This window comes from Cavia porcellus, unplaced genomic scaffold (assembly GCF_034190915.1).
Source record: "Cavia porcellus strain 051 isolate PalLab524CR breed Dunkin Hartley unplaced genomic scaffold, mCavPor4.1 scaffold_25, whole genome shotgun sequence".
Classification (NCBI taxonomy): Eukaryota; Metazoa; Chordata; class Mammalia; order Rodentia; family Caviidae; genus Cavia; species Cavia porcellus.
Genome location: NW_026947508.1, coordinates 14,320,020 through 14,391,780, shown reverse-complemented (window position 1 = coordinate 14,391,780; position 71,761 = coordinate 14,320,020). Strand labels below are relative to the sequence as shown.

The following is a 71,761-nucleotide window of genomic DNA, read 5'->3' as shown; positions in this document are numbered from 1 at the left end:
CATGGGTCTAGCTTTAGTTTTCGGCAAATGGAGAGCCAGTTTGTCCAGCACCATTTATTAAAGAGACTGCCGTTCTTCCAGTGAACCTGCTTGGCTCCTTTATCAAAAATAAGGTGGTTGAGTGTGTTCGTAGTTGTGGTTGTATCTTCTAATCTATTCCACTGATCTTCAGCTCTGTTTTGATTCCAATACCATGTTGATTTTACTACTGTGGCTTTGTAGTATAACTTCAAGTCAGGGATTGTGATGCCTCCTGCTTTGTCTTTGCTGCTTAGAATTGCCTTTGCGATTCTAGGTCTCTTCTGGTTCCAGATGAAATTTAGGAGTGATTTCTCTAGATCTATAAGGTATGTTGATGGTATTTCTATTGGGATTGCATTGAATCTATATAACAGTTTTGGGAGAATGGCCATTTTCACAATGTTTGTTCTTCCTATCCATGAGCAAGGGATATCTTTCCATTTTCTGAGATCATCTTCAATTTCCTTTTTCAGTGTATTATAATTTTCACTGTATAAGTCTTTCACTTCTTTCGTAAGAGTAATTCCTAAATATTTCATTTTTTTGCTTGCTAATGTGAATAGTCCAGTTTCTCTTATTTCCCTCTCTGTAATTTTGTTGTTTGTGTATAGGAATGCTATTGATTTCTGAGTATTGATTTTGTATCCAGCCACATTACTGAATTTATTTATTGTATCTAAGAGTATTTCAATGGAGTTTAGGGGGTCTTCTATGTAGAGTATCATGTCATCTGCAAACAATGATAATTTAACTTCTTCTTTTCCTATCTTTACCCCTTTTATTTCTCTTTCTTGCCTAATTGCTCTGGCTAGTACTTCCAGTACTATATTAAATAGGAGTGGTGATAAAGGACATCCTTGTCTTGTACCCGATTTTAAAGTAAAGGCTTTCAATTTTTGGCCATTTAGTATGATGCTGGCTGTTGGTTTGTCATAAATGGCCTTTATTATATTGAGGTAAAGACCATTTATTCCAATTTTCTGTAAAGTTCTTATCATGAATAAGTGTTGGACCTTATTGAAGGCTTTTTCTGCATCTATAGAGATGATCATGTGATTCTTATTTTTGGCTTTATTGATATGGTGGATTACATTTATTGATTTGCGTATGTTGAACCATCCTTGCATTCCTGGGATGAATCCCATTTGGTCATGGTGTATAATCTTCTTGATGATTTGCTGGATCCTATTTGCCAATATTTTATTGAGGATTTTTGCATCTGTGTTCATTAGGGAGATCGGTCTATAGTTCTCTTTTATAGTTGGGTCTTTCTCAGGTTTTGGTACTAGAGTAATATTTGCTTCCAGGAATGACTTAGGAAGGATTGCTTCCCTTTCAATTTCATTGAATAGTTTGAGGAGTGTCGGCATTAGGTCTTCTTTATATTTCTTGTAGAATTCTGCAGTGAATCCATCTGGGCCTGGGCTCTTCTTGGTGGGCAAGGCCCCAATTACATTCTCAATTTCATTAGCAGAGATTGGGTTATTCAACAGTTTTATATCCTCTTGATCTAGCTTTGGTACTTCATATGCTTCTAAGAATCTGTCTATTTCTTCTGTGTTATCAAACTTTTGAGAGTAGAGGTTTTCGAAATAGGTGTTGATGATCCTCTGTATTTCTAAAGGGTCTGTAGTGATTTCTCCTTTTTCATTTCTTATTGCATGAATTTGAGCTTTTTCTTTCCTTTTTTTAATAAGGTTGGCTAGGGGCTTATCGATTTTATTTATTCTTTCAAAGAACCAACTCTTTGATTCGTTGATTCTTTGGATTGTTTTCTTAGTCTCTATTGCATTGATTTCTGCTCTGATTTTTATAATTTCCTCTCTTCTTTTGGCTTTGGGCTTGACTTGCTCTTCTTTTTCTAGCTGTTTGAGGTGTAGCATCAAGTTATTTATTTGTATTCGTTCTGTTTTCCTGATGTGGGAACTCAGTGCAATAAATTTTCCTCTCAGAACGGCTTTCATTGCATCCCACAGATTCCGGTAAGTTGTATCTGCATTTTCATTTTCTTTTAGGTATTGTTTAATTTCTTCTTTAATTTCTTCTGTGACCCACTGATTACTCAAGAGTGTGTTATTTAGTTTCCATGTGTTTGCGGAATTTTTGCAGTATCCTTTGTCATTAATTTCTAATTTCAGAGCGCTATGATCTGATAATATGCAAGGGATGATTTCAACTCTTTTGCATTTGCTTAAATATGTTCTGTGAGCTAATATATGGTCTATTTTAGAAAATGATCCATGTACTGCTGAGAAGAATGTGTATTCTGATGTTGTTGGGTGGAACATTCTGTATATGTCTATCAAACCCATTGTTCACAGGTGTGATTCAGTTCTGTTATTTCTTTGCTCATTTTCTGTCTGGTTGATCTGTCCCTTGGTGTCAGTGGTGTATTAAGGTCTCCTGTTACAATTGTGTTACTGATAATTTGAGTTTTCATTTCTGTTAATAATTGTTTTATATAACTGGGTGCTCTGGAGTTTGGTGCATATATATTTAAGATAGTTATCTCTTCCTCTTGGAGTTTTCCCCTTACGAGTATGTAGTGACCTTCTTTGTCCTTTATGGTCATTGTTGGTTTAAAGTTCACGTTGTCTGCAAACAGAATGGCTACTCCTGCCTTTTTTTGGATTCCTGCTGCATGAAGAATTGTTTTCCATCCTTTGACTTTCAGTCTGTGAGTATCTTTCTGGGTTAGATGGGTTTCCTGTAAACAGCATATGGTTGGATTTTGTTTCTTGATCCATTCTGCTAGTCTGTTTCTTTTGATTGGTGCATTGAGACCATTTACATTAATGGTTATTACTGTTAAATGCTGGTTAATTGTAGGAATCTTATCTCTCTGCTGTTGCATCTTTATCTTTCTGTTCTGTTTAATTATTTGCTTTGCTTAGTGTTTTTTTCCTTTGTGTATCTAAACTGTCTTTCAATATTTTTTGCAGGGTTGGTTTGGTGTTCATGAAGTTCTTCAGCTGTTCTTTGTCATGGAAGTATCGTATTGCACCATCTATTTTGAATGATAGTTTTGCAGGATATATCAGTCTTGGTTGGAAATCATTTTGCTTTAGGATCTGGAATACTTCACTCCATGCTCTTCTTGACTTTATCGTTTGTGCTGAGAAGTCTGCTGTGATTCTGATAGGTTTTCCTTTATATGTGATTTGTCTTTTCTCTCTGACAGCTTTTAATAATCTATTCTTGTGTTGGATTTCTGGGATGGTGATTATTATATGTCTGGGTGTAGTTTTATTTTGGTTATGACTGTTTGGAGTTCTATATGCTTCACTGATCCTGATGTCAGTTTCTGATCTCATGCTTGGGAAATTTTCAGCTATTACTTCTCTAAATATCCTCCTGACATCCTTCATGTTGTCTCCCTCTCTTTCATTAATCCCTATCATTCTTATGTTATTCTTCTTTGCATCGTCTTGCAGTTGTTGAATTGTTGTTTCCTGGTTCCTTGTTATTTTCAAAAGATCTTTCCTTTCCTGTTCACTAGCTGCAATCCTGTCTTCAAGGTCTGAAATTCTATCTTCACTTTCATTAAGGCGGTTTTTACAACTTTCAGTGGAGTTTTTTATTTCCTGTATATCTCTGTGCATCTGCATTATGTATTCTGTTTGTTTCTTATATTGCTCGTCTAGGGATTCTATCTTTTTGTTTAGTTCCTCCAATTTTTTATCTGTGTTTTCTTTAGATATATTTAGAATCTCTTTCATTTCTTTTATCATTTCTTCTTTTATCTGGGAGATTATTTCGAGTTTGAATTTCTTTAAAGCTTCCTGGAGTTGCTTGTCAATTTCAGTGGCTATTGTGTCCGATATATGAGGTGGATGGGGTATATTTTCTTCTATATACATCACTCCTAGGGTTTCTTGAGATGGGCTGGAGGTTTGAGGTTGTAATTTGGTCTTTCGTTTTGTCATTTTCCTATATTTCTGTGTTTCAAGTGTTATTTGAAAGCTTCCTCAGGATCTATTGAAAATCCCCTTCTATGTTTGGAGCTACTGAGACTCTGGCGCCGCGCTCCCCCAAGCCATTAGGCCTACAGAACCAGTGGCCCTCCTCTGCCTGCTCAGACCTCCGCAGTTCCAGACAAGCTGGGCCTCAGTGACACTGTGCGCCCACCTGCCCCTTGGAAGCTCCACAGTTCTTCAATCGCAGCCGGGTTAGGGTACTCACCACAGGCCGCAGTGCTTCAGGAACCTGTGGACCCTCCCTGGTTGCAGAGATATCCACAGTCCTCCAGCCACATGGAGAGGCCGATGCAGGCACCCCAAATCTGCCCAGCTCCTCCTCTGCAGACCAATGGCCAGGCGCGGCAGCTAAACAGGCTGGGCTATGCTGGTAGTGTGGGCCAGCCCACCTATCGGGAGCTCAGCAGGTCTCCAAATGAAGCCGGAATGGGGAGGCTGATGTGGAAGCCTCAAACCCACCTCTCCCCTTCACTGCACCTGGAAGCCTGAGGGAACTCCAGCAGTCTGGGTGCAGATATCCAGAGTCCTCCAGACACGCAGAGAGGCCGGTGAGGGCACCCCAGATCTGCCCAGCTCCTCCTCTGCAGGCCTATGGCCAGGCGCGGCAGCTAAACAGTCTGGGCTAGGCTGGTAGTGTGGGCCAGCCCATCTATGGGGAGCTCAGCAGGTCTCCAAGTGAAGCCGGGAATGGGGAGGCTGATGTGGAAGCCTCAAACCCACCTCTCTCCTTCACTGCACCTGGAAGCCTGAGGGAACTCCAGCAGTCTGGGCGCAGATATCCAGAGTCCTCCAGACACGCAGAGAGGCCAGTGAGGGCACCCCAGATCTGCCCAGCTCCTCCTCTGCAGACCTATGGCCAGGCGCAGCAGCTAAACAGGCTGGGCTAGGCTGATAGTGTGGGCCAGCCCACCTATGGGGAGCTCAGCAGGTCTCCAAATGAAGCCGGGAATGGGGAGGCTGATGTGGAAGCCTCAAACCCACCTCTCTCCTTCACTGCACCTGGAAGCCTGATGGAACTCCAGCAGTCTGGGCGCAGATATCCAGAGTCGCCCATTCATTTTTGAACTCATCCCTGGGTTAATCTGTTGGAGGAGTTTGTGCCCTGATGATCTTATCACATGTCTAAGTGTCTCTTAATCCAATCAACTTAACAAGAAAAATTAACCATCACAGAAGTCATATAGCTAGTCCTCATCCACACACTATCCAGTGTGACTAGTCATCTCATCAGCAGGTCAAATAACAATTACCACTTTGGCAATTCCCATGATTTCCACATATTTTCAATGCCCCTTGCCCTTGGCTCTATGTCTTTTTTCTTGCTCGTGCAACAAATATTGCATTCACTCAAGAGGGTGAGTGTGGGGACTTACATGCATCCTAGAAGAGACCCAGGCTCGCTGAGACAAAAACTTTGAGAGTCCCAGAGACTCAGCTCATGACCCAGAATGGGCACTGTGGACTCAGAACAAGTATCCCTTGGCTTGAGGAGTCTTTACCTAAGGCAAATGTCCTGGTTACGCCGGTGTAGGGGTCTTGCTGCTCATCTGGGCCCAGAAGGGAATCCTTGGGTAAATGCTGAAACCAGTTTTTTACCTAACTGCCTTTCCACAAGCATGTGTTTACTTTATTTTCCAGTTTTCTTATTTGGCCAGTGAAGCGATGAGGCTCTTACTGGTCTCTGAAGACCTTGAAAATCAAATCCAGGCCATCTGTGCTTCCCACATCAGGTTCAAACCTAGCCCAGGAGACTTTCTAAAGGAAAAGCTGTTGATGGATTCTATTCTCTGAGGGTAATAGATCACATCAACAACTTCCTGCTGCTGGAAAGAGATAGAATGAGAGAAATGGCTGATTAGAGGGACTTTCCTACAAGTAGGTCATGACCCAGAAGTAATTTTTATCTAAATGGAAGCACAAAGGATAAGAGTTCTTAGAAGGAAAGACATTGATTAGAGCAACAAATAGCAACAAAACAGGGTCTCAACAACCTGCTCTGCTTTAGTTGCTTTCTTGTTGCTGAGAAAAAATACCTGATACCTGCACCTGTGAGGAGGAAAGGTTTTATTTTGTCTCACAGTTAGAAGAGGTTTTATTCCCTAGTCCTCTGTCCTCAAGGCACGGCCAAGGGACATGACAGAGGAGACACAGCTCATAACCTGGGAGAGAAAAGCATCAAGCTGGAAGAGAAAGACCCAAGACACACCCTGCAGTGACCCACCTCCCCCAGCAGCACATTTAGCTATAAATGGACCAATCCACTGATGAGTGTCACACCCCCAAATCATCTCCCAAAACCCTACCTAGGAGCCCATGAGGCTGTGGGGGACCTCTAGATATAAACCATAACATCCCCCTTACTCAGCACTGACTTCATGGCAGGTTCTGGGCCACTTTGAATGTATTTTCTCATTCAATCGTCTTGATAATCCTCTGTGGTAAATGATGCCACTGATCCCATTTTCCATTCATTCCTTCCACAGGACATCAACTGAGCACTTTCAACACTCCAGAGATGCAGAACCAGGTGCTAAGGGAACCCTGAAAACCTGATGGCTCCAGCGTCCTTGCCTCTTGTCACAAGTCACTGAGAAGAAAGAGATGTAGCCAATAAACATACTTTATGTCTGAAAATCGAAACAGGAGTATAGCAGAGGTAAGGGGAAAGGAAAGAGAAGTGTTTTAGGTAGAGTGGCCGGGACAGTGCAGCAAAGGAAAAGGCATTGGGAGTGAGCTCATGCATGGTATTGTTAGCACTCAGAAAATAACACTGTAAAATATGGCACTGACATGCCGAGCACTTTAAATTAACAGAGACTAAAAGTCTTAGAAGTTGTGTCAAAAGCCAGGTATCTCTAGCCTTCCATCATAGATAGAGATATCTGAGCAAAGGATAGATCTCTGTCTCTCTGTCTCTGTCTCTCTCTCTCTCTCTCTCTCTCTCTCTCTCTCTCTCTCTCTCTCCTTATCAGAAGCCTCTCCAGAAGGAGCACAATATCTCTGAATGCTCTCCTCAAAGGAAGATTACCATCATAATAAAACAAATTTTGTCTTATATACTTTTCTTTGGATGCTGAGACAAAATATCCAACACCCAAGGTTAAAGAATGAAAAGCTTATTTAGCTCACGGTTTGTAGAGGTTTCAGTCCATAATTGCCTGGCTTCAAGTCAGGCTGGTGCATGCCAGAGGAGCCACAGTTCATAGCCTTGGAAGACAGCAAAAGCAACAAGATGGAGGCGACAGGCCTCTTTCTGTCCCTTACGTTGTATCCAGGCTACCAGGATGAGGGCAGTGCCAGTCCAGTCAGTGGATTAAACCAGCAATCACCCATCCTTAATCTCAGCACCCTTAATCCCAGATTTGCACCAAGAATCCATCACACTCTGGATTCAATAACCTCTGAAAAAACCCCACCTAAGACTGCATGAGGTTTGGGGGGCACATGGAGACACAAACCATAACAGGCTGCCATAAGCTATGGTCTCTTCTTTCATCCATTCAGTTTGCAGAGAGAATCACTTACAAACTGTTGTCTGCTACTTGGGCCCATTCATTTTCCCTAACAATCATTTATACATCATCTGAAATTCACTGATTCCCCTCATTTTCCCTTCCCCTGTGAGAAGGCTGTGGAATCCCTACCACCTAGCCATCACTGAGATTTCATATTTTGTAAGGCTCCTGTCCACACATGCATATTGATATTTTTTTCTCCTGTTGACTAGTCTGTTTGTTTTGATGACTTAATTTGTTGCAGCAGACTTAATTATCAAACTTTCACAGGGAAAGTCTGAACTTCCTTACAGTATGAGTCATCCTTATCAGATGAATCAGGAGTAAATCAATTCAGACAAAGGGAACAGATAAAGCCAGGACAAAGTCAGGTCTGTGCTTGACACAGATGAGGATAGAAAGAAGGACACTGCAGAACCAAAACAGAAAAAGCCAAAAGAAGATACAGTGAGCAGGTAGGAAAGCCTAGGAAATTAGATATTTAATATTACCTATGGGTGACACTTCTTCTCAGGCAGCAAAACAAAACAGAAAAACAATCCTGGGCATCTAGAATTGAATATGGCAAGGTGTGCACAGCTGGCTGGAGGCTTTGGGAAATAATATAATAAGAGGACAGAAGGAAGAGAGGGAGAAGAAGCAGAGGACAGGGAGGTGGAGGACGAAGATTTTCTGCACACAGGCTTGATCTGGTTGCCACACAATAAGGCCAGTTAGTCAAAAGACAATACAATAGGAGGAGAGCCTTGTTAAGATGACCTAGCTGATTGGAAGAGGATGGATTGTTGGGAAGCTGATTTAAGGGTAGTTTATATAGGAAAATTGTGATCACAGACTGGTGGGTACCTTCTCTCTTGTTGGCCAACTCTCTCTCTTTCTTTCTCTCTCTCTCTCTCTCTCTCTCTCTCTCTCTCTCTCTCTCTCTCTCTCTCTCTGTCTGTCTCATTTCCTGGGGCTGCTATAACAAATTACCACCAACAAAACAGCTAAAAACCAGAAATGTATTCTCTTACAATTCTGGAGTCTGGAAGGGGTCAGGAGTGTTGATTTCTCCTGAGGTCTCTCTCTTGGCCTGTAAATGGCCATTCCTACCCAGGATCCTCTGATATCTTCCTTCTATATGTCTACGTCCTACTCCTTTCTAACAAGGACAAAAGTCATATTAGATGAGGTACTGTCTGCTGCTGATTTTAACCTACTCACCTCTTTAAAGACCCTTTCTTCGAACGCTGGCCCATTCTGAGGTCCTGGGGGTGATCTAGAGAAACACAGCCTCAACAAATGAAACTCCTGTGACAACAGACACAGCCTATTCCAGCTGTCCAGTAGGGGAACCACTAGCCACAGATGGCTATTGAGCACTTAAAATGTGGCCAGTGTGACCGAGGGACTTGTCATTAATCTTAACTTAATTTTACTTAACCCAGTGTGGGTGTTACCAAGGGTTTGTTGAATGCATACAAAACCCAGAAAGTCAATATGGTGTACTGAGTCTCTCTGCATGTAAAGCCTCTCTGGACTGTCACTTCCTTAAAAGCTGAAGTTGCTGCTCTGTGCTGTATCCTTGGGCTCTGGAGCAGAGTCTGCACACAGTAGGTGCTCAACCACTGCTTGTTGAATGACTAGCTGAATAAGGTAGTGCCCCAAGAGAACGCAAGGAGAAGACACAAAGAAGACCTCTCTAGGTATAAGGGAAAGGAGCCGAATGGGGGTCAGGACACCTGAATTCAAGTTTCATGTCTGTCACTTGCTGTCACAGGCCCTGCACAGGTCCCTTGTCTCAGGGCTCCCCTCTGGGTAACAAGTGTGTACTGCAGTAAACAAGCAGTCTAGAAATGACACTTCCAGCTGGGTATTCTTGGGCGTCTGTGCTGCTGAGGTTACCTCCACCCCACAGTCCCCCTCCCCACAATGGCACCATGTGCTGCCATCTGACTGCCCCCAGAAGGAAGGACAGAGCATATTCACCCACCTGTCCGCCTCAGGGCTCACCATTGCCTCCCAAGCCACAGCAGCAGCCATAGAAAAACATGATCCCGGAAGACTATCACGCTAGTTATAACGCGCTAGTCTAATAGGTTCCCGCAGACAACAGGTCCTCCATTACCACCCCACTAGCCCTCCAGCGGGTCTGGATGTGGTAGAGGTCACAGGTCAGTGTTCACCGCAGGTCACAGATACCACCAGGGTGTGCCCACACTGGGGCTCTGGAAAGCCCTGGCTGAGCTAGACTTGGAGAAAGAGCCCAGAAGAAAGGAGCCCTTTCAGGTGTAGGTGTGGGGAGAAAGGCATGCAGTTCCATGGGCAACTCCAGGGAAAGGTGTCCTTAAGCCCCACAAACACAGACACACATTCACACTGCCTGTAACCCATGCAGGGCCTCCTGCACCCCACAGGTTCACAAACACAGTAACTCAAAGAGCCGCACCGAGACCCCCTCAGCCTGCTGGACACCACACACACACACACACACACACACACACACACGCACACGCACACGCACACGCACACGCACGACACACACATGCACCATTCTCACACAGCTTGTACACAACCTCTCTCGCCCTATTGTATCAAACATCACAAACACTGAGAAGCCCCCAAAAGTGCCTGCACTCCCACCCCTCAGCCCACATACACCCCTGCAGAACTCACAGCCCAACTGACCCCCTCTGAGGCTGAGGTGACTTCAGACTGCCCAAGATTTCAAGCTCTCTCTTGGTTCCTCCAACAGGGGGCCTGGCCTGGGCGTGGTAAAGGGTAGGTCAGCCCCAGAACTACCATGAGCCCAAAAAAACCTCTCCTTTGAATTGCAAAGATTGGGCATTTTTTCCCCAGTAATAAGGGAAGTAATTAAGACAGTGGCCTTGCCTGGGAATCCTGGGAGTGCAGCGAACCCCCACCACACAGAAAGGCTCATCCACGGTGGTGAGAAAATCATGCAGTTAACATAGTCAGGACACAGCTGTGCATTTCCCCAACATCAGAATTTATTGAATGGCAATGAATTCGCAAACTTTGTCAATGTCGTCAGCCTTACAATTTCACTTGATAGCCAGTAAGACAGGCGATCGCAGGTTCATTTATTTAAATCTTAATTACTAAATAACTGTAACACACGAGTCACACAAACATCATACTTCACATAGTAATATCTACAGGGCAGCTAAAATGAGTTGGCAAGGGCTTCAGGATGTGAAAATCAGGACTGAAAGCCAGGACAGAGAGCCTAGGAAGCTGTAAAAAAACACCCCAAGGGGCCAGATAAAATCAGAGTCAGGCAGAGCTTATCGGAGACGCGGGACTTGCGGAGAGTACGGAGTTGGTTCAAAGGCTAAGTCTAGAGGGCAGGCAGTTTGAGTTCACCCCGTCACACAGCAGCCAGAACTGAGTGGAAGCTAGAGTTTGTCACCTATCAACCTCATGATGAGTTACCAGGCAGTGCAAGGAGCCCAAGGCTTTGTGCCTGCTAAGTGCCAGTTTAAGAAACGGGATCAGTATGCTGGCCTTGAATCCCAGCTCTGCTGCTTACCAGCTACGCTGTCCAGAGCGAGTTACTCCACTTTCTTATTGAAAGAGAAGAACAATAGCTGTGGACCTTTTCTGATACTTTCATGCTGTACCCACTCCTCCCCAGGTGTGGACACCACCAAACAGCTGGACTGAAGGAAGTTGACAGAAGATAGGCTTCTGCGATTTCTCTCACTCTCAGCCTTTATGGGAAGAAACACTGTGGACAACGCTCTGAGAGGACATCAGCAGTAGCAAGGGGGAGATTTATCTCATTAATGTTCCACTCTTGAGTTAATGTTCCACCTCTCCCAAGGTGGAACAGGGAGTGCCATCTCCCAAGTCTGGGTCTGGAGACGTTCCTGCATTACACCGGATCTGCCACAAGGGGCGCTGGAGGACTGGAATGGTGTACAGAGGAACCAAACGAAGGAGGCCATTGCTCTGAAGCCTTATAATGTTTTATTCATTAGTTGGAATAGTTTTATCCTGGTTTGTTTGATTTTATTATATGTGACGGTATGAGCAGCTATTTTGAAGAAAACAAAACATTATAATAGCCATTGCTGATTTAATATCATCTTGCTTTGAAGTCCTTCCATGCTTTTGTTCTTCTGTTTCCATTGGTTCTATTATGCTGTATCTTATTGGATTTTATTATGTGTGACAGTATAAACAAATTTTTTATGGAAAATGAGATAATATAAGAGCCATTGTTCGTTTTCGGTTATTTGGTTCTGAATGCCCTGTAATACTTTCATTCTCTTGAATGGTTTTATATTATTTTGTTATGTTTGATACTATTGGGTATGGAGGTATGTTCAGCTATTTCAAAGAAAGAGACATTATGGTAGCTACAGTTAATATTGAGTTGTCTTGTGGTGAAGCACTGTGTTGCTTACATTATTCTTTTCTGATCTGCTTTGTTCTGTCCTCTTTTGTCTTAATCTCTTTTAAATAAAAAAAAAATTTTAAAAAGGATGAGACTTGAGACCATACTCATAAGTGAAATAAATCAGACTCACGTGTGTAAATACCGTATTGTCTCCCTCTTGTAAGAAACTTAAAGAGTAAATAAGATCCAAAATCTACAATAGACGTCATGAAAGGGTAAGAAATTGTTCAAAGGGGGAAAATAATGAGGATAGGGGAAAGGAAAAAAGAAAGGGAAAAGGAAAAAAATATAAATTTGTTTATATGTTCACAAAATAGATAATATGATTATACTGTTAATTCTATTAGTTCTTGGAAAAGAACCATTAGTACTCATATGATTAGGACAATTTGCATGTCTCTATCTGGTAATCTAATCAACTCTTTTGAAGATAACAATATGTAATATTACAACTATTATTAAATTCCTATCATCTTGTTTTAAAAGCATATATTTTTATTGTTTTGGGGTTTTGTTGTTCTTGTAGTTGTTGTTTGAACATCTCTTGTTTTTTGTTTTTCTTTCTAAGTTTTTTTTTCTCTTTTAAAAAATTTAAAAAACAAAAATAAAAGGAAATACTGTATCCAGAAGGAGAACTCGGGACTGGGCCACGGCTGAGAAAGGGTCCTGCAAGTCCCTAGTGAGTTGAAATCCCATCTCATAGAGGCAGAAACAGCAGATTTCCTGGGTAGGACCAAGGGAGATTCCAGAATGGAGGCTTCAACCAGGGGGAAAACCCCCACCTTAGGTCTGAATTGACAAGGATGGACAATCTCCCAGCCCTTCTCAGAAAAGTCTTGCATACAGTGTGGGGACAGAGTGAAGCATGGTGCAGGATACATACATGATGGCCACAGGAAGGGAAATCATGAATGCAATGTGGCAAAGCCATAGGGTGGGGTTGGGGGTCAGTCAATGTGAGACTCGCATTCTATCCACTCAGGGGCCCTGAGTCACAGCTTGCCATAGGAAAAGGACAAGAACACAACCTCCCTAGGCACCCCAAATTTGCACAACTCGGCACTCACAAAGTATCAGGCAGGTATTGAAGTCAGAAAAAACCTGCCTCCTCCAGGGTTGAGCATCGTAGGGAGAGGTCACAGAGGTAGAGGTGGTGGCAGAAATTTTGTGCCCTGTGTGTCCAGGTCCTGCTCCCTAGAGCCTGTGAATGTGACCTTATGTGGCAAAAGGGACTTTGTAGAAGTGATTAAATGAAAGAACTCACAATAGGAGATTATCCTGGGTTATCTGGCTGGGCCCTAAATGGAATCAGAAAGTGTCCATTAGTGTAAGATAGAGGCAAAGGGAGGTTTACCACAGAAGAAAGCAAGAGGCCACACTGCTGGCTTTGCAGGTGGAGGAAAACAACCCTAGAAGCCAAAAAGGAGTTACTCTGGAGCCTCCAGAGGGACAGACTTGATCCGCCTGGAGTTGCACACAGTGAAACTGAACTCAAACTTCTGACCTCCAGAACTGTAAGAGAATGTGTGATATTTTAAGCCACCAAGTTTGCAATAATGGGTTAATAGAGTTACAGAAAACTTAAGACAGAGCCTGGCGTGGCTGGGTTGTAGGCCCTGGAGGATCAGGCAGGAGGAAGAGGTGGCTGTGGTTGATTGGAAACTCATATAGTAGCAAGTCTTAGTAGTTACCATGGAAGCAGATGTCAGGTCTCTTGGTGGAGGAGAGAAAGGGGACAGGATACATGGACGAGGACCAAGGAGGCGAGCTGAAACTCCACAGGACCAGCAACCCCTGCTGCACTCTCAAGAGCTCAAGACGCCTGAGGTTCCCAGTACCTGTACGCTCTGGCAGTTGATTTAGGTGGGGGAAAAAGAAAGCCACGGTTATCAAGAATCAGGACAAGAAAAGCAAACCGCATGGCACGTGGCGGTGGAACAATGTGCACAGCCCAGTCTGTACTTGAATGGGAAAGGTAGAGTGCGGGAGGAGTGAACAGAGAGCTGTACCAGTGCCCTGCTGTGCACAGTCGGGCAGGCAGCCGGTACCTGATGGCTTAGTGTCTGACTGCAACCACTCAGAATGACATGGGGGAGGGAAGGTGGTGTTGATACCTGGGGAGGATTGGCCACTCAGAGGACTCTGCATGGACCACTGAGGCAGGACAGTAGGGCATGGCCAGCTGGCTAGGCAAGTGGGCATGGCCTGTCCGTCATAGAAATGCAGCGACGTGTGCACCTCAGTCCTGCACTTGGGACCGAGGAATGCTATCTTAATGGCATGAAATCAAGCAGGTTTTTAATAGCATGGCCAGATCTGATGTCAGAAGAGGGGACACAAAGACAATCAGCCTCATTGCTGCTGTGAGCTCTTGGGGTGCCTATCTCTGCACCCTGCAGGGCTTGCTTCTTTCCCCACCCTTAATACCTTCAACAAATGTAAAACTTCTTGGCTAATTCCTTGTTCAGGACAACAAGAACCTGGGAATTTGTAGAAAGACCCCATGGTGCCCAGACCCTGCAAACATAGTTTAGATAAAGCCAACCGGCCAGGAGGTAAGAAAAATACATAGAGACGTGGGCCCTCCAGCCTGCCAGCAGCCTGGCATCTGACACTGGGCCTTGGCCCATTTCCTCTTATGTCCCCCACCCCCTGTTGCTTTGCACCCCATACCTCCCTCCCCACTCTAGGTCAGGCACCACCTGCAGGAGCTGACACCCCAACTTCTCCTCTTACCATTGCATTCTGCCAGGATGGGTTTGGTACAGGACTTTGGGTGCCTAACCATCAAATCTCATGCTTCCATGTTTCTGGTCAGTCCCCCAACATCTTGACCTTTGCTCTGAGGCAGTGGTCTTCTCACTTGAGTGAGCATCACAATTACCTGGAGGGTTTGTGAAACTTGATTCCAGGATCCAATCCCTAGAACTTCTGACCTAACAGAACTGAATTTCTACCGAGTTCCCAAGTGATGCTGGTTTGCTGCTGGTAGGGTGCTTTTAAGAACCACCATCCTGAGGACTTATCTTTTCCTGTATCTGGTTCTTTTTTTTCCCCTTTTTCTACTGTTCCTGTTGAGATCCTGTTTTTAAAATGTACTGAGTCACACTTCTCAAATAATTCTGGTCCCTTTTTAAATTTCCTGTGCAATCTGGATCCTAAAGAAAAAAATATAACAGATATAGGCTGTCGTAATTATTTCTTTAACCCTCAAGTCAGCAATAACTGAATTTCCTCATTTCTATGCTCCAATATGGGTAGGTGGCATGCTATATTTATAACGAGTGCCCACAATTGTTTATTTTTCTCCTTTGTAAAATCTACCATCATTCTGTGATGAAATCCCATAATTGGCCATGGCTTGACTGCTGTAATTAAGAAATCCAGAGCTGAAGATGTAGCTCAGGGCAAAGCATTTGACAAGCGTGAACGAACCCTTTGTTCAGTCCATAGCACGACAGAAAAAGGAGGAGGAGAGGAAAAAGAAGAAAAGAAAGGAAGGAAGGAAGAATGAATGAAAGAAAGAAAGAAAGAGAGAGAAAGAGAAAGAATCCGGGGCCAGGGATTTAGCTCAGCACCATAAGCCCCTGCCTGATAAGTGCAAGATCATGAGTTTAATCCCTGATACAAAAAAATAAAACAAAACAAACCTTCCTTAGTTGGGCATAGTGGTGAACCTCTGTCATCTCAACACTTGGGAGGCTGAGGCAAAAGAGTTGTTTGCAAGTTCAAGACCAGCCTGGGCTACACAGGGAACCCAAGCCCAGCCTGAACTGCATAGTGAGACCCTGTCTCAAAAAGAAAAGAAAGAATCCAGAGTCAATTTGATACTTCCAGTGAATGAGCCATCTAAATTCAAGGCCAAACTCTTCATAGCAAGGCTTCTCAAGCTCACCCCCAGTGACATTTTGGAGTAGATCATTTTTGTTGTGAGAATCGTCCTGGGCATTTTAAGACGTTTAGCAGCACCCCTGGCCTGCACCCACTAGATGCCTGTAATAGCATCCTCACACTTATGACGAATACAGATCTCCATCTATTTCCAAATGTCTCCTGGGAGCTGAAGTTGCCCCTAATTGAGAACATTGTTCTACAGTGCAGTCCCTTTTCTCTGATGCCAATCCAAACAATGCAAACAGAATGGAATTTGAGTGGCCCATCTGTGCCAATCAAAGAGAGTCAGAGAATGTCACCCTAAAGTATGGCATAGTGCTATGCTGATTCCTATGGTTTAGATCTAAGGTGTCTCCCAAATTTTCATATATCAAGTGCAAAAAACAAGTTCTTTTCTATCAAAACTATGAACAAGAGAATGTCTCCATCTTAAACTCTAGTCCACCCTAGGCATCCCTTAGACCAGAGTTATGGGAAACGTCTGCTCAGCTTAGATTTCCAGAACAGGACTGACCACCAAAGGTAACTCATCAACAGCCAGGGATTTTCAGTTCATGTATCCCTCTCCCCCGCTTAAGCAACCCTGCCTAGCAACTCTCCAGGCTTTCCCCTAGGGCTGCTTAAAATAGCCAATCAGGACAGATTGGAACCTTCAAACCAGCCAATGGATTAAAAGATCAGTTGTTTCTCACACTCTAGAAAATAAAAAGAGCCTACTCCTGCATTTCTGTGTGCTTGCTACCTTACGCTAAAATGTGCCCCTGCCCTTCTGCAGAAGTCAAACAACCTTGTTTGTTGGGACTTCTTGATGTCTGAATGCTTTATTACCTGCACTGATCTATTGGGGCTGGAGATATATTCTCAAGAAAAGGAAGAGCTTTCAGAGGCTGATTGGATAATGCATGTGCTGTTCTCATCAGTGGATTGAGGAGCTTGTGGCCGAATGTGCTGTGAGGAGGCAGGGCGTGGTCGGAGGTGGGCCCCTGGGGTCACTATCTGGAAGGGTGTATTCTTGCCCCTGGTTCCTCCCTTCCCTTGCTGCTCCACAGCTGACCACTATTCCTGCACATGCTTTCTGCCCTGCCATTCTGCCTCTGAAAACTATGAACCAAAATAAACGTCCCCTTCTTTAAGTTGTACATGTCTGGTATTTTGTCCCAGTGATGGGAAAGCCGCTGATTCTTTTTAAATAAAGGTTTTTAGAAATAAGCAAATGTTGGCAGCACCTTTCTCTGAAATTCTATGTAAAGGGTGGATATTCTAGAACAGTAGTGGGGAGCCTATAATACACATGTCACAGCAGGATCTCTGTACCAGTGAAAGTTTTAAAGGACCTACTCTAGACTAATTCACAGGAGGAAAGACTAACTCTGACCTGGTGCCCAGAGCCTAGCTGAACTTTGTCACAGGCTCTCATCTTCAGGATTTAAAAACTCCCTAAACATAATGTATTCCTGTGGTGCTTCCCACACACATAATAAATGGTATTCCTTTTTTTCTGGTGAACTGTTCTATTGTCAGTTTACTTCTCAGATTCAAAATATCAGACTTCCCCAGGGAGCAAGGCAGGGGGCTTCCTCCTCCCCAACAAAATACACAGGCTTCCAGTGTCAAAAACTAAAACCCTAGTACTCTAGAGCAGCACTTTCCAAAATTTACTATGCCTGCAAATCGCCCAGAGAATCCTGTTGACATGCAGATCCTAATCCAGGAGGTCTACAGTAGGGTTACCTCGGTATACAAAGGGTGGTCTTCAACCTAGACTAAGTGAACCAGGATCTTCATTTTAGCAAATATCCTCACCAAGGCTTAAGAAGTACTGCCTGATCTAACAGCACTGGAACATAGCTGGAGATAAAGTCTGAGTCTGAAAATCAGGCTGCAGAGGCACAGCAAATACTGTCAGTCACTCTTCTGCCCCAGTGGCTAGGGGACTTGCATACAGGAAGCATTTGTTTTCCCATAATGAGTGTTTGTCGCAGCTGTGCGGGCTCCTAAACCCTAGGTGGAAAAACCTCAATTATTCCCCGTGCATGTGCTAAGGCCAGCTCTCTTGGTTGGAGGTCAACTTGCAATAGCCTACCTGCTAAGGCCTGGATGGTCCCTGCCTTGGCTGGGTCTTGGTGCTCACATTCTGCTAAACCTTTCCTTATGTGCTTTTCTGGGTCTCCTGATACTGTCACAGTAGTTCACCTCAAATGCCACTTGTCCTCTGTTTCCCTAGTTCAACTCTAATTTATTTTTAATTTCCTAGCTAGCTCATCAGCTTTGGGGCTTGGAAGCCGGATTATTAAATAATGCATTGTTTCCTTGTTGATGTTTTGACCGATTAAAGGACAAAGGAGTCAGTCAGGTAAAGATCAAATTACTTTGGACTTTAAAAAATATTGACTAAGGCTAAATTGGAGGATGTTATGATTTCAGAAACAAAAAGATCCCTAATTCCACTTCCCAGAGTTAGATGACTAACATACCCAGTCATGGGTAACACTGAACAACCAGAGGAACAGAGCCTCTATAGCTAAGTAGACACCCAACCCAAAGCAGTCCAGGGCATATACCTCCCTCAGATAAGCAGAAGAAGAAAAAGAGAGTGGAGGTGCACTGGACATGCCCAGTTTCTTCTCCCAATGTATCAGTCATCCAGGGAATAGGTGGAGGAGGAGAAAGAGACAAAAATTGCTTGACTCTTTTTTCTGTGACTGCTGGGGTGGGGTGTTTTACACAGCTATCATGCCCTTACCCTTTTTGCCTTCTCTCTGTCTCTCTCTCTGTCTCTGTCTCTCTCTCTCTCTCTCTCTCTCTCTCTCGGTTCTCTGAGGATAGACTGGACCAATATGCCTCAGTACCCTTGCATCACCCCAGAAATTACTTCGCAGCTGCTCTCTAGGCCACCATGACTAGAGGCTACTCAGCTGTCAGTCCCAGTGACCTTCCTCTGCTCTTGTTATTCTGGATGCTGCTGCCTCTTCTCTGAAGAAGCTGCTGGGAAGCCATCCCTAAGATGATAAGGATGAAGAAGGTCCACTATTAACATCCACAATATCCCAAACCCTGATAATCCATGATTAACACAGCTATCCCTCCTGAAGCTCCCTCAGTTTGAGCCCCACCATTTTCACAGAGGTGCAATAGCTCTCAATCAATCAGCCACTTCTCCCAAGGTTACCCAAACTGGTGTCGTGATAGCTGTGACTATCCTGGATGCCACACATGCCCTCTGGGACATGTCTACCTTCACCCTTAAATAGCAGGCTTGAATTTGAACTAAGCAGGAGAATTGAATTTGGATCAATCAGCAAGCTTGAATCAGAACAGTTGAACTCAGACCAGTTCAGACTATCAGCAGGCTTGTACTTTGACCAGTGACAGGCCTGACGCTGCTATGTAAGTGGCACTTGTCTCATGCATTTCAAATTTGCCTAGGACAATTCTCTCATGTACACTGATGCCTCTGTACTTCAGTACCAGGCCTGTTCAAATAAGGCCTCATTCACAATTCTATGCAGTGCTTAGGGTGGAGTTTCAACTTCATTTGCTTTTCAGTCTGGGGACAAATTGGTGCACATCTGGGTGTGTCAGGGTGGGCTCTGCAGGTGTGGTTTTGTGGTCAATGTCTATGTCTACATAAAGTAAGCAGCTTTGCTCACCACACCTTTCTCTGCCTTGGCATCAGCAGGGTATGAGCTGAATTTCCTTAAAACGTGAGCAAAATTAAGTACAGTAAATCTCTCCTCCTTTAACTTGTGGGTGTCAGATATGGTGACCAGCAATAAAGCTATTCATGAGTTATTTCCTGGGTATGTGGGCTGAGACATCTACTTGAGATTAAGCGTGACTGGAGTAGTCACTTTAAAAAGAGCTGTAAAGACTTCAGCCTGTTAGTCCTGAAGAGCTCCAGAGTGGTGATCAATCAGCAGTGATGACCAGTGGCATCCAGCATTAGCCAGTGATGGCTGGCAGAAGCAAAGACCAGCAACCAACAGTATCAACTGATGGCATCTAATGTGTTGACCAGAGCCATCAGGGCCCACCAAGGACCTTGAGCCATTGGCACAAAAGAACTTCTAACTGATTTGTGACAAGAGGACACCAGAAGTGTTATAACAGTGGATACTCTAGATATTGAAAGGAAACATTAGCAACAGGGCACAGATTCCCCCCTTAAGAATGTCCATCCTTTTCTGTAATGAAACAGTCTACTTACTAGTTTATTTATCCTTCCAATGTTTGGAAGTTTCCAGTAAAGCCAGAAGGGCCATGTGCTTTTTTTTAAGTCAGAAAATAACAAATTTTTTTATTATGCTGTTAGTACATTTAGGAACATATTTTCTACTCCTTTGACATTTTCTATTTCTTTGCTTCCCTGGTAAGCAACTATTTGTATTTAATTAATGATAAATATCTGAAAAATGAGCACAGTTCCCAGTCATGTTCATTGCTTCCCACTATGTCTCTCTCATGATTACAGAATGACTCGATCACAATTCTTTTTTTCCTGTGGATTTTTGACCAATGGTTCTAAGCTCTCTGCTTCTCACATTCGTAAAATCTCAACACATATTATCTTTCCATTTATAGTTTTTTGTTTGACTGGACTCTTATAAGTAACAGATAGTTAGATATTGCTTTCAGTGCAATCAGTAACAAATACTTCCTTTAAAGGAAAATGGCTTATTTTCAAAGTTATAACACACATAATTGAAGATATTACATTGCTACATAAATTTAACTTTTATTTCATATGCCAGATCACTTCTGACCAAGTTCAATTGTTAAGTTTAACTTTTGTTTCCCATTTAGGTGGCTTTCTAATGAACTTTAAAGTGTCTCTTGTTGAACCAGTTCCAAAAGAACATTTTAGTTCACCTGACTAATTTTTTAACATTTTACAAATTTTTTTTCATTTAAAAATGTTTTTAAAAATGTTTAACAATATTTTTCAACATAGATACTATAGAATCTTATCTCTACCACCCCTATGCCTCTCATCGCGGTCTGCTGTGTTAAAGTTATTTCCTCTCCTGTTTATCTCCTCTCCGGGACAACAAAGCTAAGGGATAGATATCTGGACAAAACCCTGCATATAACAGATGCTCAATAATTGTTTGTTTAGTGAATGATCACTCTTTTTACTGTACCGCTTGATCTGCTTTATATATGGCTTCTTTTTTTTTTTTTTTTTTTTTTTTTCCTCAGTTCTGGGGACGGAACCCAGAGCCTTGCATTTGTTAGGCAGGGTTAGTCCCTGAGTTAGTCCCAACCCCTTCTCCATGAATTAAGGAATCCTTCAACTAGCCTCAAAGTATAAGTCTAGTTCTCTGACTTACTCCAACCTAGTCAGATCATCTCCAGTGTATAAGAACTCCAAAACTATGTCTTACAGATCTGATGCCAAGTTGTCTAAATTGCTAGTTGATTTTTCCTTATTTAGTTCACCTCTGGCCTTTTGTTAGGATCTGACATTCTATTGTTTGTTCTATTGTTTTATTGTTCTATTATTTGTTCCTGTATCACAAATGCTAAAGGCCTCATTTACAAAATATTTCAAAGCTTGATTGGAGCATTTTCTGTGTCTACCACGAACTTCTAATAAGGTGATCTTGGGGAGGAAGAGATTCCAAACTCCTTGGTGAGGCAAACTGGTAAGATGAACCTGAGCTTGGCAATTAATATGTCACACATGGTGTGATTTAACCTGAGTAGTGTGGACTCAGGAAACATAACAAGGATGATGTGAGGAGGAAGAGGAGGCGGAAGAGGAAGAAAATGGAAGGGCGGGAGGTGAGGACCAGGACAAGAGGAAAGGGAAGACAAACCACAGGCATAAATTTCTTCTATGACGCTGTCGTACGAGAAATGTCACATTGCTCTAACTTTCCAACTCAGATCACTTTAACTTAACTTGGTGGGCAAATTAAACCATCTTTGAAGGGATAATTGTTTCCCCTTCCCTTGAAGTTCTAGAGCCAAAACATTTGGGAAGAGTCGCATTCCACCATGGCCACCTTTCCTGGAAATCATGTGATGTGTCCAAAACAATGAGACTGTGTCCTAAACAATGAGACTGTGTCCTTTCCACACTAAGTTTAGAACAAGGATGAGGGTCCCAGAGGACAGCACCATGGGTTCTGCCTCTGCCCAGCATGCTTCCCATGCGCATCTCCTCTAGGATCTCTCATTTCTGCCACCCATGGGAATTGCCTGATTGGTCTGGACCCTTTTCAGTTTCAAGTGACAGAACCCAACTCATCTAAGTCATACAGAGCTGTTGGCTCAGCTGCGGTGAACATTCAGGGTTGAAGTCAAGTGACATTGAATCAAAAGATTCTCAACACTGTCCCTCTCTATGTATCTCTTCCTCTCTTCCCCTCTCCCTTCCTCCCTCCCTGTCTCTTCCTCGTTCTGAATATTATCCTCATTCCAAAGGTGGCCCTTCCCATTTGGTCAAGAAAGGTAATCTCTAATTTCTATCCTTGAAAAGATTCATATCTTTAAAATGACAAGTAGTTAAACTTGGATAACAATGAGCTCCTAGAAATTAAAAAAAAATGTAACTCATGAAATGTTTTAAGTATCAAGAAGAGGTTGGGAGACAAAGTCAGGGAAATTCTCAGAGAGTAGAAGCAAAAGACTATAAAAGAAAACTGTAATGGAAAAGATAAATCCAGTAAGGATAAATTCAATAAGGATAAATCCAATAAGATCATCAGTGCCCTAAAAGGAAATCAAAAAGGTAAAAAGAAAGCAAAAGAATTTCTCAAAGACATATGAGCTGGAGAATAAATCCTCAGATTAAGCAGTCTCAGAAACTGTCTAGCAAAACAGATGGGAAAAATACTCATGCCTAACCACAGCCAGGTAATATTTTACAGTGCGATAAAGATGAAGACAGGATCTTAAAAGTCTTCACAGGTGGAGGGGGAAATACACAAGTTATCTGCACCAGAACAAGAATCAGGCAGACAGAGACTCTTCTTTTAATGTGAAGGCTGCCATGCCCCTTCTCCTGGCTTTCCTTCCCTCCCTGCTGAAGATGGAATGGGCCACCTTGCTTCATTGTCCTCCCACCCACTCTCAGGTCACACTGACCCTTCTCACTGCTGCCACCTGTCTGAAGAAGCTGGAGGAAAGCAACCTAGTGTGGCAGAGATCACAGAGGGACCCAGGCCTATTGTTATGATCCTCAGCATCCTCAAGCCCCATAACCTGTGATTAAGACAGCTGGCCCTACTAAAGATTCCCCAACTGTAACTCTGCCATTCCTACTGAGACAAGATAGCAGTTAGCCGAACAGCGTGTCTCCCAATGTTCTGCCAAAGTACCGCTGTGACAGCTGTAAACTATCCTGGCCTCCCTGTACCTGCTCTGGAAGATGTCTTTTCTGACCATAGCAGCTTGAATTTGAACTAGGCAATAGAATTTGAATTGGGCCAATCAGCAGGCTTGAATCAGAAGGCTTGCCTTTAGTATAATTTGAACCATCATAGGTTCGAATTCAGACCAATCAGGAGGCTTGAATTTGGGCCAATTACAGGCCTGTAGCTTGTGTATAAGCAGCCTTCTATTCAGGTAACTCAGTTTGGTTTATCAGATCTCTCTCTGGTGCATTGGGCCTGCTGTACTCCCTTCAAATAATGCCTTCCTCCGCGGATCCTGTAACTCCAGCAGTGAGCTGTTTCTTGGGTAGTGCAGGCTCATAATGTCCTTTAATGTCCCAGGGATACAGCTTAGCAGCACAGTGATGGCCTGACAAGTGTGAAGTCTTAAGTCCGATTCACACACACACACACACACACACACACATCCCACGTCAGAATGTCCTGTAAATCTACACAGGGTCCTGAGTAGTGTGGACAGAGAAATTGTTTTTTTAAAAAATCCATAAACTCTAGGGGTTGTCAGTCTTGAAGAGTTCCAAAGATCAGCAGCCAACAAAGATCAGTGGCAGAGACCAGCATGTGGCAGAGCTGACTGACAGCAGCCGGCAGCTACAGCGCTAAGCACTGAGGGTCGCCGCCACTCAAAGCCTACAGCCCCTAGCAGAGCTGACCTTTGCAGATAGATACATGATTTTTATTTGAATCAAGCAGAACCCTCAACTGACTGGAAATAGCATCAGATTTATTATCATCAGCTGTTATCATCAGCCATGAGATGGTAGAAGGAAACAGAGCAATACCTTGAAAGTTCTAAGATAAATTGTTTTTAGTCCACAGCAAACTTTTTCTGTTAAGAGTCTCTGACCCAGCTTCCCACTTTTGCCAGTATAGGGGTCAGGGACATAGTTCAGTGGCACAAGCGCCTGCCCGGCAATGCAAGGTAGTGAGTTTGATCCCTGATAACCCACACACAAAAAAAACCTTTGCCAGTACAGTATGAAAACCTCTGTAGACCACATGCAAATAAGTGTACATTGCTCTCCAATAAAACTTTATTTACAAAAATGTGGCAGGCTGGATTTTGTCCAACTTCTGCTCTAAGATTGTACATGCAAGCTGCATGTTGTGATGTACTGCTATAATTCCAGCACTTGGGAGGCTGATGCCTGAGGCTAGCCTGCACTACAAAGTGAGACCCTGCCTGAAAAAAAAAAAAAAAGGAATAGAATTGTACATCCAACATAATATGGTATAATCAGGATATGTTTGGAAATAGGACTATTTTAATGGGGCTTGGGTGGATAGTTTGGTCTAGATTGGGTCTGTTTTTTTTGTTTTTCATTTTTTGAGTTCTGGGGTTTTGGGCTTTTGTTGTTTTGTTTTGTTTTGTTTTGTTTTGTTTTGTTTTGAGACAGGATCTTGCTATGTAGCCCAGACTGCTCTCAAACTCACTATGTAGCCCAGGCTGGCCTCGATCTCATGGCAATCCTTCTGCCATAACCTCCTGAGGACTGAGATCACAGGCATGCACCACCACACTGTTTAGTTTGGTTTGTTGTTTTGTTTTGTTTAGGGGTGGAAAAGGTCTTACTACATAGTTCAGGCTAGTCTTGAACTCACCATGTTACCCAGGCTGGCTGTCCTCAAACCTCAGCCTCCCTAGTCCTGGGATTACAGGTGTGCATCACCACACCAGCAAGGTTTTAGTGGAAGGGGAACTTGTCTGTTTCTTTTTCTTTTTTTAAATTTCCTTTTCTTTTCTTTTTGGTACCAGGGCTCTAACCCAGAGCTTCATGCTTGCTGGTAGCCACTGAGCTACCTCCCCAGCATTTTTTTTTGTATTGGAGATTGAACCTAGGATCTTTGAACTGAGCTACCCTCATAACCCTTTTTTATTATGTTTTTATTTTTAGAAATTTGAACTAGGATCTGGCTAAATCACCAAGATGCCCAGGCTGGACTCACACTTGCAGTCCTCCTGCCTCAGCCTCCCAAAGTACTGCGATTACAGCCATGCCCACCATGCCCACCATGCCCATCCTCCTCTTTATTTGTAGTCCAACAGTGTAAGAAGATAAGCTAAGGTGATGACATGAAGCACAGAAAATTTTGGTTCTGATCATAAAAAAAAGCTCCTCAGGACAAATGGCAGCAGTGCCTGATGAGAATTTAATGCCAGTCTGAAGTTCCTTCTAATTAGAGGAAATATCCTGACCGATCTCGACCTGAACTCTACAGAACTCCACTGCAGTTGATATCCTGTGTATCCATGTATTCATGTAACCTCAGTTGGTTGCCTGCCCACTTCAGTTCTTCTTATTCCCACGTGGGTCAGCCCAGGCTCCAGGATCTAATGGCCATATCCACAGTGACTGCACCCATTTTGCTCCTCGTGACCTGGGCCCCCCACTTGGCTGGCTGGGCTGACCTCAGTATCCCTCAACCCTACTCCCATTTCCACTCCCAGCTACTAAAGAGAAGCCCAAGTCAAGCTTTTTTCAAAGAATTATGATGCTCCCCACACCAAGCCCGTTCTTGAAGTGAGACAGTTGGAGCCTGGTTTTCCATGTCATGGGAAGTAGACCAGCCTTTGAATTTGCCAGCCTAGAAAACGTGTGACTCACAGGAGCTGCCCACACTGGCGCGTAGAATCTGGAGCCATAGAGCTCATAGTAATATATGAACCCCAATCATGTTCTTTCTCCCCAGATTTTTGATAATATAAATCAGCAAATTCTTTCCATTTTTTTTCCCCTGGGACGTCCCTTCTGTTTTTCATTCTAGAAATTCTAAGTTTGAGGTTGTCTTAACTTATACACACTCGTCAAATGCTTAAGTGCCTATTCTGTGCCAGGCACTGTTCTAGAGGCCGGAGCTAGAGCAGTCCATAAGGTGCTTTCCCTCAAGGAATCACATTCTACTAGGGAAGAAGAGAATAAACAAACAAATGCTAAATGTAATGGTACAGGGATGGCAATTATTTCCCGCTTTCATTCACCTGATGTCATCAAGGAACCTTCTCACCAAGGCAAGAGACAAGGGCACGGCAATGGGACAGGCATGACCTGTCCATCATGGAGATTCCTTAACCAGCGCAGGAACACAGGACATCGCCTAGTTCTGCACCTGATACCAATCAGAAACTGTTTTCTATAATCCTTCTGCAGGCTCGAGCCAAGCCCTGCACCTGATACCAATCTTCTGGCACAAGATTTCGTGGGTTTTTGACGGGATGGCCTGGATCTCACATCAGAAAGAAGATATAAAAGACAGCAGCTGCCCCCTTGTTCTCCCAGCAGAGGCACCCCTGCGTGCGGATGTATCTTCTCTTTTTAATCACAGCGTTTTTCTTTTAAAGCACTTCTTTTGCATTTTTTTTCCTAAAGAAAAATTAAACTTTTTTTTTTTTTGGTATTGGGGATTGAACTCATGACCTCATGCTTACCAGGCAGGCACTTATACCACTGAGCTAAGTCCTCCCCCCACTAAAAAAAAAGAAAAATTAAACTTCCACATTCACCAGTTGCCCAGTTCTTTGAATGCAACAATAAAAGCCTAGAAAAGATTGCAACTGGTGGTCAGTACAATACCCAGTAACATCACCAAGGAGTCTCTCTCTGTCAGTCACCACCAACTCCACCAGCCTTTGTCCTTGGTGAGCACGAAACTGCTTAGCAACTGCAATGCCAGGAATAGCCAGCAAGCCAAGTCACCACCGCACATCTTCCCTGTAATCTCTGCCAGATTTCTTCTTTCCCTTAGGGCCCACTGTCTGCGATCCTCATCCTGGTACCAATTTCCGTATCAACTGAAGTTCTTTTGCCTGCAAGCTATAGCAATATTGTTTTCAGTACCAGGAATTGAACCCAGACTTTTGCACTGAGCTACCTCCCCAACCTTTTTGAGACAGGGTCTTGCTAAATTGTCCAAACTTGCAATCCTGTAGTCTAAGCTTCCCAGAGTGATAGGTTTTCAGGCTGATACTCCAGCAACTTATTTTGGCTAGTGAAAACAAACAAACAAAATTAGCAAAAGATAGCTGAATGGTTTGTGAAATGATCCACCACACCTCGGGAATGACAAGACCCAAGGATTCTCAGTAGCATCATCTCATAGTTTTTTTAGGATGTCAAAGACAGAAGAGCTCTGCCCCATCTGCTTTAAACTAGTGCAGACTCTGCTGAAGATACTGGGTGCCAGGACAGAGCCTGATTGGCTGACTTGGGTCATGTGTTCACCTTTGGGGGTGGAGCTTCATTCTAATTGGAACCAGGTAAAATAAGAAAGTTTTCCCCAAAGAAAGACCAGGGTGGTGGTATCAAAAGACAGGTCAAAGATGCTGCCCAGAGAAAAACAAAGATATTCAGAGGACCTGACATGGCTGCCCATGGCTCCCACTGTGCATTCTTGCAGACCAGCAGCTGAACCCCCTGATCATCCTTCATGATTCCTGCTCTGGTGACAGCTCATTTCCACAGCTCTACTTGAAGGATTCCCAGGAAGAAGTAGTTGTCCCCTCCTCCATGACTATCTGGTACTCAGCAACACACCTCTGCTACCAACACGCACACATCCACACATCGCTGATCTGTGCCCACTGAAATCAGCATGGAATCTCTCATCTCAATTAACACAACATTGGAAACGTGTTTGCCAGATCCAGTGTGTTGAATTCTTTTCTCACTGTGTCAAGACTTGGGAACCAGCAATTTGCACCTGTTTTGAGCATCTCCAGGCAACTCTGTGGGGGAACTTGCTACTGTCCTGGCAGTTTCTCTGTGACTTCTGGCAGCTTTGCTATTTGTGTTGTAAGATTTTATTTGCTTTGGTTTTGAGTTCTTTGTTTTGTGTATCCTTATCTTGCTGGGTTTTCTTCCAATCTATCATTTCTCTTTGTATAAAGGAACTCAAGCCTTTGTTGTGTGTTCTGGCTAGCAGGAAGGCACACATGTCCATTCTTCACATGCTGGCTTTCTGAATGTCACTCAAATATCATTCAACAACTTACGACAGCAAAACTCATATTTTGAATTAAAAATCTGGAACTTACAGAAAATATTCCCAGCACTGTCCAGTCCTAGTTGAGATTCTTCTGGATTTTTTTCTGAGAGTAATATAGTTTGGGCTCCACTGGACTGGTTTTACTGGATTGATTTGGATTTCGTTTTTTTCCCCAACATCACAAGAGTGAGCCCTTCTCACCCACTTTCAATTTCATAGTCATTCTGGATTTTTTAAAAGATGGTTCTAGAAATGCTCTTGTTTCTGCAAACACAGAAGTGAGAAGGACATGCCATGATTTCTTCTGCAACATCTTTTTTGCCTTGTTAGTTCCTGGTCAACAGAACCCAGATTTTAATTTGGGATGCCACCCTTTCCCTATTGCATAGCCATTGTACACTTGAGCGACCTATTTCCCCTTCCTCAGGTTCAAAGTTGGGCCCCCAAGGAAAAGACAATCAGTTTCCATCTTTTCCCTTTTGCAACAAGGATCAGGCCAACCAGGTCCTACAGGACAGAGCTGAAAACTGTGTGATGCCTGGAAAATCTTACTTCCTATTTTCTCCAATGGGAATGAGGAAACAGAAAGCCCTGGTGGTACATGCAGCCTTCTGCCAACCGTAAGAGAAGTCAGCTCATGAACAGAGGTGATACTGGAAAAAAGCAAGAGGGGAAAAACTGCAGAAGAAACAGAGCCAGCATCTCGATCTAACTGTGTCAGAAATCTCCCTAAGCTGCAGAATCCTCACTGGCTTTAGCCAATACCCCTGGTTTTGCTCTGCTTCTAACCCTAGCACATAGTAGGTCCTCAAAGAGTTTACTGACCAAATGAGCAATTAATTCTTCCAGGATTTATGGTCTGTGGGATCCTTAAAGTTGTGAGGGAAACCACAGAAGGCACACCTTAGGAGCTGAGGAAATGAGAGGTGTGTCTTATTAGAAATAGGAGTCATTTGTTTTTGGCATTTTTATTATTAGGATGACAGTGATGATGTTGTTGATGATGATGATGACAAGATGACTAAGCTAAAGGACATATTTATATCAAAAGAGGAAAGACAGAGCTGAGAGCCTGGGCTCTGCTCCATCCACTCACCTCTGCCCTGGTCTCCACCCCAGCTTCCAAGCCAACCATCCATCATCCCCCATCACTTCCACCCATCATCCCTACACCCCCACCCTGGCAACTCCCCCAGTCAGCTCCACACCCCCCATTTGTCAAGTGAGGATAACAATCCTGCCAAAACCCTGGCAGTCCTGGCCCAGTTGCATGCTCTCCCTAGGAGGGGAGGTGCTTTGACCTAAGGACAGCAGATGCCTTGTCTGTGGCCTGGTAAGGGCAGGAAGAGAGAGCAACATGGTATTTGTGGGTTCTTCCTGAGGGCAAAACCTCCTGTTAGGTGCTTTCCACCTCTCATTTTCTTTCTGTCTGGTCTACTGCCCTGAGCTTTATGAACAATGGAGCTGGGCTTAGGAAGGTCATGGTCATGTGGCCCCAAAGTGGAGAAGCTGATGCTTTCTGCCACACTGCACGGATGGGGTGAAAACCGTCATGCCAATGACCTTTCCCAGATACCTAAAGCTGACCTCCAGGCCCAGGTCCTACCAACACTGCAGCATAACAGCCTTGAAGTTGCTTTGTTACCCATGCCAGGCTCTGGCCAACATCCTTGCTTTCTCTGCCAGAGGGACAGAGGGGCTTGTCAGCCCCCATCTTTAAAAAGGATCACAAAGGCGATTGTCTCTGACACCTGGCACTCCCTGGGGAACAGCCCTGCTGTGTGGCAGGAACAGTTGTGACCAAGCCTCTGCAGGAACCAAAGCTAATTTTCAAGTGTTTGAAAATCCTCAGTGACTCACTGTTTGGGCTCTGGTGACCCAGACCAGGAGCCAGGGGCTGCTAGGAGCTTCCCTCATTAAAATCAAAGGAAACAGTGAGCAAAGAGCAGCCCCCGCCCCCCAGGAGACTGTGACTCATGCTTGCTGGGTGCTCTGGGCCAGATGGAATCCCCTCTCTGGTCCCCTGCCCCAAGTTTCTCCACCACAGGGTGAGACCCAGGAAGGAGGGAGACCCAGTGGAGTCATTAGCATGCGCAGAAGGGCAGGGCAGGAGTTGGACTGAGGAACCATGCACAGCCTATTTACTGAACTTTAAGCCCCAATTGAGGCCCAGCTATCTGTGTGGCTCAGCCCTCTCTGCCCTGTCTCCAAGGCGACACCTCCCCAAGGGCTCCAGCCTTCAGCCGGAGCATTTTGTGTCTGGATTCCTTGCTGTGACTCCCAACCACTGGCAGCTCCTGGGTCTCCTCTACCAGAAAGAAGGCTGAGCCAGGCCTCAAATCAGGGACAGAAGCCAGGTTTCACTCACAGACTCAGAGTGACCTCGCTCAAAAAAAAAAAAATAAAAATTAAAGCTTGCATTTTACAACTGTGTTAATGTAAAGACAAATATAACCCAGACTGGATTATACTCATTGTTCTTCTGATTTTTATAAGGTAAAAATAGAAAATTTTGGAGGGCACCCCAAAGTTTCATGGGTCCTGGGCACTTTGGGTTTCATGGGTCCTTTGGCTAGTGGGTCGTTTATCCTTCTGGGGTAATCCTTGGGGATGCCTAAGCCCAAATTATGGCTCACTATTTATTTGGGCATGTGCTCCAGTTTTCTCCTTGGAGAATGGGAGGGCTATTGAGGGCTTGCAGAGATCCTGGGGTGGAGAGGGTTGGCACGGTGCCTGGCACATACTCAGGGAAGGCCAGCTGCTTAGAGGCAGGAAAGCTGAAGCTCTAAGCAAGGACCTGCCCAAGACCATGTAATAAGCAGAAGAACCAGGACTGGCCACAGACTCAGCAGCTCTCAAACCCTGCGCACTGACAGAAGTGGATGGTCAAGTTATCCCAGTTGCAGGTGGGGGGCAGGGAAGACAGGGAGGACGTCGTCGTGCCCTGTGGAACCCCGTGGAAAATGACAGGCTTGGTACGGGCCCTCCCAGGCTGGGAGAGCTGACATCTCCCCGCCTCTCTGGGTCTCAGGTGCAGAATTGGTAAAATAGGACAGAGGAAGAGATACCAAGAATAAAAAGCATAGCCGCTGGTCCTCAGCGCAATCCATGGGAGCTAGGACGGCGATTTTGAAACAGGCAGGTAACGGGAAGGATGCAAGAAAAAGGAACCCACGGGATGGCCCCCACCCTCACTTCCATGCTGCCTGGAAGCAGGGCCCACAGGCCCCAGCTTGGCCCCTCCCCTGGGGACTGAGCCAGAGTGTCAGGCCTGGAAGAATCATTGCATCACTGGACACTCAGGGGTTAATGATGGGGAGTGGACAGGACCTGGGTATTTAACTAACTGGGAGGTGCCCTGAGATCAGAGGCGACCCTGCTCCCTTTGTTCCACTGCTGCAGGCTCCTCTGCACCCCTCCAGGATGAAACCTCCCCCGGTCCTGACCTTCCTTTGTGTCCTGGGTAAGTGACCTCCATGACCTTTCCCATCCTCACCCCTTCTGGCAACCCCAAGCTCCCTGGACGTCCCTGGCTCTACAGAGGCTGTCATGGGTACAAAATGTCAAAGGTCACCTTCTTCCTGCCACCAACCAGGGTGCTCCTGAGGCCAGTTTATCCTAAAATAGTGGTGGCGAAAGGAAAACAGAGGAGAAGGAAGCCTGAGAAAAAGCAGAGGGCAGGGCCATCCACATAGGCTTCCTCCCCATCGTGCCTTCCATTTCTGGTCCAGCCTGCTCAGTGGACATCTCCACCCCCACCAAGACTGAATCAGAAGAACTCTGGGCAATTCAGAGAGATTCATTAAGGTCACATGGAAATATGTCCAGAGGTGTCCGGGGCGATCTGGGGGCGGGGGACAGAGTTCTTCTGGGGGAGACAGGGGCCAACATCTGGGCAGAAGATGATGGCTGTTGGGGAGAGGTTTGAAGAGCCAATGGGAAGGCCCCAGAAGGAGCGAGTGAGTGGCATTCTGGGAGACAGTAGGGGGCACATGGAGTGGGTGACATGGACATGATGGGGTGGGGACTAAGGAATAAAGGTGCAAAAGGTGCCATTTGAGGTATTATTGACTGTCACTGGTATTGGCAACTGGGTGCTTTGTGGAGGGCAATTTAACTAGACAAGTGAGATGCTTGGAATTAGATTTGAGGAGACCTCAGGGTGGGACCCCACAGGAGATTTCAGTGGCCCTGAGGGATCTGTTGGCCTCTGCCCTCTCCACAGTGGCTCTGGCCAGCGGGAACCTGGTCCAATTAGGGATAATGATCGAAAAGATGACAGGGAAGTCAGCACTGCAATACAACGACTATGGCTGCTATTGTGGCCTCGGTGGCTCCCACTGGCCTGTGGACAAGACCGATTGGTGAGGAAGTGCCCAGCCGGGGTCCCCTGGGTGGAGGGAGGCCTGGAGCACCCCAGGAGGAGGAAGGACCTAAGGGCACCCGGATGCAGTGACTGTCCTTGTCTTGTAAGCTCCTTTGGGCCCTGGGTCCTGGGCAGCACCGGGTCCAGCCCAGCCTGACTCACAGGCCCCTACAGGTTGACCATTACCCCACAGGTGCTGCCATGCCCATGACTGCTGCTATGAGCATGTGAAGAATCTGGGCTGTGAACCCAAAATGGAGAAGTATTTCTTCTCTGTAACCCAGGATAGCATCATCTGTGGTAAGAAAAGAGCCTTGGACTGGACGCAGACACGGGGTGGGGTGAGACAGGAAACCCCTCCTGATAATGATTTTGACCTTGTCAGGGCCAGAATCTGGCTGGAGATGTTTCCCATCATCACCTAAGAGGAGAGAGGCCTTGGGCTGGGGTGTGGCTCGGTGGTAGAGAGCTTGCCTTGCATGCACAAGGCCCTGGGTTTGATCCCCAGCACCAAAAAAAAAAAAAAAGAATAGAGAGGCCTTCTCATCTGTCCAGATACCCACTGGGCACTGGTGCTAGAAAACCCCATTGCCCTCCACTGCAGCCCCATCCCGCCTCAGCCCCAGTGCTCTCTCCCCACCTAGAGATACCTCCCAGCTCCACTCTGGGGAGGACACAGAAGGGACCAAATTGAGCCACATCTGCAGCACCTGAACTCACACCCATCCCTAGGATGGAGCCATCTGGAGCTTAAACTTGGAACTGTTCCCAAGAGTTGACTTCCCTATTAGGGCTGTCAGACTGGGCCCATTTTTCTCTGCTCTGCCATATCCAATGCCCATGTGGACCAATTAGGTTTCTTCTAGGGCCTGACAGGGGAAGAAGCCTACATCAAGAGAGTGCGGAGGGTGTGCAGATCAAAGGACCAAGCCTTCTTCCTGCTGTAGAGTCAAGCACACCCTGGAGGGAGGGCAGGGCCCAGCAAGTGTGGGGTGCAGAGAAGGACCTGGGATGTCAGCCCAAGGCAGAGCTGACTCAGAGCTTCTTTTTCTGCAGTGGTCCGTTCAGCAGGGCAACTTTGTTAGGTAGTGAGCTCCCCATCGCCAGGGGTTCATGCAATCAGCTATTAAGATGGAATGATCAGCTGTTAAGATGGTGCTGAGAGATCAAGTGGAGGGATGTGTCAGGTAGGTGAGATACATGGTCTGGGTTCTTCTCAGGGCTTCACCTTCTGCCCACCATGTGACTTTGGACAGGTGACAGGTGACAGCCCCTAGAAAATGTCTACTTGGGGCTGGGGATATAACCTTGGTACAGCACCTGTCTGGCAAGTACAAGGTCATGAGTTTGATTCCTGGAGAAAAAAAAAAAGGAAATGTCTACTTCCTCAGTTATAAAGTGGAAATAATCATGCCCACTTCCCAGCTCAGTCCAGCTGCTAATGAGAATCCCAAAAGAGGCTATCAAGACACCAAACCCCTTCCACTTCGAGTCCTGGCAGGACTGGACAGAATCCTGTGGGAACTGAGGCTCCTCCTCAAGTGAGAAGAGCAGTCCCTCAGGAGCTCAGGAGCACAGATGCCAGCTGGCTCGGGGAGGGCAGGGTGGGAAAGTCTGACTTCCATGCAGGGAATAGGCAGAAAAATAGGCTCAGTCCACTCCAATGGGACAGACAGAGGCCCCTGAGCAGGCCTCAGCTTGGACTAACAGCACCAACCTGGACACAGGTCACTCAGGGGCTCACACAGGCCATCTGGGGATGATTGCTACATTTCTTAGCTTCCCTCCACTTATGGCCACAGTGCACCATCACAGGGGAAGATGTACCTTGAAGTCCCTCTGGGCAGGGGCAGGTGACAGTGAGTAATCTCTATGCAGAAGAGAACTAAGGGTCATCAAGGGCACTGGTGGGAGGACGGAGGGACACAAGCGCAAACTTCTGGCTCTCCCTGGGCCCCAGCAGGCCGTCCCATGCCTTGCCCTTGCCTCTCACCCATCCTTGATACATGCCCCAAAAGCAGGGGCCCCATCAGTACAAGGTGGTAGGGTCAAGGGCATGGACCCGCAAGCATCCAGGAGCCGCCCCACTTGTGTCTGAGAGCGGGAGGCCTGAACCTCCATCCATAACCATCCACAGTCCCTGATTGCCTTGTCCCATCCAGCCGGCAGGACCGCCTGCCAGAAGCAGACCTGCGAGTGTGACAAGAAGGCCGCGCTCTGCTTTCGCCACAACCTGGATACCTTCGACCGCAAATATGTCAATTACCCCAACAAGCTGTGCACAGGGCCCACCCCTCCCTGCCCCGCTCCCTGCACCAGCCGCAGACTGCTGTAGTCCCAGGCCAGGGGAAACTTGGAACCAAACCTCTCCCTCTGCAAAATTCCCTTCCTGCAAAACTTTTCCCCAGAGCTCCCAGGCTGTGGCTTCCTGGGCCACCCTTTCTTGCCAGGAATAGAGCTCCAGGAGCTGTGGGACGCTCTGGCACCCATAAAACTCACCAACCCACCCCTGGGATCTTGTTCCATCTTCTGAATAAGCAAATGTTTCCCTATAATTTCCGTAATATTCTTTGATTCTCAGATTCTGATATCCTAGGATTTAATGACTACAGTTTCATTCATTCTCATTTTGAGCATCTGCCCTGTGTCAGCCCCACACTAGGCACCAACACGGTGGTAACAAATCTGACACAATGGCCCCACCCACAATGCCAACATTAAGTCCCTTTACTTTTCCATAACCAGAAGTTTCTTTGACTCCTTCTTCTCTAAGCTTCTATAATCTTTTATCCAAGATAATCATGGCAATTTCTGGGAGGAATATTTCTGGCCATGTGGTTTAATGTGAAAGGCATGAAAAATACCAGCCTAAAAATATTGTCCTGTCATCGAGCCTCAGAACTACACCACTGGCAAAAACTGCTTTAGAGAGCAAAGTAGCTCTAGATGCATCTTCTCCAACCGCCCCCCTGTCAACGATAGGCATCTGGGGGTCAAAGAGAGGATGTCCTTTGGGGGGGGTGATCCTCATCCCAGGTCCTTCATTTCTTCCAAAGAGTGGCATCCGTCACCAACATTCTATGGTGGTCACCTTGAGATGGCATCAGCCACCAATATTCTATGGCAGTCACCTTGAGATGTCCAGGACAGGTCAGCTGTGTGCAGAGGCAGCTGGGCCAGACTCCTGACAGCAAAGAAAAAAGAGTTTAATAATATGGGTCAACTGAAGGATTCCCACCAGGAGACACACAGCCTATCCTGGAAGCGATCTGCTCTGGCCGATTTTACTCCGAACTACAGGGTATAGCATCTCCGCCAGCTACAAGATGCAAATGCCACCCTACAGGACCAGGATCAGGTAAAGGATGTTCAAAGGCAGTATGCGAGCAAAGCTCACAGCCCAAGCCCACTAAACATAGATGTGTGACCTGTCCACAACAGTCAGGACTAAGAAGTCAAAAGGATGCTTGGTCAGGAACTTCAAAAGGCAAAGACGCTCTGTGCTAACAAGTGAAGTTGGAAATGTGCTCTTGCTGCTGTGACTCCAATCCCTGGAGAAGGCAGGGTCTTGGAGCAAAAATGGCTTGCATGGAGATAAGCGGGACTCTTATCAAGATAGGTGGTCCTGAGGCGCCCTCTGGTGCCCATTTTATATTAGGCAGAAACCTAAATTTGTCTCACACCTGGATTTCCTGTCCAGTGGGCAGTGTGCTTATGAGCTAGTAAAACTTCCGGGTTTGCATTTCAATAATAAATATGCTGATAGGTCACGAAAAGAATACGTAGCAACAACCTTAGGATGGTGGTTCCTGTACAAAAACAGGAAACTCGGGGCAAAGGAGCTGAGGTGGGTGGGATGGAGAGCTTACCTCTGAGGACGATGGGTTTCCAGGACAGTGGGAGAAGTACCTGGTGCTCTTATAGTTGTGGAGCCATCCAACAAGCTGAAAAGCACAAGTCAGGAACAAGACCTCAGTGCAGCCTCCTGTGACTCCTGTTTCCTCCCTAACCAAGCTGTGGGCTCGCTGGCCACAGTCCAGCCTTATCCTTTTTTCCCCCAGGGCTCAATAAACGATCAATGAATGAATCAAATAGTCTGTCTAAATTCTACCCGCACATGTGGGTATCCATAGTGCAAAACTTTGATTTCCAGAAGCAGACTAGACCTTTGTTCTCCCACTGTGCCGTAGACCTCACTACTCACTGGGGCCCCTTGGGTGGCAACAGTGGCATCTTATTGGGAAGGCAGGAACCTTGATCTGACCCCAGGCCTGATGAGTCAGAATCAGTGGGTTAAAAAGACCTTTGAGCGTACATATGAAAATCTAAGGCATGCTGATAAAGGGTCATGGCCTTTGTCCCCACATTTGTAAGGAACAGTGATGCTTCTCTGGCAATTTGGTTTTGGCAAGATTTAAATAAGTCAGGACATATAAATGCGCAGTTATAAACCTAGCACATAAATAACAGGCACATCTGTGTCCTGTGAATGAATGAACGAACAGACGAATGGATGAAACAGCATAACAATGGTAGGCAACGTTTATTAAGCACTTGGTATTTTTAGGGCACTGTTGCGGGGGTTACGTGTATAAATTCACTCTATGGAATGAGGGAAAGAAGGAAGATGAGTCAAAGCAGTGATCAGTGCTGAGGAGGGCACATTGTTACCTGAATGTTTCATAGCTTGCCTCTCCCATTTCAATGACAAGATTTATACTGGTTTGCTTTTGTTTCTATTTAATTCCTACCAAGCGATGTATGAAGTGTGTTCAATTAACTTGATGAATAAGTGATTAGAAAGCACAATGGAATTCCTGAGCTAACCAAAGACTGATTATGATTTCACAGACATGTGTCTGCTTCTTTGGCATCCCTTGCGGAGAACCGAACTGAATATTTTATTGAAGTTCCTTCTTTTGGTGGGGGTACTGGGGATCGAACTCGCAACCTCGTGCTGTGCCAGGCAGGTGCTTATGCCACTGAGCTAAATCCCTGGCCCTAATGCTCCTTCTTTCCTTTGATAAGTTTTTTACAAACTATGCTTCTGGACTCTTTTTGATGGATTCTAGAGATAGAGAAAAGTTAGACATGGTTAACTGGCAGATAGACAGCACATATTCTACACGAGTAAGTTCTAGACCAAAGCTAAGGAGAGTACCAGGATCAAAGCTCTAGGGCCTCCATTCTCCACCTAGTCTCCACTCTGACCACTGATGGCTGACCATGATTTCCATCATATCGCGCCTCCGTCCCCTCCCAAAACCATCAGCAGCTCAGTATTGTCCACCAGCCGCTGGCATTCAAGGCTGGGCACCATCTGCCTTTCTGCCTCTAATCCAACCATACGGGCTTCTCACCCCTGCCACAAATATGCCCACGGCTCCCACATCTCTATGTTCTTTTGTGCAGCTGATTTTCTCCTCCTCTCTCCCCTGCTCACACATGCACTGGGTGCTTTACAAACTCTGCCTTTTCCAGCAGGAGAGTCCAAGCTCCTCTGAACTGCCAGGCAATGGGCTTAGACCTTTCCTAGAGCTGCTTACCCAATTATGTGGATTCTCTACCATGGAGCCATGTGGCCTTGGTTTCAAACCTGCCTCAGTTACCAATCTGTGTTCTCTGGCCAATTATTTATGTCAGTAAAATGGAGATAGAAGCCTCAGCCTCACTAGTTAAGATTGAGACAATGAACTCAAAGTACCTGGCACATTAATATAGACACCCCATCTATATCCCTCATTTTTACCTCCTCTATTGCATACATTACACTGATGCGAAGTATCTGCTCAGTTGACTCCAAGAGCACGTGACACCTAGAATTATTCTAAGGAAGTGGCAGCATAAATACTACACTAATTCATCTGAATAGCCGCTGGGCTACTATCTCTGAGCACTTATTTATCTTAAATGAACCCCATGCATTTGAAAACCACTATGAACCTTGGATGTCCTTAAGTCACACCAGTGAAAGTCACTGGTGGAAAAACAACGCAGTATGTTCCTTAGAGAGCAGCTGTCTGTGCTGGCCCCAAGTCAGAATACATGGTCAGACCAACGGCGCACGCTGAAAAACCAGCATGCTGATCTAAGTAGACCTGATGTTTAGAATTCACTCAGCAAGCACAGTGGTACTATTCAGTGGCAAAGGGCAAATGGGAAATGTTTGAAGAAATCAGTTGCTAGTCTTTCTCCAAACTGTGTATCCTTCATATACTCTGCGTCCTAAACACATGACCTTCCCACTCCAGCTTATGCTGGTCCTTCTGTGATAAATGCCCATTCCCTAGTTCTGCATCCTATCTCCCCCATCACACCCAGTCCAAACATTGCCTCCTCCACCAAGACTTTTTTGATTTCTCTGCTGAAGGATCAATCTTCCTTTAGGGTATATGTTCTCTTGGTTCACAATTACTGGTTTTGTCTCTGGGAAGGAAGCTTTTGTTTTTTGAGACAAGGTCTCTCTATGTAGCTCAGACTGGCCTTGAACTGCTATGGAGCCTATCCTGGCCTCAAACTTGCAGCAATCCTCCTGCCTCAGCCTCCTAAATGCTGGGATTACAGATATGTGTCACCATACCCAGGTATGGGAGCTTTTTGAAAATAAGATCCATGTCAATTTCATTACCAAGAAATAAGAGCCATACACAGTAGAGGGTCACTGAATGTTGCATGGATTCTTGGATGTTTAGATAGGTGAATAAACTAAAAACCTTAGTACCCAAGGGAAGTTCCAACTTTATCCAAAAAGGTGGAAATGTTTCCTTCTATCAAGCTAGAATCTATCAAATTGTAGGACTAGTCTCGAACTTTTTAAAGGAAAAAGTTGTAATCTCTGCATACCTATTGTTTGTGTGGTGGATTGGTAACTGGTGGTCAATTTAAACACCAGCTGAACTGAATCAGCATGGTACAGAGCATGAAGGGCCCACCTGAGGACTGATCTCAGCTTAAAAAGGAAACCTGGGGAGGAAGAGTAGCGTTGTGGGTTCTCTGAAGTAAGTATTGATGTTTGGAGTCTTTTGAAGCTGTTCAATCAGCAGAAGCTTGTCCAAACATTGGACAAGCTGGCTTCCTGATAAGGACTCAGCTGTTCTCATCTTCAGAGCTCGGGACCTCATTGTCACTGAGGACAGCTGTGGTACCTTTTGGGGGAGCCCTGGTCCTTATTTTGAGCATCACTTCATGGCTCCGGTGTAGAACCCTCAACCTACCAGCACAGATCCTTTACCCCACTGGCACAGACTTTCTAGCTTCTGCTGACCTTTGGGCCTTCCCAGCACAAACTGTGAAGGAGACTTGCATGAGTCATTGTCATGGGCTCTAGGCCTCCAGTTAGACTCAGGGAAGGCACTGTCATGGGCTCTACGTTTTCAGCTGGACTCATACGAACATTGCCATGAGATTCAGGCTCTCGGCTGCAATTCTTGTATTTGATTCTGGGTAACTAGCATAGAATTCTACTATAAATTACGTGTCCTATATGTAACCATTTTCCTTACAATCCCCTGACTGTAACAGTCTGAGTATTATTTTCTCCAGCAGTCTCTGCAGGGCATTTTATCAATATTGCACATGGTCACTTGTCTCCAACCTGTCTGAACACACTCCATCCTGAGACTCATCCATCCCCGCAGCTGGAAAGGCTTGATAGGTCACCTGGCCCAAACATGAAATCCCTCTGACCTGGAGAAAGGGAACCTGGCCCCAGCTTAATTCTTGGGAATGGAATGGAGGTGGCCACTGAAGTTTTGTACTGGGACAGCTGCTAAGCCAGGACAGGACTCTGGTCCTTCACATCATCCTTCCTGATTCAGGAACTGGATAGTACATGTCCACCCTGAGCTGTCCAGTCTCTTAGGTGTGGCCTGAGACTGAAATAACATGAGGAAGGTTTAAGTGACCACGGGAGAACTCCGCCAGTCACCAGAATATTTTCTGGCCCTTTTGCCAAGAAGAGAGCCAAGTCGGAAAGCTGTATACAGAGTACAAAATTACAAACAGGCGACAGTAAAAGTCAAGGTCAAAGTCAGAAGGATGGCAAGGTCTAGTGAGCCACCCTCAACCACCTCCTGACTGGCCGGAGCCCTGGTGTAGACTGGACCTGCTGAAGCCCTGGGGCTGCCCCTCCCACTGGGATTCCATGGCCACCACTCTCCCTGCTCCTCTGCACTTCTAGGAAGGTGTGTGTCCCTGTCACTGTTGTCCATGTGTCCTTGGACACAGACTCTTGATTGGAATGGGCTCAAACCAACCCTCAAGTCTACAGGGATCCCAAAGTGACAGCTGACACAGTGCCCAGTACTGAGACAACTGCAGAATACCAGAGTGTTCTGAGGCATCGGGCAGAAACCTTAGGTGTCCGGGGTAGAGGTGCTGCCTGTGTGTGTGGTGACCATACCCACCGGTACTGAAGGTCCACCAACGCCAGAGCCCGAGACCGCCCAACTGGAGCAACACACAATCCAACTAGCACACACACATGCACCACGCACATCCGCTCGCACAGACCCCTGTGCAGGACATTCCCAGCATGCGTTCTTGGACCCTCTTCTTCACTCAAATGGTCAGATGCTGAAAACCACCTGAGCTGGGGACAGCTCCGTGGCAGAATGCCTGCCCAGAATGCTCAAAGTCCTGGGTTCAATCCCCAACACCACACAAAAGAAACCACACACAGCTTGAAACTTTGTTTTTAAACTAGAATTTATTGGTATACAAAACTCCATTTCATAGATAAAGTGGCACATCTTTGCAGCTTCTATTGCACCAAGTATTGAAGATTAAAAACACAAAAAGAAACATTTGGTTTTGAAAACACTGCAAATAGCCAAGTACAGTACTTTGGTAAATAAAAAATAAAATGGTTCAGGTGAACACAATCTGTGGGGAAAACAGCCTGGGAGAAATGAACTACGGACATCAGACTGGTCCTGTTTCTCACTCCACGCTCCATAGATAAGGCAGACTTGCTAAGTCAACGGATCATGACCCCATGGAGGTCTTAATATCTCCAGACTGAAGCAAGAACAAGAATAGTGCAATTAGGAAACAGAGAAGGCCCCTTCCCCAGACACTGCTGCCCTCCTGCCCTCTTCCCCAGGGGACTGACACCAGGGAGGGAGCACAGAGGTGCTCAGGCTCACTCCTGGCTCTCTTCTCTCCTCCTCTGGGCCTGGTGCTGGTGAGGAACCGGGAGGGCAGCCGCCATGGAAACTGAACCCCAGAGGTGGGAAGATGTGAGGAGCCTCACACCAGTGTGGCTCAGGTTTCAGCTGAGGGACTTTCCAGGGGGCCAGCCCCAGGCAGAGGGCTGTGCGCGAGCTTGGGTGATTGTCTTGGACAGCTGGCAACAGAGGCCCGCTAGACGCGGACCAGCAAAGGCTAAGAGCCAGACCCCAGAGTTTCCTCCAGGGATCAGGACCCTTCACGAGGCCCGGCATGGGGCAGAAACTCCAAACAGGGGATGCCCTGCTCAAACTCACTGTGCACATAAGCACTCTGAGGCGCATTACCCTTGTGCCAAGGCAGCCTCTTCTCAAGTAACTTTGCAAGGGCACTCCACATTTTAATCACGTTACAACGCAGTCCTTATGATGATTGCTAACCAGCGAGATTAAAAAGAACTGTGTGAAGAAACCACGAAGAGCCTGAGGTTCTGAGAGGGAATTTTACCTGAAGACAAGGAGGCCAGAGCCAAGCCCGTGCCGGCCAGAGCCAAGCCCGTGCCGGCCAGAGCCGCAGGAGCCACACACTGACTCATGCTTGCCTCGGAAACTCGGGCTTCTCTCCGTCACCAGAAACGCTAGATCTCCCCCTTACTAACAGGTAATGTGAAAGCTGTTCAAACTTAAATACGCATTTAGATCTTCAATTCAAGGATGACAGCAGAAAAGCACAGCCTGCTTTAGTCAGAGAAACACCTCATAAAAAGTGCCATTATTAGGTGAGCTTAGAGGAACCTGGGAAGGCGCAGAGCCCGGGCAACCCGTGGCCCGAGTGAAGATGCGGAAAACCTGGGCTAACGAGAAGGACGAACTGAGACACCGCATCGGACCCTGAGGCTGCGGGGGATGCAGAGTGCTGAGGTACGAGGCGCAGAGCCAGGTGTCCACCCCTGTGGGAGTCGGAGGGCCACGGAGCACACGCGGACGAGAGGCCCCACTCCCTTCCTGCCCAGAAACCGGGGTCAGGGTGAGAATCCGTCACTCCTGCCTAGGGTTTCAAGTGTCCTCTGACTTGTCAACTGAGACATTTAAGCTTAAACATTTCACAGAGGTAAACAGGACATTTTATGTCGACCCAGTAAAACCCAGGCAGAGAGTTTCCCAGAGTAAGAGAAAAACTGCATATTGAACCCAGGGACTCACTGCAGTGTGCTCCACTGCCCAAGTCCATCTCACGTGAGCACTCGATGTGTGAGCAACTCTCTCCTCGCCTGCACAAGAACACCCCCCCATTCTATACCACAGGAACCCCCTGGGGAGAGGGCGGGCGAGGTCCAGCAGCCCACAAGGGAGCGCCCACTCTCCAGCCCTCCCCAGCAGACCCAGCTCAGAAGTGTTTCCAGAGCTCAGAAAAGAAACTACCAACAATTTCATCTGACATAGACAATTCCTCGAGCAGATTTTCTTCCTGAAAGTGTATGTTTATCACTGAAAACTTAAGTATATGTATACATTTTATCTTTCTAGTGTGTGGCAACTCTAAGTTGTGGTTCTACACTGTTTTACTATACCTACGTCTATTTTAAAGCCAGTGCCACTAGTATTTTAACATTTTTTCCTCTTATTTTGACCTTAAAAAAAAACTTCCTTTGAACCCATACAACCTTTGCATGTGGCTGGTAAGGCCAGTGCTGACTCCAGTCCATGGCCGTATGCTCCTCCTCCTCCTCCTCCTCCTCCTCCTCCCCCTCCCAGCCAGCCGCACTGCAACCCCACACAGAACGAACCCTTCCTAGCCATTATGACCCTGGTAGCTACTGGAGTCACTTCCCGTAGAGATCCACATGAGTAACTGCACCGGGGTAACAGCTACTGACGGGCGTCACCCCAAGACCAAGCACACTGGGCTCTACCATGGCTGCCAGAAGTCATCACCAAGGCCTGCTATGACTCCAGTGAGACTGTGGCAGTGAAGCCAAATTCAGGCCCTGGTGAGAAGGTACTGTGGAAGCTGGGTGCTCGCACCCCACTTCTAGTAATTAACACACTAAACATAACCAACTGCAACTGGAAAGCTGTGAAATGGTAATAGAAGAAAATTACAAGTCACTAGATTTAAAACGAGTTACTTTACCCTAGAAATGCTGAAACCTATTATCAGAATTAGGTAATTTATAAATAAATGTTCCCAATACTCTTTAGTAACTTTAGCAGCTTCAAAAGCTTCTAAAACCCAGTAGAGCCCAAGGCCACTTCCTTAACCAAGTTAATAAACCAATTCTACAACTGTTGACACTGCATCTCCTGTATACTATTTCTAATTCTAAGTCTCTGATACACAATTTCCATCTTTCTAAAGGATCTGGTCTTCCGCAGTTCAGCAAAACAGGTAAGAAAGCTGCTCCCCAGAAAAGTTCAGGAAGCCAGCCAGGAAGCTGCCCAGAAGTGAAAGGGAGAAGACTGGATCCTACGCACCTGACTCCACATCCTTAGAGGAAGGCAGCACAGCGCCTTCCCTTGTTCAGACCGAGTCCTACAGTCTCCAAGTTAGGACTCAGAGGTGCAGAGAAAAAAACGCCGTGCAGTTTTCAAACCTCTGAAATACTGCATGTGCACCAGCCCGCCAGGAAGAAGCCCACATCACAACCTCCCTCCCAGGGGCAGTTCTTAGAGACTTCTACACTCCTACCACAAAGAGTCTCGCAGTAAAACAAAAATTTAAAAGGCATCATTAAAACCAAAGAAAGCTAAGAGTCTACAGATAGTAATACGGTCTGGAGCCTGCCCAGGCAGGATCCACACATCAGAACTTCTCAGTTTCCTCTGCACCTCCAGTCTTACAATTCTGAAATCCAGGGATAAAGGAGACAACAGATAATTTACCTTTGGAGTCAGGATGTCATTTGCCCAAATACTAGGTTCCCAGAAGGCAAAGACCTGTGTCTAAGACTGGCTACCTCATATGTGACAAATTTAAAGTTCACATCCACCCAGCTCAGTTTTGGGAACGTGATCTGTCCACTGCTTCGATCTGTTTCAGAATCGTGGAGTCGATCATAGGCCTTAGCCAAAGGAAGCACCCTTCCCTGGCGGGATAACCTAAGCTGCTGCCCACCTCTGGCAAAGCTGGAGTTTTCTGACATCAAAACCCCCAACAGAGCTTAAATAAAAATAAATAAATGCCACCTGTTAGGGGATTTCACTTCTACAACACTAAGAAAATGTCGTGACCTAAAAGGTCAAGTTACCTTTGTACTTCTCTGAAAGCCTTTTTCTAAGTCTAGAATAGTTGGAAAGAATATAATTACTTAGAGGGACACAGTTGTTTAATTTCTACCCAGACAGGGGACACAGCTCAGTGGCACAGCACCTGCCCAGCAAGTCCTGAGTTCAGTTTCTAGTACCAAAAAACAAATGAAAGAGACTGTGGTTACTTAAATTGTGAACACAAAAAATAACCTTAGCTATCCTTCCAGACTTCCCCTCCTGGGACAGCAAGTAACTGTTAGGCTCTTCCTCGGCAGAAACCCGGGAGCCCTGACTTCCTCCCTCCACAGACCGCGCCACAGATAGTCAGAATCCCAGCATGCCTCACAGACAGTTCCAACCATCTTCCTACACCGACAGCACTCCACACCATGCCACTGTCAGCTTCCTAGCAGAGTCCAGGCCTCCCGGGCAGTCAGGCACGCATGTCTTATGGCTTGAGTTCGAGTGAAACCATCTGAAGCAGCCTTAGTCAGTAAGAAGAGGGACATGGTTGTTTAATTCCTACCCAGACAGCTGCAGGCCACCCCTCGTATCGCATTACTTCGGGAAAACACTATCTGAATTAATCTGTGAGTAACCCGAATAAGAATGAAATTACGCCTAAATATTTTCCTGAGATGAAAATCATTTATAAGCCATCTTATATGTTGATGTCTTTTGAAAACAAAAGAGAAACTAAGAAAATTTATCATTCTGAGTTTCTAATTACTCTAAACTACTTCATGAACAGTTACAGCAAAACCCACCCCATGTGTTAAGGGCAGATTCCAGGGTCACTGAACTCCGATTTTTAGGGCAAACAAAGCCACACGTGGAAGGTTTTTCCTGATCCTTAAAACTCAGTATTTTAAGTTGGTATTACAGAATATGAATAGCTTCACTGTACTTTCATGAAACAAAACACAGCACTGACAAAACTCAACAGAAAAGAGGCAGCTTGAAGGACAGTAACTCGCTGGGAACCTGGTGTGGTGGGGTTGGTTCCGCCTCACTGTGGACGGGACGGCTGGCTGGAAGGCCTGGCGCGCCCGCGCCGTCTTCCCGGTCTCCCCTCTGCTTCCCGCAGCTCCCCGGAGGCCGCGGTCAGATGTTCAGAGCAGCGAAGGTCTTCACCAGGGTGACCTGCGTGTTGGCATCTGCCTCACTTCTGTTTTTGTCCCTGTGGCTGCTCCGGCCCTCCAGGGCTTTGAGACGATGCCTCTCCTCTTGTCGTTTCTTCTTCTCCAGCCGCTGCTGCTCCCTCCTGTGCTTGTTTGTGACCTGAAAGAGGAGACCACTGCGGAAGTCAGCAGCATGGCTGACAGGGCTGCTGCCTGCTGTAAAGAGACACGGCTGACAGATACGCAGGGCTGGACCGCTTCTCAGGAGGAACTGAGGACCGGCCTACGAGACTATGGATGATTGATTTTTCCATTTACTGCTCAAATTTACATCAAAATGCACATCCCCTTGCTGAACTAGCAAACAAAATCAACTCCTCATAACTAATTCAAAATGACCTAAAGGGACATTACCCCTAATCAAGCAAGGGACAACACTCAAAGGGGCCAGGGGACAGGACCTTTGTGTATTTTAGAAGCCCAGGTAACTGTAACAAAATGCTCAAAGCTTACAACAACTTTGCCTCTGCCTGGGGCTTCTCACTGTGGCATTTTAAATTCACAACTTCTAGATAAAAGTCTTTTAAATGAACTCCAAATTCAGTACGATGACGTGCTATCTACTTGTGGGAGTGGGAAGCATGGAGGGAGATGCACAACCTTCTTGGGAAGCATTTGAAGATTTACCAAAAGCCTTAAAAAGATTCTGCTACCCACATCCTTTAACCTGTTGACTATGCTTCAGGGATTCTATGCAAGAAACTAATTCAAAATACAAAGATGTATACACAGAGGCAGACACATTCATGAAAAGCGTACACTAACTAGGAAGAAGAACCACATGCAACATTAGGCGGCAGAAGGAACCGTGCTTGTACACAGAGGACAGTCTCACCCAGAATTCCTTCTGGTTGTCACTATATACACCAAGCAATCTTCATTCTGCTTCTTCATAAACCTTTATGCATCCCCTAGATTTTCCACAATAACTACTCTTAGAACTCAAAAGGAAAACACGAACTAAAATGAAATTCAAGTTTCCGCCACTACCACAGAATTTCAGCAGCCCACCACTGCCCGTCCAAGCCCCTCTTTGTACCTTTGGGAGATGGTTATGTGCTTTGTTTTCTTCACCAGGGCTGGCCCGTGCCTTAATGTTTTCGGTCCTGCCTTCCTTTAAGCCCTGATTTCCAAAGATTCTGGTGCCAGTGCCGCCCTCCTGCCATAAGGGGTCACTCTGCTTCAGCACTTGGCCAGTGGGCTCAGGATCCTCCTCTGCATCTTCCAAAAAAAGGTGTTTAATTAAAATTGAGAACCTAACAGACTTCACCTGGGTCCCCAAATAACTGTAATTTAGGAAGAAACGATCTTGTCTTAAGCAATTCCTTACGATAAAAAATTCTAATATAAGTCAGTACAGTGGGAAACAAAGAGGACAAAATGACTGGTAAAACATAGGTAAATTTTTAAATAACCTTAGACAAAATTTTTAAATAAATTGGATAAATTTTTAAATAATGATTAGAGAAATTATTAAGAGGCTACTACACTTTGAATTATGATTAAGTAAGACTTCAAATGCCGCTTGCAGTGTCACTCTTACCTGTCAAGGATACACCGTACTAAACAAGTGTCAAACAATGCTAATCTACGTCAGAGACTCAGCTACTCACAGCTTGTGAAGGCATGGCAATTACACAAAGCAGATACAAAATATTCATCATTTGGAAGACTATTATGTCAGGAATAGTAAGCAAATAGCATACAATATCTGGCAATAAGGGTTTTTTGGTACCAGAAATTGAACTCAGGACCTTGCACTTGCCAGGCAGGTGCTATGTTGCTGAGCTACATCCCCCACCGAGAAATTAAGATGCTACATCTTTCCTCCACTGTCTAAGTCACAAAATTAAATTCAGTTCAAGCAACAAAAAAATCGGAATTATCATTAGTTGATAAGACTAAACATTTCTGTCACAAAAATAAGGCATTTCTCTCTTAGTTATCACTTGAACATTGTAAGATCTTATTTCTATAAAGACAACCTTCCCAGGGATTCCCCAGCCCTCCAGGAGTGGGGTAGGCATCCTTACCTACTGTCCTAGACAGTGCTCCCCAGCCCATGAGATACTATTACATTACATAGGCTTGGGCTGGGGATTTAGCTCAGCGGCATAAGTGCCTGCCTTGCAAGCAGGCAGTCATGGGTTCAATCCCCAGTACCGATAAAAAAAAAAGGAAAAAGACAAAAAAAAAAAAAAATGGATAACATTACGTAGGCTTCCCATCTGTCTCACACCCCCTTCCCACCCCCAATTCTTAATACAGGACCAAGATGTAGTAAAAACTGCTATTGTATAGGAAGTGCTCAATAAGCAACTGCTGAGTGAACGGATAAATAACAGTGCAACTACTACCTGTGAGTTGATCAAAAATATACATTTGGAGGCTGCTCAAAAATACACATTTAAAAATATGACTACCCAGGACTACTGAACAACTTAGCAAAACCCTGCCTCAAAAGACTGAAAAAGGGTGGGGGTTGTAGCTCAATGTAGTTTCGGAGTTCAGGCTCTAATATTGCAGAAAAATAAACAACAAAACTAAAATAAAGTAAATATAAATATTTGTAAAATCACCAATACAATCATTTTAAAGACTTACGAGGGACAGTTGTGGACTTACTCTTTTTTTTCCCTTGGTTCATCTGAAGCATTGCAATTATTGCAGATTCGATATTATAATTTTCAGCTTCCAGGTTCTGGACTATTAAATTAAAATCCTATCCAAGAAACAAAGAAACATTTCAGATTTCTGGATATATTTTTCCACCTAGTTCTACTCTATGACTTTGATAACCACAAACATATAACCATGATCCCTAGCACAAGGTTTCAAGACCCTCTCCATTTAAAAAATGTCAGTTTCAAATAAGGTTGGTTATTTTTAAAAACCACTTAAAGTAATTTGCAAAGGAATTTTCTTTATAAAGCTGTACTTTAATATTGTGAACATCAGAAAAAATTAAAACCATTCCTTAGAATTCTGGGTAATATTGAGTAAAGTCCAGTAAACAAGAGGGAAATGAATAAAAAGCTCTCATTAAATCATATCCTAAACCACGAATCTCCGCCACCTGTTTGACCCGTCACAGGCTGGCATGCTATAGAGAGGCTACCAAACTAGCAGGTAAACCAGAAGCCGTTAGGATACTAACTGAACATCCAGTTGCGTTACAAACTTTCTGGACAGCATCTTCTACTTCGTCTCTCAGGTCATCTTCCAAGTCAATTCCCTTTGTCTTGATTTTTTCTCTTTTACTTGATTCATCTTGATGAAGTATCTGAAACTAAATGAAACAAAAAACATAACTAGGAAACTTCAACACAGAAAGACACTACAATCTCAAAACATCTGCACATGGTGGGGAAGACTCTAGAGACAATCTGAAGAAAACAGTAGTGAGCGGGTTAAACGTCATTCACACACGAGGGCACCAGGGCATCACAGAAGATTAAAAAGAAAGCCCTAAGAGATGAGTTAAGTCACTCGGCAACAACAGCACCAGAGCTTCTGAGGTTTCTAGATACCAACATTTTGGCAGTGACTGCTGACTCCAACAGCAAAACAGGGCTCTCATTTGATGAGAGAATGAGACATTTGATGAGCTATTTCAGAGAAACAGTGCTGGTCTAGAAACAGATGCATGTCCAAGTCTCGTCTGGTTCACAGGCCCTACCTGATCATCTGCGGACTCTGGAATACAAAGCATGGCATGCCTCATCTCACCTCAGGTCCACACCACCACACTCACAGGAATGTGCCAGTCTGAACACTAAAATACAGCTTGTAACAAAGAACAGTTTGCCTGGAGAACAAGAGGTCTCCACAACTGGAGCCTAAATCAGAAAAGCTAAAGTCATCTCCCAGTGACCATTCAATCACTTTTTCCTCTCTTTTCACAGAGGATGGGTAAAGAGGCAAAGATGTTTCAATTTTTCGCATGTCCAAGTAAGTGGAGTCCAGCACTTACCTGGGTATACGCCTTAGAATGCTAATGCAAAACAATTTCTTAAATTTTACTTTAACGATTTGGTATCAAGAGGCTTAGATGAAGCAGTTTCACTTGGAAGTTAGCCAAGGAAATAATGTGAAATATAGAAAGGTCTTATGAAAAAGTGTTCATAAGCATGTTATTTACACTGGTGAACAACAAGAAATAAGCTGAAGTATGGGCTTAGCTAAATAATCACAGAATGATGTCTTCATTTCCATTTCAGCAAGGAATACAGTAAGGACTTTCACTACCATTGTGGTTATTTAAAAACATTTTAGAGGGAACAGCCAATGCAATTAACCAAGAAGAAATGAGAAGTAAAAACAAATTAAGGAAAAAGAAATCATTTCTTGCAGATGAGATAATTCTGTACCTGGAAAAAAAATTCAAGAGACTCAACAAAAACAAAACTACTACAAGTAAAAATAAATCTGGCAAATCATCCACACAATAAAAGACTTTAGTATCCAAAATATGGTAAGAACTCTTATAACTCAGGGGGCCAGGATATAGCTTAGTGGCACAGTGCCTGCCTAGCAAGCACAAGATCCTGAGTTTCATTCCCAGGACCAAAACAACAAACTCCTACAACTTGAAAATGGACAACCCAATTATAAAAAATAGGCAAAGAACTTGAATAGTTATTTCTCCAAAGATATACAAATGGCAAAAAGCATGAAAAAAATATTCAACATCATTAGTCATTAAGAAAATTCAAATTAAAACCACCAGACATTAGGATAGCCATTTTAAAAAAAGTGTTGCAGAGAATGTCAAGAAAGCACAACTCTTATATATTGCTGATAGTCATGTAAAATGGTGTATGGTATATTGCTGGCAATGATGTAAAACTCTGCAAAAGAGGTTAGCAATTCCCCAAAAAGTTTAATTTAGAATTTACCATATAACCCAGCATTCAAGTAGCAAGTATATTTCCCAAGATTTAAAACAAGTTCTGAACTAATATATATACAAACACTCACAGCAATACTATCCTCACAGTAGTAGTATTCTTTTTCCTTTTTATCGGTACTGGGGATCGAACTCACGACTGCCTGCTTGCAAGGCAGGCGCTTATGCCGCTGAGCTAAATCTCCAGCCCCACAGCAGTACTATTCTCAGGAGCCAAAAGTTGGGAGCAACCCAAATGTCCAAAGCACAGTTAGATAAAATAAGGGAGACCCAGGTATACAATGGAGTATTATTCAGCCATTTTTTTAAAAAAAAGCAGTGATACATGCTACAACACGGATAAATTTCAAAAATATTCTGCTCACTGAAGAAAGCAGTCAGGAAAGGCTACCTACTGTAGACTCCACCCATATGAAATATCCAAACTACGTAAATGATGGAGACAAGGAGGCGGGTGAGTGGGTGCTGGGCTGGGAGGAACAGACAGACAGAGTGGCTACTTCATGGGCGCTGGGTTTTCTTTTGCAGTGACAAAAACGTTCTGGAACCAGACAGAGGAACCAGCAGTGCAACACAGAGAGTACCAGGAGCCAATGAATTCTAAGTTTTTAAAACTGGACCATTTTATGTGATGTGGCTTTTTTTTTTTTTCCATTTTTTTAAAAAGAGAATTCTGCAGAATATCTGGCATTTTATTGCATAGTAAAATCCTAATGAATACTAAACATTACATAATTGGCATTTTGTTATTAGCTCTCATGTACAAATGACAGACAACCATCCAGGAACTATGAAGAGGGAAAAGAATCTTTTCCATACCTTAGGAACAAAAAACACAAAATACGCAAGAATAGAATCAACAAAAGGTAGGCAAAACCTGCTCCTATAAATTATACCCACACAAAAAAATCAAACAAATTTTAAAGTGTACCTGATCTTTGGCTAGGAAGACTCAGTATCATAAAGATGAAAATGTTTCCCTTATTTACTAACTTAATGAGATTCTAGTTGAAAAAACTCAATAGAACTTTTTAACTTGACATACTAATTCTAGTATTTTTTATTTTGTAAGGAAGAACAGGTAAGAAATTATAAAAAAGAAAAGTAATTATGAGCAAAAATTTCTATCAGACTTTAAAACTAATTAAAGTAATGGAGCATCAACACAAACAAATCAGTGGAACAGAATGAAATGTCTAAAAACATACCCAAATACACACAGGAATTTAGTATGGGTTGGAGGGGGTGGCATATTAGATAAGCAGAGAAAATGGAAATGAATAAACAGTTTGTGCACAATTATGCAATCCCAAAGGAAACAAAAAGTTGAATTCATAGTCTCATACTCTTGGAGAATATAAATTCCAAACAAAGCCACACCAGACAGAGTGGCTGGCACGTATCTGCCAGGTTAGCACTTCGGGAAGCTGAGATAGAAAATCACAAGTTCTAGCCCCGTTTGGCCAACTTAGCAAGACACTGACTCAAAGTAAAAAAGGGATGGAATATAGCTCAGTGTAAAGGCCTTGGGTTCAATCCCCAGTATCAAGGGAAGAAACTTTTTTTTTTTTTGTCTTTTTCGTTTTTTATCGGTACCAGGGATAGAACTCACGACCGCCTGCTTACAAGGCAGATGCTTATGCCGCTGAGCTAAAAAGGGAAGAAACTTTTAATGAAACTACAAAAGTACTATAATGAACTATCAGAGAATTCTTTTTAACCTCAAAGTATATAAAGCCTTCCTAATTATAACCTCAAAACTCAAAGACACATAAGGTACTACTGAGTGACAGGGCCGGGGATGTAGCTCAGAGCAGAGCACTTGCCTAGCAAGCACAACAAGGCCCTAGGTTTAATCCACAGCACCACATGAAGGGGAAGAAAGGGGGAGGAGAAGGAGGAGGAAAACAGTGATAAATTTAACCAAAAGAAAGAAGAGAGGAAGGGAGGGGAGAAGAGAAGAGGAGAGGGAGTAATAATAAAGGGGAAGAAAACATTACTAAATTTAACAAAAATATCTGAAAATATCACAACAAATACCACAGAAGACAGAAGAAAAACACAAGTGACAAACTGAAAAAAATATCTGCAATTTGTATCACACAAAGACTAATTCCCCTAATGCACAGAAAGCTTCCCAAAATCACTAAGACAATTTTAAAAGGAAAACAAAGGCAAAGAAAATAAATAGAGTCCATAAAAAAGGAAAAACAATGTCTAAAAACACAAAAAAATGCATAAATTGACTAATAAAAATAAATGCAAATTAAAACTATCTTAAGAAAACAGATTTAAAAACTTGATAACCACCACGCTGGCAAGAACATAAGAATAAAGGCATATACTACAAGTGGGACTACAAATTAGTAACACATCAATAAAGAGAAATTTGGCAGTATTTATCAAAACCCTTTGATGCAGTACCTTCTATGGATTTAGCCAGAAAATATACTCACATGAATGAAATGAGGTACATAAAAGGAACTGCATGCCAGTTTCAATGGCAAAAGTTCAAAAAGTCCATCAGTAAGGGCTGGTCAACAAGTCATAATGCATCTGTTCAACACGGTAATAACAATGGTAATGCAGCTTTAAAAAAGACAGAGAGCTTCTTGTGCACTATCACGAATTAAACCCTTCATTAAAAACGAGGCAGAGTGGCTGGCTGTGTGAGGGTGTGCAGTAGGTACAGGACGCTACAGCTGAGGAGGCAGGAGTGTAAAAAGCAGCAGAAGTGGAACCGTGCACATACATGAATCTGTCTATGGTATACTGATACCACTGGCTGGGCCCAAGGAGGGGAACAGCACAGCCAAAGCACAAGGGTGAGAAGGTGTTATGGATTAGAAACTGGTGGTCAACGTTACACCAGCTGGATTACATCAGCATGGCACTGAGCATAGATGTTCCACCTGAGGAAAGTTGCCAGCATAGATAGAGATGTGGAGAAGGAGAAGCTATTGTGTTGAGGCATTGAGGGTTCTCCTACGAGTTGCTGTTTGAGCTGTTGATTCTCCTGGAGGAGCTCTGTTCCTCACATCGAACATTGCTTCCTGGCTCCAGAGGGGAAGACATGTGCCACTTGGTTTGCAGGATGAACTCGTCATGCTGGCTTCCTGGCATGTACTCAACTGTGCTTATCATTGGAGGAGCTTGGGCCTCTGTGTCGCTGAGGATGGCTGTGGTGCTTTACAGGACAGGTCTTTGTTATGAGTGTGGCTTTTTGGCTCCAGCATAGAACTCTCATCCCACCAGCACAGCTCCTTCACCCCGTTGGCATGGCCTTTCTGGCTTCCACCGCTGACCTTTGGGCCTTCCTGGCAAGGATCCCTAATAGAGACTGGTGTGAGTCCTTCTTGTGGGCTCTGGACCTCCAGTTGGACTAGAGGAAGGCATTTTCATGAGCTCTGGGTTTTCATCTGGACTCATGTGAGACATTGCTATGGGATTGAGGCCTTTGGCTAAATATTCTGTCTCTGATGTTGTGGATAGATTTCCTGCAGTTTTTTGTGTTAAATCTGGGTGACCATCATAAATGTATTATAAATTCCATGTCCTGATTCTAATTGTTCTCCTCACAACCCCTGACTACAACAGAAGGTAGCACTATCTCCTGCTACACACTTTTAATTCTGACCCATGCTGACATACACCATTATGACCTAACTCAAGAAATAAAACTGTTTTAAAAAGTAGGCATCGCCGGGGATTTAGCTGAGCAGCATAAGCACCTGCCTGGCAAGTTCGAGGTAGTGAGTTCAAGCCCCCGTACCACAAAAAAAAAAAAGTAGGCATCAACATGAGCAAGGACTCAGCAATAAGGTGGGTTAACTGGGGGGAAAAAAGCAGCCAACAAAGCTGTAGAATAATGTAACCTTAATCCTCTATAATGCATTAAGTGACTGAACAAAAATCTACTGACACCTTAAAGGTTTGCATTTTATGTGTTTTTGTAGTTTATCTTTTCCACAATTTCCAAATTTCATGTCTAATAGGCATTAATCAATTTCAACATATAAAGGTAACTTTAAAATTTGATGGATTTCATATGCAAAAAAAGCATAGGTATCAGTTGATAGAGAAAACAAAAGGATAGCAAGCAATTTTATCTGTGTCCCTCATAAGAGATAAAGAGAAATACTTGTTAAAAACTCAAAATTCTTAAAGCCGATTCTCCATTAAAAAAAGAAAAAAAACATGAGTTTTTAGGTCAGGGCACACAGCTCTGGACCTGCTCCCCTAGGATGTGAGCACAGAGGAAGGAAGGGCGGGCGCTCACGCACGTCAGTCTGGAGATGCGCAGGTGCCTCCGAGTTGTCGTTGATCCTCCGCACACTGTCGTAGTGCTCTCCGTACCGATAGGCGATGTGCAGCTCCCTCACGCTACTTTTGTCAGTCCCTCGAATCTGCAAACACAAGAGGGGAGACACTGCAGACGACCTCTGGGTAGAAATGCCTTGCCAGGAACCTCAGTCATCAGACTCTATACAGATACGTCATTACCAACTTCAGAATTATCCTCCTCCTCCCTTGCATGCTTCAGTCCGCTTTACCTGGTATCTAACAACACAGAAATAAGCCCATATGAAAACATTCAAGACCAGGGGCAGGTTTACAGTGAACTTAAGTAAGCTTAAGTTTCAGCTTAAGTTTCTACCCTGTCCTTAACAATAACACTTTCCACCAACTATATAGTGAGACATATTATCAGCAACAAAATCACATAATTTTACAACAAAATCATATACAGTAAAACAGTACTACCGCACTGGACAACCCTAGAAGTACCGCTCACTCCACGTGAACAGCACGCAAGAACTTGGGCCATACAATACGGAAGCTCTAAGGTCCAGCCTGCAAAGATCGCCAAAAATTTCCACTTCCACAAAAATCTAAAGTAACTCTCTGACCCAGTAACTGTCTCTTTTTAAGACACTAAAACTCTAACACCTCCTTCCTGTGTTTACTGAAAGTCACAAGAAGTAAGATATTACCATTAATTTAAACATGTATGTTAGAAAAGTACAGTAGGCCAGGGATTTAGCTCAATCACACAAGCACATGCCTGCCTGGCAAGTGCAAGGTCGTGAGTTTGACCCCCTAGTACCTCCCCCCCAAAAAATTATTAAAATGAAAAGAAAAGAAAAGCACAGAAAAAACCGTGGGACAAAGAGAAACCCACAGTCTAGACATCAAGACTGTGGAAGTCATTGCCAGTAGAATGCCCAAATGTCCGAGTGCAGAGCCTAGTTTGGACACAAATAACATAGTGACAGCACCATTTGTCTCCCAGCAAGAATACTAAGAAAAGAAACAATTTACTGGAAACTGAATGACAAACTCTGAAGTGCTAATATATACATATTTTGATTAGAAAAAATAACAACAAACTGCCAACTGTGTTTTTCATGGGCAGGTTACAGAGGACTCTACCTTTGTGTGTCACACACACCTAGGCTATTCATATATTCTATTTCCAACCAGGAAAAACCCAAGTTTCAGTATCCCCACGCTGTGAGTTTAAGACTACCCATCAATAATTCAAGAGCTCTTACCCATGACAACAGCCATAGTTTCAATTCTTAAAAATTTTACGTTTCACTGAAGAGGGGAGACGTGGGACAGTCAACAGAAATAAAACAAATTTATTTTAAAAAGATACACTCTCCTGTTCAGTAATTCATGAACAAGAACACTATGGAAACAAATCTGACAAAGTTCTAACTAACAAACTTTAAAAAGTATCAATGCAAGAAAAAGCAGGCTATGGTTACTGAATTACCCTGAGAATTTTCCTTCAAGATTAAGTTCACCATGCTACACATTCATATGATTTTCACCTCTGCTAAGCAATGCTTCAGCAACAAAAAACTGGATCAAGTGGTAACTCATATTGTGGGCTCACAGATCATCCTTAAAGAACACCGCACTGCAAACCCGATAGCTATGCCTTATGTCAAGATATCAGCAACACGGCCCCAAAGAACACACAGATACTGTTTCTCTCCTACTCATTTTATCCCTGTAAGGTGAAATTCCTCACCAACCCAGGGAGTAGCTAATTTATTCTGTTTTAGGCGAATCTTGCTAAAAGGAGGTTTTGCCAAACATAAAAGGCTAAACACCGCCACTGATCTAACAGTCAGGAAAGCCAAACCATACAAAAGACAAATCAGACAGTGGCTACAAGAGGGCTGGGTGGGAGGGGGCATTAGTGACTGCCAGGGTCACATGGTAACTCTGTCACAGGAGCATTACTCCTGAGTTGGTGGTAGTTAAACGTGACTGTTTTTCAAAACATACAACCATATATCTGAAAGGTGAATTTTCTATATGTCAATTATCTCTTTATATACCTAACCTTTGTTTTTTTTCCATAGGCACAAGCTATGAGTGAGGAATTTACAAAGAGTACATGAAGGTAGCATATGAAAAAAAGCACTATTATCCTTATAATAACAATATGTAGGTACACAGTAACCCATATATATATGTACAAATATATATAATCATTAAATGTTAACACTGATCACAGGGCAGTAACGTAGGGGTGGGCAATAGAAGTTGCATGCTGAGTCCTCGGGAGCTGAGCTACAAAGTGAAAAGAAACCCTGGATTTCAAGAGGAAGAGAGTAAGGAGGTAGGAGCCTCTACACACTTTCAAACCAACCTGTGATCTAAACTCCTGAATGTGTGGTTGGAGGAACCGTTTGTGGTATGAGGTTAATTTAGGATTTTAGGCTGGAAAGGTAAAGAAAAAGTCAAAGAGCTGAGTGAACAGCTACCTCACAGGGGACAGCGTGGGGTGCTATGAGGCTGCCGCTCTGCAGCACAAATGTTACTTGCAATTTTTTTTCTGTAGAAGAACCAAAGAAACCATGAGCAGAGCACGATACCTTAGACCATAAACTACATTTGGTGGTTGTTGAGAACGTACTTTTTACCAACAATTATTATAATAAATCTGGTCTTTGTTTGCCTCCACCCAAAAATCACAGAAATATACATGAGAATGAGCAGCCTGCAAAACTAGAATTCATGGCTGGTCCGATGGCAGTGGGTTATCAGAACTTATTAACATTAGTGTCACTCAAGTTGGTACACCACCCCCCCACTGCTAAATTTGACTGGCTTTAAAAAAAAAAAAAAAAAAAAAACTAGAATTCATATGCACTGCTTTAAATTCCCATTTTTATGGAACTATCTAAAATATTTCCACATTAGGCTTTGTGACTCCAAATTGCCCAATGAATCAATAACACATATAGCATTTGAAAGATTTCTAAGTTATACTCTACATTCCATTTGTACACAGCACAAAGATTAATTCCAAGCCACCACAAGATCCCTGTCATTGGTTAGACTGATGACCCAAATTATTCTGCACAGTTCAGTGTCACAGGTCAAGCTCCATCATCTTAGGAGATTCCAAAAGCTGTTTTATAGATAAATTCTCTAATAGGTGACCTACCTGCCACAAAGGGGCATTAAGCTGATGAATCACCACATTCAACTGATGATTTCTTGCAAATGCTACAATTGCATCATTGCCAGCAAAAGTACCAGGCTTTGCCAAACTGGCCACTGCATAAAAACAAGAGAGAAAAATAATGTATTTATAATAAAAAAAAACCTAAATGCAAGCATGCTTTAGTATTTACTGAGTTCCAAACAAAGAGAAACAAGACTATCTATCTGTAAAGCCCATAAATCATTTAGGAATTTAGCTGGTTCAACAATATGCAGATTGCTACTCAGAAGACCACTAAATATTGAAGGATCCACTTATTCTTTCAATAAAATGTACTGAACACTTTCAATCTGTCTAACTGGATAAAAGTGACTGAACATACACCAATAAACACAGTAATCACAATAGTTCACACTTACAAAAGCTTATTATGCATGTGTTAAGCACTGCTCTAATAATTTCTGATAATCACTTCTAGTCCTCAAAATAACCTAGAGGCACTATTATGCCTGCCACTTGACAGATGAGGAAACAGAGTCACAGGATAGTTCGTAACTGTCCAAGGTCACAGATGCTATACAGGGCAAGCTGAGATTTCACCCAGGCAGCCTGACTCCAAAGCCCTCGCTCTTGGCCACTCCATCAATTTTTCCTCAACTAGTTCACAACCAGCAAGAGCAAACAACCAGAAGATGGGCACTAAGGAATGCGGCCTTGTCCAAAGAAAGGTCTGGCCTTTGTCCCAGGCTCCTTCAAGGTAACCTCTAAACCTCTGGAATCTCCAAAGGAGAGAAGAATATCTGTTATTCATGATGGGCCAGGCCCTCTAGCAAGCCTCTAACAACTATCTACCACTTAGACAAAAAACCCAACCAATCAATAAGGAAAAAATAATGAACCAAAATGCTGAAGTTGAACTCTGACACTGAAGTTAGGGTGAGCTTTCCTGGCCAACAATACTGAGTATACTGCACACAGACATGCCAGAAAAAAACACTTTCCAAATACAATGGACGCTTTGTACTTGGAAAATTCCCAATCCACCCTCTGCATCAAGAGGCAAAGAGGCCAATCCACAGAACACTGAGGATATCGAGGAAAACAGAAAATGAAGCCTAATTTTATGAGGTGGGAGCAGTGAAAGGAAAATAGACTGTGTCAGGAGCTTTCTTGGTGGACACTCTCCTATTTTCTCAACTGGCGGAAGTGAAGACCATCTAACTACCTTCCCCTTCTGATGTCTCCCCCAATGCATTCTTGACATGGCCTCCAGAGACAGGTATTAAACCACAGAAACAAATCTGTCACTTTCCAGATAAGGACAGATCCAAGAAAACTAAGTACATCAGCACCTAGCATGGGAGGGCCTAGGTAAGAATATGAAAGTTTAAAATCTCATACATAATTTTTTAACAGATTTGTGCCCCCAAGTAGAAACTAAAATCATTCACTGATTTGCCTCAAACTAAACTGGTGGCAATTGGGTTTGAGGTGACTTTATTAGTTTCTCTGACTATAAAAGTAATACATCATCATTCTTAAAATACAAAAAGATCTACAGACGATAATTTAAAATACTCATAGGCCCTTTATCCTTAACTTATTAAAAGCTTATTTTAATTTTGTCATCTATTTGTCACCAAAAAAAATCTCTGTGAGAGTGCTTTAATGTCTCCTTACCACCCTTAAAGAGAGTTAAGTTCTGAAAAGTAAGAGTAGCTGAGCAATAACTATAAATGCCGGGGTAGGCACCATTTTACAGTGCGTTTTTCTCATTCCACTGATAATAACAGTAATAAACAGCTTTTCAGGTCAATTAATGCCCTTTTTTGGTGCTAAGAATCAAACCCAGAACTTCATGTGTGCTAGCACAAAAACCGAGCTATACCCTCAGGCCTCAAAACCATTAATTTTATTAAGAGTATGTACATCGGGGCTGGGGGTTTAGCTCAGTGGCATAAGCGCCTGCCTTGCAAGCAGGCAGTTGCGAGTTCGATCCCCAGTACCGATAAAAAGGAAAAAGACAAAAAAAAAAAAAAAAGAGTATGTACATCTAAATCTACTGCTTTCCAAGTACCTAGCATGTTACCCATGACAGAGTAGACAAATAAGGTATCTGCTGAATGAATGAACGAACGCCACAATTTATATCATCAAACCCCTGGCAGGGAGGATGAGGGTACCAATGGACTTAATTACCCAATGCATTGCTCCTGAAGGATCCGGTGTCCCACAGTGAACCTACCATGCTTCTCAAACGGAACGTCATCTTCTACAAAGGGTTCAAAATCTTCCCGCTGCTTTATCATGTAGTCCACCGTCTCCTGTCTGTGCTTGAGATGATTTCGTGAGTGACCCTCCAATTGATCACCAAGAGCTCTGAACAGGCAATTGCTGTCAAAACAAAAATGACGGTCAAGACCTTTCAAAGCTGACCTTGCTTCATCTAAAAACAATGATGCTCCATGCCAGTCAGCCCATGAGAATCTCTTATGCTCAGCAAAAGTAAGGTCTCAACTCTTAATATGCCAGGATCCTTTCCAAAGGCTACAGGGAGAGCTTAGGACAAATACATTACTTTCTTGAAAAGCAACAAAATAAGAAGTGATTCTTGCCTCTCTGTAACTTTCTATTAAAAACTTAACTTTTCTGAGTTGAACAGAAGTTATTTCTCTCCCATACATTTAAGTCTGAAATTCTTCTGAGAGTGATGAATTTGTATTTTGGAACTAGAGTATCATTGTTTTTCATTTGGAAGAGTTAACAATTTGGTGTGAAACTAGGTAACTTCAAATATATAAGGATGTATATTTTGGTGAGGAAGATGAGAAGAAGGGAGAATTTAAATAAGGGAGAGTCTGTAAATTAGAAAACAAGAAGCTTTGCATCCATCTAGGACAAGGTTCTAGAAGGAATCAGAATATACAGCTCTATAAACTGGACTGCCTGTCATCTACTGCTAAAATCTAACAATAGCCATCTTTTTTCAATGAGAGAGGGGAAAGAGGGCTAATAGATAAATCAAGTCTTTCTCCCAACTTTCTTTTAAAAGTTTTAGCAACTGCCGCAAGTCCATTCCTGAATCTAGTTTAACAGCTATAATTTGGCACAAAATTATATATGTAGTTATTTTATGTTTAATATACCAAAATTCATAGTATTCTGCACAGAATAATATTCTTGTTAAGAACTTTTAGTACCATGGACAAATGTTCTCCCATATAAGCCCAAAAAGTACACACAAACTATCTACTACACAAGCTCAACCATGATCATCTGTACCAACACAGTGAGAAACACAGAAATGTACACAAAGAGAAACACTGAAACAATCGCCTAAAAAGCCCTTACAATATGCCAGGGACTGCTGGGACCTCTTCACCAAATGCACTTAAGTGTTCACAACTCTGGCAGTTACCATTATGATTCCCCTAGTGCAATCTGCCTTAAGTCACAAAACTAGTAGGCGTAGGACCAAGGAGTCAAAGCCAGGCAGCCTGGCTCTACCCCACACTCTTGCTCAAATATGAACAGCAAAATATTAGCCGCAATTGTCCACAAGTAATAGGATTGTTAAATTTATTTTAATACACTTTTTACTCACCAAACTTGCTCTGAATCCACTAAAAGCAAGTCAGGAGAGGCCAAAATCATTTGTTTTTCTATTACAGTTACAAGGTAGGGACACAGGAAGCACGATAAATATATAACCTGGGTTCCCTTAGGGAGTCCATGAGAGCACCTGAACACTGGGAGAACAAAGCACCATTGCCCTATGGACTTCAGGAGACCCAGCTGTTCCCCAGGTCTGCACTCTGAGTACCAGCTTACAGCAGGGCTTCTGCACCTCTGCCCTACAGGCAGGGACGATGCTTGGCTGTGAGCACTGCCTTGTGTGCTGTAGTGCATCTTCCTCCCCACAAAGTACGACAACCAAAAATGTCGCCAGACATTGCCAAATATCCCCTGGGAGGCAAAACCATCCCTGCTTGAACACCACTGAGTTTCAGAGATATAGGTAAAGTCTTGCATTTCAGATCATAAAAATCACCATATTACAAGTACCACCCCAACAGCAGTGAACAAGCCTATAGCAAGATGCTATGCTCAGCTACTCAAATTATAATCAGACCAAAACGAAACAAGAAAAATAGATTGTGAACTTTTTCTTAAAGTATTATAATTTCACGTTATACCAAGTACTCAGTAAATATTCATACATTTTTTAAAATCTCTTGACACTTCCCAAATTATCCCACACAGAAAACACTACCCTCTGCACTGATAAAGACCAGTATCACCATATTTAAAGAGGGCTGAACCAGTTCATCTCATGGTACCTAAGCGAACAATGCGTGAGCAGGAGGTGGTTAGCTTCATGAAATCCACCCAAGAACTAGCATGATCACCGCAACACTCTCCAACAAACATGGAGTTCAGAAGTGGGACACAGAAGTACTCCAGTTGTGGTGCTTCGATCCTCGACCTCCACCCTTGAATTCCACACTCCTGCCATCCAATGTAACATGTTCAGAAGTCATGTGTTCCTGGGCCACTGTGCAGACTACTCAACCTTCAGTGTCCTCTGAGCCATGCCTACTGACCTCCAAGACCCAATCATGAACCATACCTCTGAGAGGTGCCCAGCAGTATAATAAATAAGCATCTGCTGAAGGAACGGGAGGGCCTCCTAAACCACTTAAGACTGGAGTGTCAGCTGCTACCTTCTTAACAGTACGACCAGAGTCTGGCACAGTTAGTAAGGCTAGTTCACAATGTGCTATTTAATAACATCTGTTCCCAAAGGGTGACAGCCCAGAGAATTAGGGAGGTAGGAAGGCCTTCTAAGACCCTTTCAGGATACGCATGAATGCAAAACCATGCTGTTTACCTTCTTCATCCTCGTTACCTCACAAACATACAGCAGAACTTTCTAGAGGCCACCTGATCTGTGATGGACAGCTACTGGAATTACGTTTCCATGCTCCTGTGTTCAAAACTGTGGGCATGGTGGCATACACCTGTCATCCCGGCATTCTGGTAGGCTGACGCAGGCGGATTACAAGTTCAAGCCTAGCCTGGGAAAACTTACCAACTCTGTGAGTCTCTGTCTCAAAACATTTAAAAAGGGTTTGGGATATCGCTCAGTGTGAAGGCCTGAACTTTCCAGTACCATAAAAAATATTAATAAAAAATGGAAGTGTTTTAATTTGTAATGCAATATACATGATAGCTGTAACCCATATAAACAAAGAAGTCTAGAGTTCCCCAGTTACTTTTAAGAATACAAAATAGGACCCATTATTATATTTCTCCCCTAGTAAACTATGAATTCCTTACCTACCTTAGCTAACATACTCCACACACCTTGCTTAATATGTGATGAACTGGAGAAATATGCTCTCTTAGGACAGGACAGGTAGTACCCCATGAGCATATGAAAGCCCCTGAAAGATTCTACAAATCCCTGTACTTGATGCCTGCACCTGCTGAGCCTCTTGCTAAGCACTTGTTTCCCGGCCCCGACAAGAAGAATACACTGCTCAGTATACCACACAAACAATCCAGTCATTTCCACTGTATGCATTTGGTGTTACACTTTACACAGCAGTGTCTTGTGCTTATAAATGAGCAAGGTGGCCACTCTCTATACCTTTATTATTCTTCATTCAGCAAAAATATACCGAATGACTTTTATGTACCAGACACTCTGCTGGATGGTGGTGAGTAAATATAATCAAGGTCTAATGGAAACTTAAAAAGACCAAGGCAGGAGAGCATGGCAAACTCTGAATGGAGAAAAATACAGTTTGCCTCAAGCACTAAGAGAAAGCTGGGAAAGATTAGGGTCAACTAGTTTTGATCAATAAGCTGCAATAGAATGTAAAATTGAGAAAAATTTCTTCCTCAATGTATACCTATGGAGATTCTGTACGGCTTTTAGCTTCATCTTATTCTTTCCTCTGGCTAACCTGAATCCACCCCTCCCCCCCAACGAAGGGAAGAAAAAGCAGGGGCAAAACTATCAATTCTATCTCTTGCAGCGGCACTCCTGGCAACCAGACTGCAATAGGAATGCTGTTTTCCTCTCCTCCTGTATCCTCTTCTTTCCTCCACCCATCCTCCAAGATCCGTATCTATTTTCTCAAAGTTACTTTTCCTTCACCTACAGCCTCCACTCATTTATCCAGTGTTCGCTAAAAAAAAAAAAAAAAAAAAAAAAAAAAAAAAGTGGACCCTGGATTCCAGTTTGAGCCCCCATGCAAGCTTGGGTAAGCTTTTTTGCGTAGAGAAACTAAAGCCCCTAGAAGTAAAAATAAGGTAAGCTGCCTTCAGCTCGGTAAGCAACAGAACCTCACAAAACTCATTTCCCAAATGCAGAAGGGGGGTCATACCCAAGAGCAAGGAGCAAGGGGATCCTACGCCTCTATTTGTCTTATCCTCATTATGACCGCTCCATCTCATTCTTTCAAGTTTCGGCTTAAATGTCACCTCAGCGAGGCGTTCTGCTCCAGTGTTCTATCTCAGGACCCATTTCTACTTCCCTTGCAGCGACTGCCACCACTGGGAAACTCTGGGGTCATTGCCTCGGGGCGACGGGCGCCCCGCTCCCGCCGGACCCCACATCAGCGCTGCGGCTGGCTCGCGGGAGGCGCTCGGGCTGCCTGAAGAAAAGGACGGACGGAGCGGGCGACGGAGGCCAAGCGATGCCCGGCGCGGTCCCCCGGCGCGGTCCCCCGGCGCCGCCTCCCGCGCTCCCGGCCCGCCTCACCCGTCCCCCGGCACCTCCCGCAGCTTCAGCCCCAGGGCCTGCAGCTGGTTAGCGAAGCTGACGAACTCCTCCTCGCAGCCGCCGCCACCGCCGGGCTCCGGTCGGTTCCGCCGCTCCTTGGCCAGGGCCCGGCGCGCCGCCCGCTCATCCCGCTTGCGCTCGGCCTCGGCTTTCCGGCTGCCGCTGCCAGGCCTGCTCCTCGCTACCTGCTTTCGGGACATGATCTTGGCCCGCTGCCGGCAGCGGCAGAAGGAAACGCCACAGGACCGCGGGGTGGTGGCCTCAGTTGCCGAAGAGGCGAAGCGGCGGTGGCGACGGAGCCTGGCGACAGCGATAAGACCACTGCGCCTGCGCGCGCACCAGGTATTGCGTCACGTGACGGAGCCCACGCACCTCCCTCCCCCCAGGCTCGGCTGGTAAGAACCATAGAGAGAGCGCCTAGGCGGGCTAGATAGACACATATCTTGATCTGTTTTACTCTTCCCCCTAGCGGTGGCAGCTACTCAGTGTGGAGCAGATAAAACCAACGAGAACAAAACTAGAAAACGTCAAGGGCAGGCATGACATGTACGATACTGCTAGTAATACAAGAGCGGGAAAGAAGAGGAGTAACAAGAGTTAGGGAAAGAAGGAAACAAAAGAAAAAGTGAGCTTGCAGTTGGGATAAGCCATGATTCATTCATGTTGAATTACCCCCCAAATTACAGGAAACTGAATTTGAGAGGTTAAGTAAGTGCAAAATCACAGACCCTGGCCCTGCCTCCAAACCCAGATACTTGCTTATTTAACCCTGCTGTTCTCCATCTCTCCTCTTTCCCTTATAATTCAAAAGAAGGGCAGCTCTTCTGCCCAAGAATAATGGCTCCTCCAGTAATCTGAATTCTACTCTAGGGTGACCAACCTAGGTTTGCCTGAATTAAGAGTTTTCCTGCGATGCGGCACTTTTGTTTCTAAAATTGAAACACTGCGGGACACTCAGGAGGCTGAGGCACGAGGATTGTTGGAAGTTTGAGACCAGCCTGGGCTGCAAAGTGAGCTCAAGGACGGCCTGAACTGCATAGTGAGGTCCTGTCTCAAAAAAGAAAAAAAATTTAAAATGTCATGCCACAGCAATATGTATACACCCATGTTTTAGTGGCACAGTTTGTAAGAGTTAAACCTTGGAAACAGCCCAACTGTCTGTCAGCCAATGAATGGATAAAGAAGATGTGCAATTTTTTTATACGATGGTGTACTACTCTGCCATGAAGGGTAAGCTCCAGACATTTCTAGCTACATGGCTATGCCTTAAGTCCATACTCTGAAGTGAAATAAATTGGACACACATATGGAAACACTGCTTTGTTTCTTTGGTGTGAAAAACCAAAAGTGTAAATAAAGACCCAAACCTATAATAGATATTGTGAAATTGGAAGACAGTGTCCCAATGGAAAGGGGACCAAAGGACCCACCTGTTCTGGCACCTAAGTCTATCAGAAATCCCCTCTTCTCCTTCATCTCTTTGTCCTCTAACCCAACTCTTTTTATTATCCCAGCAATGTTCCTAATGTTTCTCCCTTTCATTGTCTTATTTCCTCGTTGTCTTAATTACTTTTCTTGTTGCCGAGACAAAATGCCTGACACCTAAAGTGAAAAGAAGAAAGGTTTACTTTTGCTCACAGTCTGTAGAGGTTTCAGTTCATAGTCACCTGGATGAAAGGCAGAGCAGCATGACAGAGGAGAAGTAGTCTACGGCATGGTAGACAAGAAGCAGCAAACAGTGAGCCTCCCTTTCCCTCCTATGCCATCCAGGCTACAAGCCTATTGGTGTGACCCATACCCAGAGTCAGCCTTCCCATTATCCACACCCAGAACTATGCTAAACTAATCAGTGGAGTGATTTAGTTATCACACAGCTTTAATCCAAATTCACATACCCTAGACCCAGCCATCTCTGAAAAGCCCCACCTATTGGCACATGAGGTATTGGGGAGACATCTAGATACAAGCCATAACACTTGTCTACCCGCATGTTTCCATCTGGCAATGGCTTCCTCCATTTCAACTAGCATCTTTATTTTACTCATTGATATGTAGATAATTCTAACTCCTGTGCTTGTGCCAGGTGTAGCATGGAATTAGAGACATGAAATTGCTTCCAGGATGACAATATCAAATGACAACTGTGATCAGGGAAAGGTGGAGCTGGAAGCAGTACACATGCCTGCAATCCTAGCACTCTAGGAAGCTGAAGCAGCAGGATCACCATGTTCAAGCTGAGCCTGGGCAACCTAGCAACTTAGTGAGCCCCTCTCTTGAAATAAAAACAGTTGAAAATACAGCCCAGTGCAAAGGCCCTAGCTTCGGTCCCCAGTATTGCAAAAAAAAATTGAGAGGAAATGGGAGGCAGGTTAGATGATGTCAGGGAAGAAGAAAGGGGAAAAACTGGAGTGAAAATTACAATAGGCTTCCCTGAAAAACTAGCTGCTAAACTAAAGCTTAAAGGGTGGGCAGAATTTGGTCAACCTAAGGAAGTTCTGAATGCACCTCCAAGATTAGAGCTGAGCTTTGAGGAACAGAAGGAACTTGGGGCTTGAGCTGTAAGGCAGGAAACAGAAGAGAGGTTCACACTGTGGTTTCGATGTGAACTGTCCCCCAAAGATTCATGTGCTGGAGGGCTGGTCTCCAGTGTGGCAGTGTTAAGGTTGTGGAATCTTCAGAGTGAGGCCTACGGTAAGGTATAATTGTCACAAAAGCACTGCCCTCGTGGATGGATTACTGCTCTCTTTCTAGAGCATGTTGTTTTAAAGAGAAGCTCCACATACCTTGGTCTTTTCTGCAAAGGCCAGTTCCCTTTCTACTTCTCCACCATGCTGTGACACAGCCGGGGAGTCTTTGCCAAGACACTGGCACTGTGCTATTTGGACTTAGCAGTCACTAGAACTGTAGACCAATAAATCTATCTACAAAGTACCTAACCACGGATATTTTGGTACAGCAACACAAAGTGAACTAAAGCAACTCAGACCTGGAAGGATCTTACAGGCCAAATGGAGAGTTTTAGCTTAAGTTCTTAGAGTCCTGTGAGCCACTGCGAGGTTTTAACCAGGGGAAGGACATATCATGACTTCATGTACAAATCTGTGACTGTATTGTGATTGTAGCAGAGAAAAGGTGGGATACCAGGTAGGCATGTAGCTTTCTTCCCTTGCCTTGTTTCCCCCTCTTGAGACAGGGTCTCACTGTGTGGTTCACGCTGACTTTGAATTCACTAACCCAGGTCACAGGCTGGCCTTGAACTCATAGCAATCCTCTGCCTCAGCCTCCCCAGCACTGGGATTCCAGGCATGCACCACCATGCCTGCCTAAGCTCACCCTTTCCTAAGGGTCCATCCTGACCTCCAACAGTGGGCCCTCTGCTTGCATTTAGTTGGACAGGGTGGTAGAGACTTAAGTTCTAGTCCAGGTCTTTCATTAACTGACTCTGTGATATTGGATTATTTTGCTTAACTTCCATAGCCTCCCTTTCCCCGTTGTTAAAACAGGAGTAAGCATAGGGAGCTCCAAAAGCAAGTTTAATGCTAATAATAACATACTTATATCCTGTTACTAGGTGCCAGGTACTATCCCAGTTTCTTTGTAAATATTATCCTATTAGCTGTTAGCTTAGTGTGGTGGTATACTGTGTAATCCTAGCCCTTAGTAGGCTAAGGCAATGGAATTGCTGCAAATTCAAAGCTAGCCTGGGCTACAAAGTGAGTTAAAGGCCAAAATGAACTACATAGCAAGATACTGTCTCCTTGAAAAAAAATATAGGGGCTGCAGATTTAGCTCAGTGGCATAAAGTGCCTGCCTGGCAAGTGCAAGGTCATGAGTTTGATTCCCAGTACAAAAATATGTATAGATAGATAGACAGATAGATAGAGATATAGGTATAGATATATAGATATGTATCCTATTTAATCTTTACAGCAACCCAGTGAAAAATATATACTATTTTTATCTTCACTATATAGCTGAGAAAATTACAGCACAGAGAAGTTAATTAACTTTCTTAAAGTCACATAACTCATAAGTGACAAAGCTAAGATTTTTCAATAGGAAATTAACAGTGGTTAATATATTGCATGTTGTTATCTTCCAAGTAGTTGCTCAGATTACAAGATATAAGCGTGTATAATTGATCAAACAATATAAGCACAAACCCATTTTAATGAACTAAAAGAAATCAGTAGTATAACTATCTTAGCTATCTTTTGTGTGTATGTATTTTTTCTTTCCCCTTCCTTCTCTTCTCCTTTCCCCCATCCCAGTTGCTCTTTCCTTTTGAGCAATTTCTTTCCCTTTCACAATATCTATTGTAGATTTTGGATCTTGTTTACTTTTTCAGTTTCTTACACGATGGAGACAGTATGATGTTTACACATCATCTTGAGTTTGACTTGTTACACTTATGAGTATGGGCTTTAGTTGCATGCATTTACCTGTGAATGCCTCTAGTTTAGCCTTCCTTATAGCTGAGTAGTACTCCATTATATAAAAATATCACATCTTTTTTATCCATCCCTCAGCATTTAGGTTGTTTCCAGATTTAACTATTACAAATTGTGTTGCTATAAACATGGGTGCACATATCACTGTGGTTTGATGTTTTTAATTGTTCTGGGAAAATACCCAGAAAGGGAATAGCTGGGTCAATGGACCTCTAATCCTAATTTTTTTAGAAATCTCCACACTGATTCCCACAATAGTTAAATCAGTCTACACTCCTATCAACAGTGAAGAAAGGTTCCTTTTTCCCACAGCCCTGCCAGCATTTGTTATTGGTTGATTGCTTGATGACAACCATTCTGTCTGGGGTGAGATGGAATCTCAGAGTCGTTTTAATTTGTACTTCTCAAATGATCAATGATGTTGTGCATTTTTTCATATATTTATGTGCCATTTGTATTTCTGCATCTGACAAGAATATATTCATCTCAGATGCCCATTTTGGACTGGGTTTTTGAAGTTGGGGGACCTGATATTTTTTCAATTCTTTATATGCTCTAGATAGAAGTCCTTTGTGTGAGGGACAGTTAGCTAAATTTTTTTCCCACTGTAGGTTTTCTTTTCACTCTGTTGGTGGTTTCTTTTGATGTGCAAAATCTTTTTAATAAGATGAGATCCCAGTTGTTGATTCTTTGAAGTACTTCCTGTGCAGTGAGGTTTGACAAAGTTGAGGTTTGTAGCCATCTGGCTTTGGTAGGTGCTCCTAACCACTGTACCTTACACATACACCTTTCCATAAACTACAAACACTCAGCACAACACATGACTTTATTTCCTTAGTAGCTTCCTTCTCTTGGCATATTTTTTTTTAACAACACAGTGTTTCTACCGTGTCTGTTGCCTCATATCTCTACTGTCTGATTTTCTATTTAACTTCTTCTGCATTAAAGTAGATCACAAAAGTTCTTTTTTAAAAAAAAAAAAAGTCCTAAAAGTCTGAATGCACATCCAAGGTTCACCTGAAACCAGTTATTTAGCCTTCAAACCTCAGGTTTCTGTTCTGTAAATGACAATTACAAAAGAGGAGCAGGGAGGGTTTTAAAAATTGAATAAAAATGTAAATCCCTGGGGAGACAGTAAGCAGCAACTTAATGAAGTTGCTTTAATCATTCTTTTTATTGTGAAAAACTCATGAGCTCAGAAGCAAAGGTTAACGTTCCAAACTTCAGAAACCAGAGAAGCGGGGGGACTGTCATCACAAAATATGTGGAAATGCAGAATACAAACATAGTAAAAGAAATACAAACCCTGCCTGTCTTATAAAATGTTTTCTTCATATGAGCCTTCAGCCTTTCATCCCATGAATAGAATTTTGAATGAGCTAGTTTCTCTCCTTACAGAAGAGGCCTGTGTTAGACAGTAGCTCTCTGTAAGTGCAAATCAATGTACTGCTTATAAATTAGATCTAAAGGCCAAAGGGAAAGTGTGCTTTGAGTAAAATGAATGCCTTACTAGTTTCACCAGAGATAATTAAAAGAACCATTAAACCTCATTAGGTGGCATTTAGTACAAGTTAATAAAAAATGTGACAAGGAGCATCTTAGTGAAGAACTATAGCTTTAGGACTTTCAAGAACATACCATCAGGAGTGTGAGGAAATGAGAATTCTATGCTCATGTCGGGAGCTAAATGAGTCTAATCACTTTTGAAGGCAATTTGGGCTGTATCTGGTAGCATTAATAAATGCTCACTTCTTACATCGTATTATCTCTCCTAAAAGTAAAAATAAAATACTCCTCCTTCATTATGGGAAATATATTCCCAACACTTCTCATGGGTGTCTGAAACTGTGGATAGTACCAGACCCTATACATATTGGTTTTTCCTATGCATACATACAATGAAGCTTAATTTATAAATGAGACACAGTAAGAGGTTACTAACAACTAATAATAAAACAGTTATAACAATAAAGTATAAT

General features: G+C 44.0%; 2 protein-coding genes across 7 annotated transcripts; one reads left to right on the top strand and one right to left on the bottom strand.

Moving 5' to 3' along the window:
• Positions 1-31,524: 31,524 nt before the first annotated feature.
• Positions 31,525-36,653, top strand: Pla2g2e (phospholipase A2 group IIE). Its single transcript, XM_063235633.1, has 4 exons — positions 31,525-31,658; positions 32,421-32,559; positions 32,755-32,861; positions 34,724-36,653. The coding sequence occupies exons 1-4, from the start codon at positions 31,619-31,621 to the stop codon at positions 34,894-34,896; spliced, it is 459 nt and encodes a 152-aa protein (XP_063091703.1). The 5' UTR covers positions 31,525-31,618; the 3' UTR covers positions 34,897-36,653.
• Positions 36,654-41,249: 4,596 nt separating this feature from the next.
• On the bottom strand, positions 41,250-65,668 carry Otud3 (OTU deubiquitinase 3). 6 transcript variants are annotated; one of them, XM_063235628.1, is made up of 8 exons: positions 65,311-65,668; positions 60,784-60,932; positions 58,539-58,651; positions 55,351-55,473; positions 49,316-49,447; positions 48,784-48,880; positions 47,198-47,379; positions 41,250-46,274 (listed from the first exon to the last, which is right to left on the bottom strand). In XM_063235628.1, exons 1-8 carry the CDS (start codon positions 65,529-65,531, stop codon positions 46,140-46,142), a joined length of 1,152 nt encoding a protein of 383 aa, XP_063091698.1. In that variant the 5' UTR covers positions 65,532-65,668; the 3' UTR covers positions 41,250-46,139. The 6 variants fall into 6 exon arrangements, with proteins under 6 accessions (XP_063091698.1, XP_003471409.1, XP_063091699.1 ...); XM_003471361.5 differs by having other exon boundaries at positions 41,250-46,258; positions 65,311-65,666; XM_063235629.1 differs by having other exon boundaries at positions 41,250-46,258; positions 65,325-65,465.
• Positions 65,669-71,761: the final 6,093 nt, after the last annotated feature.

Bases quoted from the DNA above. Each gene is read 5' to 3' on its own strand.
- Pla2g2e (XM_063235633.1), top strand. From the start codon at position 31,619: ATGAAACCTCCCCCGGTCCTGACCTTCCTTTGTGTCCTGG. The intron at 31,659-32,420 runs GTAAGTGACCTC...CCCTCTCCACAG, and splicing joins GACCTTCCTTTGTGTCCTGG to TGGCTCTGGCCAGCGGGAAC. The intron at 32,862-34,723 runs GTAAGAAAAGAG...TGTCCCATCCAG, and splicing joins CCAGGATAGCATCATCTGTG to CCGGCAGGACCGCCTGCCAG.
- Otud3 (XM_003471361.5), bottom strand. From the start codon at position 65,531: ATGTCCCGAAAGCAGGTAGCGAGGAGCAGGCCTGGCAGCGGCAGCCGG. The intron at 48,881-49,315 runs GTTAGTATCCTA...TTTCTTGGATAG, and splicing joins GTAACGCAACTGGATGTTCA to GATTTTAATTTAATAGTCCA. The intron at 47,380-48,783 runs GTAAGTCCACAA...TTTTTTTGGAAG, and splicing joins GAACCAAGGGAAAAAAAAGA to ATGCAGAGGAGGATCCTGAG.